The sequence below is a fragment of the Macaca mulatta genome, chromosome 1 (assembly GCF_049350105.2).
Source record: "Macaca mulatta isolate MMU2019108-1 chromosome 1, T2T-MMU8v2.0, whole genome shotgun sequence".
Lineage (NCBI taxonomy): Eukaryota > Metazoa > Chordata > Mammalia > Primates > Cercopithecidae > Macaca > Macaca mulatta.
The window spans coordinates 157,728,672-157,800,760 of NC_133406.1; the positions used below are offsets into that span (position 1 = coordinate 157,728,672).

Consider the following 72,089-nt stretch of genomic DNA (forward strand, 5'->3'; position numbering starts at 1 on the left):
CATTTTTGAATATAGTGGTCAATCATGTATGTTCAGCTTTTTCATAATTCTTAAAAGTTAACTTGCCATCCCCTTCATTCAAAGCCAGTAGAAATAAAACATTTGAATGAACTAAACAATTAGTATTTTGAGCAAATCTGTGAACAAAGGAGATCATGTAAAATAACCAGTGACAGAGGAGAGTTTGTGCTTTTTACTCCCACTCCCCTTATTAAGAATAACCTGGCTAAATAAATAAGTTGTGTGTGTGTGTGTGTGTGTGTGTGTGTGTGTGTGTGTGTGTGTGTAAATTGGGAGGGGGGTCTGTGGGGGATCCCAAAGAAAAATGAAGGAGAGTTGGGATGTTCATCACACTGGCAGTTGACATAGCACACTGATCTGCTCAAACTGCTGTTCAAAAAAATCCATTTAGTTTAAATATAAAATTTCAGATACAACCAGAGAAAAGAGTACCTCTTTGGAATGTTTAAATGTTTCTTTTTAAAGAAAGACAGATTAGAGCAATTTGACAAAGTGTAAGTGATATTTTTTGACACCTGAAGAAATGAAAACTAATTTCTGACTGAGGTTTAGAATCCTTTTCTTTGAAAGTCCTATAAAAATAGTGTTTTTCTTACTGTTTTATTGAATGAGTAGCATGTTTTATGTGGCTAAGCATGATTCTTTGCTTTACTTCCTGGCCACTGCTGAAGATGCAATATAATACTTTGCACCAAGTTAGAGGAAATAAAATTCAGCAGAGTCTATTTAGTTTGTGACTATCTGGAGCTTTCTCTTACTATTCTTTAAACCAAAATCTAAAACAGATAAAAATCTGCAAATTATCCTCCATTTTATTCACTTAAAAATACATCATCACTACTTTGCACAATACCATTAGTCGAAGTCAATAATTCTTCATTTGATATATAGTAAAATGAAGTTAATCATGACAATTGTCCTAGACTGTGTACATCAATACTATTACCACTTTCTTTTTGGAAGTTACAGAAAAATCTCACTCCAAAGTAGGCCACATTAACAGAATGTATGAGCTCACTTTCCCCTCCCTGGCTTACACTGACTCGCCAGGTTATTACTTTCCCAGCCGCTGATAATGATATAGCCAGACTATTCCACTTCACAAAAAAATATTTAAATAAAGTTTCTTCAAGCACAAATGAGATGCAGCATATTTACATTTTTATTTGATGAAGCCTGTTTCTGCTATCTTTGTTCTTAATTTGGTCTCAAAAGAATTAGCACTAAGAGGAAAAATAGTCTGTAAATATGTATGAAATCAAATATAGAGGGTAAGCTAAAAGGTATTGACTGCCAACAGAGCTTAGCTGCAGGAGGCAAAATTTTCTCCATAGTTTTCTTCTTGGCTGGAAACACATTGCCTTCTATCTAGATTATTTAATCCTCAAAATGCACATCAAAGCTTCTCATCAGGTGGCACATGTCTTTATAGGCAGTTGAATGTCAAAGATCTAGCTTAAAGATTTTTGAAAAATGTAAAAACATAATAGACCCCAGATAATAACACAGCAGTGGAGCTCCTGTCCTATTCCTTCCAGCAAAGTACCAGCATCACAGGCTGTGGCTAATCTCTGTGGCAAAGGGAAGAGCACATTCTGCTGCCGCAGAATGTGTGACATCTGTCCAACCGCTAGAAATGAAATGCTTAAACTGGGTTCCAGACCAGTTTCAGCTTGCTAACAATCCCAATCTCACTCTACACCTGTGGCTGAGGAGTGCTCTGAGCCATAAATTCTATCCTGCTCTCATGCCCAATTAGGCAGTGGAACAACTTATGCAAAAATATGTAAGAGGCATTTTCTGTCCTTCTATGCGAAGCAAGATGCAGGCTTCAGCATTAGCTCTCCCCTTTTAGGACTCATTTTTCAATCTTTGGCAAGGACAAATTACTTGTAATGATTACATCAACTCCCTTAAATGATTATATCATTGTGAGTTTAGTTTAAAAGCCCTTTAACACATTTATTTTTGCACTTCAAAAGTGGCTTTTGTGTTAGAGAGACAGCCCAGCATATGGAAAGAGACAAAAGCCTCTATATTAGTTGGAATATGCCATACACGAGGGACATGGGGGTGTGGAAGGTCACACGCTAGGTGTATTAGAAACTGCCTGAAATAGTTTCACATGGGGCTCAGCGTTTTATTCATTTATATGAAGATGTTTAGGCGAATAAGCTAAGCCTTTGTCTTATTGAAAGATGTTACAAGAGGTTAATTCACAGTCAGCATTCTCATCCATAGCATATCATCAGCAGCATCATCATCATCATCCAGTATCTCTCCACCTCTTACAGGAAAGTGTCTGGATGTTCATCATATTTGAAAAAAAAAAATTCTCTGGTTTGTAGTTTGCCCACAGAATAGTCTCTTACAGATTTTTCAAATAGAGAAAAGAAAATAGAATCACTGAAGAATGCCAGCTACCAAGCACCTCCCCGCTTAATTATGCTACCCCAATCCCCTTACCATAATCTGCCCAGCAACAAGGCACTTCCAGCTCCCTCTGGGGAGAAATCATTATAATGTATTAATTCAAGATTCCTAGTGATCTGGGACACCATAACACCACACAACGGTTGTATTAAATGCATTATTTAAGTCTGTCAAGTATTTGGGGATGCATTTTGGCATAAAGACACTACATAAAATAAAGTTTTATTTTATTAACAATCATATGGGAGAAATAGGCCATGATGTTCCAGGTGCAATTTTAAGCACGGCTACACATCTTGGCCAACCACCCCTTTTTTCTCCCCCTTTTTTTCTCACTTGGCTGTCTAATTGCATTCTAACCCTGACCAGGAAAGGAAAACAAGTTGAAGGTTTGGGGGGCCCTTGGTATTTTGGATGCTGTGGTGATTTATAGCAAAAGTGTTTGCACAATGTTGAGTTCATTCTCTCTCCAAACACTGTTATACAAAAGATGGAGAGAAGAAGAATGGTTAGCAAGCCCTGTGTCTGACAGACACAAAATTCTCACACTGGTGGCTATTTGCATCTCCTCCCAGCTTGAAATTGTTGTCCGTTGTGCCAACACAGCTTCCTTACTTGTAAAAAACCCTTCTCTCTGTTGGAGGGCTCAGAAAGATATTCTTCCTACAAAATCCCCTTACAGAACCTCCAACCCCCTTCGGGCATATTCGCCGGTTTCTGGTAGCGATGAACTGTCATCGGTCCCTCCTTGGTCTGTGAGATTGGGACCCGTAGAAATGGCTGTGACTGTTACTTTTCTCTTTGGGGATTTGCCCTTTTTTCATTTGGGTGGAGATTGAGACTGAGCTTTGTTACAGGGAATTATCCTGTGGCAGTGGGTTGGGGAGATAAGTCTTCGTTGAGACATAAAACACATACAGACAAAAGTGTGAAAAATTGAAATGACAAGGTTGCGGGGGTGTTGTTTCTTAAGTTTGGTCAAATGTTCAGACATAGGAAGTAAGGTACTCTTCGGCTCCTTGCTAGGTACTAAAGCAAATTTCAGAGTGGAGGTACTATATGATTGTATTGTGGATATGTATACCAGACATTATAGCATCCTAGTCTTTACATAACCTTAATGTATATAAATATTGATTTTACTTTGGTGTAATACAGAAATGAGATGGATGTCACTTTATAAGAAGCTGGGCAGAGGAATCAAATGAAAGCCAACTTTCTTGCTATCTATTGTTATAATAATTACATGATCTCTTCTATATGGTTAACACATGTCAGCATCCATAGGGTCACTATATGAAGAACAGAGATGATATTTGTGGTCTTGTCATTAATTTAGTGTCTAATCTGACATTCTTTGTCTGTCTCTGGCACAGATGATATTCTCATTTAATTCAAATAAGACGTCTACATCATTAGGCCTCAGGTTTAAAATTTCTGAAGTCCATATAAAATGAATTTAGTTGCTGTGCAAAAGGTGTTAAATACTAAAAAGTAACAACAAAAACAAACTATGAGAAAAGCATTCAACATCTCCACCTTAGAAAGAGAGAAGTACTTATTATCTGCTTAACTACTGGTATATCTTAGAGGTTTTTAGAAAGACGACCTGGGAAGTAATGTAATTTACCTTCTAGACATGATTCAGAAAGTTGTGGTTTTATTATCCCATCACTATCTGTGAATTACCTTGTTTTTCTTCATAAACATGATTTAAATTCTGTTTATTGTGATTTTAAAATTCTTATAATTCTAAGTGCCACTATTAATAAGAAGTGCCATGGATGTGCCATTTTTTATTTGGTTTATTTTATGAAACAGAGTTTTAAAAAAAACAAGGTTAATGTGTGCCAACTATTCTCTTAAAAATCTGAAATTTTTTTAATACAAAAATTCGAATAAAAACGTGGAGATATGTTTAAATAAAAATTAAGTTAAAAACAATAAACTTATACAATACACTGAAACTTTGTTTTTCAGTAATACAGATAATGAAATTATATCTAAATATTGACAAAATTAAGTACACACATAAATTTTCTGGTACAAATGTAAGACAAGCAAATAAAAATAGCTATTGGAATAAAGATCCTTGTAAACATTTGCTGAGTAATTTTAATGTTTTCTATTATGTAACATTTCTACCCCTAAAACTATTTCAACTTGAATAATTTTTAAGTGATGGAAATTACATTTAAAACTATTTTTTTTCTTTTCCTGAAGTTGATAGTCAGAAATCTGAGAAGATCTTGGTTCTAATCCTGGCTTCGTTCCTAATTTGCTGAGTACTAAGGCAAAGCCTTCACCTCTCTGGATATAAGTTTTCTTTAGCATTCAAAGATTAAAATTAGCATCTCTAAATTCTTTTTAAATTTTCACATTCTGTGACTCTATTTGCTCCTTTTTTTTTTTTTTTTCAAGTTCCAGGCAATCTTTTACAAAGGTTGTCATCACCTTAGATCCCAGTGTAAGGTATTCAATATATTAGCAGTACTTTTAGCCTCTTATTTGTTCACCAAATAAAATGACATTACAGTGTTGCCAAATTTATCTCAAATTGGTCCAAAATGTAGAGCTCTATACCAGTTACATTCAGTGTCAAAAGATGAGACATTTATCTCTTTTGTTGTGTGTTTTAAAAGTTTCCATTAATTTAACTTTATGATAGCGTGATAGTCATTTCACAGTATGCTAAATCATTAACAAAGTAACTTTTTATGACAGTTAATTTCAATATTCTAATTAAAAGTTATGGCAAATCCTCATTCAAGACTCTTAAACTTCTCTAGTAAGACTTTTTGTTATATTAGTTAAAAATATTATTTATTACCTAGCTATATATTATATATCTTTTTATTTATCTATAGCTAGTAGAACATTTTAAAATGTGAAGTAAGTAAGTCAAAAAAACCCAGATCTTTAAACATCATTTGCTTTTGATTGAACAATACTTATCATGGAAAAATTACTCTGTTAGAAACTAGTAATACAAATATTAATAATTCATATTGTTTACTATATCCTAGGGCTTTTACATGCATTATTTTATTTAATTCACAAAGAAACCTCATAAGATACTACTAATATTCCATTACACGGATGAACTAACTGAAATGCAAAGAGGTAGAATTACCTACCCAAGGTAACACACTAGAAAGTGTACCAGGGTACCATCAGTAACCTGTGCTCTGAACCACTTGCTCTGTCACAACCTCACACAGTTTGTAAAGGGTCTGCCTTTACTAAGGTAGAGACACATTCCAAACTACCTAAAATAAAATGAGTAAAGTTCGTTAATCAGGGCCTGGATACATTTTAGAACGTTATAGGAAGGAGACATGTGTGTGTGTGTGTGTGTGTGTGTGTGTGTGTGTGTGTGTCTATGTTTTAGCAGGAGATGTGGGAGGTATTATTTTAACTCAAAATAAAATACCCACTTCCCTGAGAAAATCACAGTGTTATATTCCCAGAATATAATTTGCTCCATTTTCAAATGTGCAGACAGGACAAGGTGATATGGATGGCACAGGCTTGTGTGGACTCAGCTCAGTTTGCCGGCTGCCCAATTATGCCAGCAACAGCAGTTCTAGCTAGTTCTCTCTTAGGAGTTGGCAGCATTTACTAGCTCCTGGCTAGGAGGTTAACCTTAAGTTTTGCCCAAAATTTATGTCTTAAAGAATTACCTGAGGATGTCCTACAGAGAGGTAAATGGAGAAGATTGAAATCTTCCTCCTTTCCCTATTTCTCTCAGTTGCATTTTTACGCACCTAGTAGAGGACCACAAGGTTTTGTTCCATCAACCAAAGGCTACATTTAAAGAGTGTGTGTGTGTTTCATGTTTTTGGTTGGCACAATTCCCATGGAACTTCCTTAGTCTTTTTGAACAATTGCCCAATATCATATCTGAAACCATAATTGTTTATGGGAGCCTTCTTTTCTGTTATTCTGAGGACTCTCATGGTTCTGCTATTTTGTTCTTTTTTTGTGTGGTATTTAAATTAAGTCAGGAAAATACAAATTGACTTGTATATAGTTTTATTTGGTTACATTCTACTTTGAGTACTGTAGACAAATGGATTTTCAGGCTATTAAGTTTCCCCTTCTTAGCCACTGAAAGTTAATTTTCAATTTTTACCTCGTTCAGATATGTTTTCAAGTCATACAAACGCTCAGCCACTAGTCATCACTCTCATTGCAGAGGACAAGCTCTTGTCTTGTGTTATGTCAGGATGGAATTGGGTGGGACTGTGAGGAGGGAATGAGACTGTGGAGAGAAAACACCCTCACTTCAGTCTTTTCACCTGACACTTACATTCAGCTGTAGCTGAGAAACCTGCACTTTTCTTGAATGTGGGGCAGTGGAATACAATCCTATGGTGCTCAGATTTAATTATGAGGTGGACAGCATAACTTTCTTTTTTTCTCACACCTCGAGTATGTTAAAAACAATATAAACATTAGGATTTATGCAACACACTCATATTTAAAATATGGCCAAATGTGTTTTATGGTAGTATATGTTTCTTGCCTCAAATAATCTCTTCCTTCAAATACAGAATTATCTGATGTAACTTCTTTACATCTAAAAATGAAAACACATTGTCTCTCATACATTATTTTATATCATACTCTCTGATATATTTATTTTAAATAAAAATAAATTGATTTACATATGCAAGTTCTTTCTGGCTCTCTGTCTCCATATTCAACTTTACTAGAAATACAAATATACCAACACTGAGGCTATCAGAGGTAGATTTGTGGGAAAGACAAACTTGTCATTGTGAAGAGAAGAGCTGACAAGAGACAATCTAGCTTAAACCACTTGCATCAAATGAAATAGTTAAAAAAAAGTTGCTAACTAATCAGCTTAGATTCTTAAAAAAAAATAAAACAGAGGAAATTGTAACTAGAAAGAGTATAGAATCTCTGTGAAACTTCAAAAGGTACAGCTGGCTGGAGAATGTACAGTCCCCTGAGACTGCAGGATAAAAACCTGTAAGTGCACTATCTAAAGTCTTTTCTCCTGACCTCATGCCAAGGTTAAGATAGAAGATTTTTTATTATGACTTTGAAACAGAGTTAAGGTGAAACAACTTGAGGAAAACAGATGAGAAGCTGGGACCCTTTCCATTACTCAAGGGAAGAACTCAAGTAGAGGCCAACTGCTGGTTCTCCCATCTGCATCCTGAGTTATGCTGTGATTACTGTACTTGCACCTTTAACTCCTGCAGTTATATATGCAAATCAGTGAATTCAGACCACGATGCAAAGGGTAAAATGCCAGGGCAATCGTTTTGAAAAATTTCACATTTAGTTTACAGTCATCTCTTCTTCAGAGCAGCCCTGTCCTCTGTCCTTGTCCAAAGTAAGTGCCAGCAAAAAAGTAGCAGATTTGTAGAAAACAAGAAAATACTACCGCTAAATTCCAACACAGGTTCAAGAATATTCAGTAATGTTCTTGGCTTGAGGCTCTGTGCACTGCGTACCATGGGTTTGAGTCTGTGCACTGTGTGCCACATGCACGGATACACTTCATTTCATTCAGGACGCTGTGTTCAACTATAAAATGCTTGCAGAAGAATGACACATTTTTAGTCACATTCTGAACTGTATTTGCCACCTTTTCCTTCTCAGCGGTTGTAGTTCTGTTCTGAAGCAGTGAAAATACAACAATTTTTAAAAAGCATCAATTAGAAGGAAGCCTTAATGATGCAAATTTTGAGAGGATTGATGTATTCTTTTAGATCTTAAATGTCTCCCTTTTCAAAAAGCAAAACCACCATTGTCCCAGACATCAGCTTTTTACAATGTACCTGTCTGCCTGTGTAAACTGTTATGGTCTTCAGTCTCATATGGACTTGAATATGCCAGAAGGCCACCAATCACGTGCTCCAGAAGGAGCCTGTCTGCCTACGTTTGCTTTTTTTTTTATTTTTTTTTTATTTTTGTATGTGTGTTAGGGGTGGGGGGAGCTATATTATACATTCTTAGAGTTAATGATTAAATCAATCTTTATATTAATAACATGTGGCCCATATTATTAGTCCCAAAACAAATGACATGTATTTTAAAACATACGTTTAAAAATACACACTGAACTATTATGATGTGGAGCCATTGTAGAAAGCAAGCAGATGTCTAGCATGGAGATAAGAAAGGTCAACCCCTATTAAAAGGGAGAAAGCAAGGTAAGGCTTCATTCTGTTCTGTTTGTAATGAGGTGGCTGCGTCTTCCACTTGATTAAGCAAGGAGGCAAGCCAATGAGAAAATGCACTAAATAGACCCATGGTATCGGTGAGTAGGTACGTGTTGACTGTCTGGCTGGGACTCAGCAGAGTGATACCTTACAGACACTCAGGAGTTCTCCTTAAGCCTGTCAATGATACATTTTGTTTTCAGCCCACACACTGGCTGAGGATTTGATTTTTGTTATGTGACTCACACCAAAGAGGAAGCAACCTTAACATTTCCTAAGGGTGGGGACCAAGAGTAACAAGAAAGAAAGGACCACTAGGAAAGCTAGATGACAAAGCAGGCGGAGCAAGGAAAGGCCGACCTAAAAAAAAAAAAAAAAAAAAAGGATAAGAAAATAAAAAGCAAAAAGAAAAATCTGGGTTTAAACTCAACTCCTTTCAGATGAGTTTGGTGATTGTAGCACTTGAGTGAGCACCAAGCCCCATGAGAGAAACATACTGCCTGGCTTTAATTGTTAACCCTACATTACAAGATTCTTTATCATAAAACTAAAAGCTGTTTGACTCAAAGAGCAATCTTTGCACATGAGATTGCACAGGTTGTGATGAGCCTGGAGACTTAATTACTTTCTTGCATCAATTGAAGGGGATCCTCCAGGTCAGACTTATGGCATATTGATGGGAAGTAAAAGAAATCTTACACAAAATTAGCCTCCAGTGTGCTTGTTTCCCAGATACCCAGGAATGGCTGATCTCTGTTCCTTGCTTTCATAATTTCTTAGTATTCAAGAGCAATATATTTACCATGGGTACTGATACGGAGTGAAATCGGAGGGAAGAAGGAAATGAGCAGTGCAAAAGACTGGCTTACAATTACTTTGCTGAAATAATTTTCTATCAAAAAACATCTGATCTAAATCAGTGCCATACTTTCTAAAGTTAGAATGTTACTTAATTTTGTTTTACTGTGGAGTGCTGTATTTGCAATTGCTTGTCTGCAGTTTCATATAGGCATCTTGCCTCTTCTGTTCTGTTTGTGTGTTCCTTGGGGTGAGTGTGTGCAATTGCTTAGTCATAAAAGTGATTTGTTTAACAAAGGCTCATTTTACACTGTTTGTGTGGTTTTATTTCACTAAATACAGAATAAATTTGAAGCCCAAGAAGTGTTTTTACGCAAAAATAATTACAAGGTTTTAACTGCAAAACCTTAAGACAAAGGACAGTGCTGGGAAATAATTCTGGTGGGAGAATGAATGGATTTTTGATTTCACTAAGGGTAAACAGCCCAGAGTCAGTGTCTTTTGACACTGCTCTGTCTCCATCCCTCTCCCTCTCTCTGTGGCCGTATTCAGTCCGATCAGCTTTTGCAGCAGTTCTATATCTTCTGTAGGCAAAGGCAGCATGTCAAGGCCTTGTCATTTCTGGTCAGTAGAGTAGTTTGTCAGGAGAGTTTTCCACTATAAAAGCATCAGTAACTCATCAGAATATTTGTTGTTTCTTTTTGACAAAAGAGGCAAGTGTCTGTCAAGAAAAATCTGGGGTTTTCCTTGCCTTCCCCGAGGAACTTGGAGTCTGACTTGAATAGCCCTAGACTCCAGAAACCTTGTGTGCAAAATAGATGTATTGATTCCTGTAGAATCTTGTTATTTGTGACATGCAACAGTATAAGTCAACATGACTTCGCCTATTTGTTACCATGTGTGAAACAGAATGTGCGGCTTTCATTAGTGAGGAGCACATTATGTGCAGAGGCTTTAAAAGAGGTCTCATTGGAAACCCACAGAAGTGCAATCCACACATTATAATTCAGGAAGGGACATTGTACGTATGCTTGATGGGTAGCTCTCTAAATGGTTAAATATCAATGTATTGGTTGAATCTTTAAAAAAAATTTTCCAGAGCTAAAAAAAATGCACACTCATGCTTATAAACAAACAAATCAGTTGCTTAAGGGTTATAAGAAATTTAAATGCAAATAGCACTTTGTAGTGATACCCCAGAGACTGACATTGTAGTCAATTTCTTGAGAATGCATCACTGTAAACTTAGTTTTTGCTACTGGTTTCCTTAGTAACTGAAAGAACATATTGTTCAGGACATAAAATAATACTCTGTTTCAGTCACTGAGATTCTTGAACTAAAATGTAATTGATTTTGCATGAGGTACAGGATTATCATGTCCTCCCATTTTGGTGAGGCATTACAGCACAAAATGATTGTAGTTGGAAATATTTTTCAAACCAGCCATTTTGTTTCTAATCATCTCATTGTGAGAATACTAAAATTGCTAACGGTGTGGAATGTAGTATCTTTAAGAGGAACAGATTATTAGATAGAATTATATAATTGATATATAATTCCTAAGCATGCCAGGATAATGTTTATTTCTATTCTCTCCCATGCAGAAAGCAGCATAGGTGGAAGTGTATCTATTACTGTTAAATAATAGTGATGCTTATTTTCTAAGACCCATATGTAATTCAATGCATGCCCGTGTTGATATTATAAAGTACGCATATAGAGAAAAGCCTGATATCAAGTATAATTTTGCAGTTTGAAATCAGGACAAAGAGTCAGAACATTCTATTTTAATTTAGTTTCTGCAGCTGGTCTATTATACTGCCTTAGGCAAATTATTAGATCTCTAGTGTCTCAATATCCTTATCTATAAAATGGGAATAATAACACTGTCATCACAGGGGTGTTATGTGGATAATTACTTGATGTGTGCAAAGAGCCTTGAAGATATAATATGCTAAATCTTATGATTGTTTTAAACCACATATATAGCAGCATGTTTTAGGCATAAAATTAGAGTGTGGTTTAATGAGCTTAGTAAATTGGAGGCCTCTGGTTTAGAAGAGGAGTGTCTTGAGACTTAGCAAAGCTTTGACTATTTTACTGTTTCTGCAAATAGCATTTCCTGAAATGATATGGCAAGAACAGAACTGTTGAGTGATTGATTTCTGATGATACCCTTACTAGAAATACTGTGTTCCCAAGGAGGTGACAATATTATGCTCTGGGCACCCCTGCTCTAGTGAATTTTGAAAGTAGATTTTATTTCCCCCAATCCATTGGGAAATCAACCTCCTTCCTAACTGCTCTGTAGGAGATTTGGGTTCCAAGTGGGGTTTTTCGAATGAAACTGCTGCTATCATAATGACTTGTTAACTTCTTTGCCAGCAGAGGGTCAGTCTCCCATCACATCAGCCGTGGACTGTTTTTCTATGAAGTAGCAGCTAACCAGAGGAAGCATCCTGGATATTAGGAGTATTGTATTAATTCATTCACTCATTCAACAAATAATGAAGGTCTACTACGAACGGCTAATATGTTTGGCAGGTAGGGATTATATACAAATATTAAAACATGGTGCCCCCTGCTCAGCTTTTTCCCAATATAGAAGAGGCAGTTGCCACGTGCACACACACTACAGAATCATATGGATTAAGAGAAAATCTCATAAACATCATACAAAGAGCTCTAATTGGTTTGAGAGTGGCTAGGATGATCAAAGACAGATTCTAGGAGCAATGACATTTGAGAGCTGGGCCTCATAGAATAGGAAAGATTTCAAAAGATAGTGAAAAGCAGGAGGAAGAGGGAAGTTCAGATAAGACACAATACGTAACTACTACATTTTGAAAAGGAAAAGGAAACAAAAGTTTGATCTATCATCAAACAATCCAACTTGGTTAGAACATCAGAAATGTGGAGGACAGTAGCAGCGGATAAAGGTGGAACTATGACTTTCTGTAGTATCACTTCTCATGGTTTATAATAACACATTAACTGATTAATATTAGTTCATTCCTCCTCCTGAGGTACCCATTCCAAGGTGGTACCGTGTCTGATTATGAATATTCTATATTATTCCTAGTCCATTAAATATCTGTTGAATGAAAGCAGGAAAAGGCCAGATTGTAAAGAGACTTGACACCAGACTAAAGGGCATGGATTTGTCCAGCAGGCAATAAAGAGTAGCTAACAGCCTTTTCTCCCAAAAGTAAAAAACCGAACAGGATGCAGGGAAAAGTATAGCCTACAACCAGGAAAACCTGTCAGGATGCTATTGCATTTGCCAAGGGGTAGGTTTGCTAAGGGGTCGATTATAGAGCTCTAAACCAGGGTGGTGGTAACATGATGAAAGAGAGGTATTACCGTTCAGCCATGATGCCAGGGGACAAGCCACAGCACTGTGCTCCACGACAACAGTGTGCTTAGAAGAGATTGGGTAGCTATGGGCAGGAACTGATTTGGCGGGATAAGTGAAGAAGTTGAGTGATAGACATGTTGAGTCTGAGATATGCTTAGGGCATTCAGGTGGAGGCGTCTGGCAAATGTCTGAAAATAGGAGACTGAATGAGGAGAGAGTTTAGAAATGGAGATTTACTTTTCAATGCCATCTTTATAGAACTAAGACTTGAAAACCATGGGGTCACTGAGAGAAGGAGCCTGAAGAGAGAAAAGGATAAAGGACCCACAAAAGACTAACATTTAAGAGATGGGATGTGAAACAGAACCAGGTAAGAGAAATTTGAAGTGCTGTCTTTCAGAGAGATGGGAATAGAACTAGGCATAGAATTCAAAAGGCAGAGACTTTCAAAAAGGACAGGCTGATACCAAAAGTACAAGTAGGAGAAGACTTCGGAAAAGTCATTGAATTTGATTATTTAAAGTTTACTGTTGATATTTAAGAGTTTTATTGAGCCATTAGTACTAAAGCCTGACATTAAGGGATTAAGGACTGAATGAATGAGTATTGAAGAAATGAATGCAATAATTGTAAACCACTCCTTTCAAGGGTTAGCAGCGACAAGTGTAGAAAAATAGGAAAATAATCTGAGAAAGCTGTTGGCAGAGAATACTGCGAGTTTATCACTGTTAGAGTTGCTGCCTGGAATGTTCCACGACTGTATATTTCCAATATGGAAATATATGGCTGCTCAGTTTGTCTGCATAGAATCCTGTAATAAGAGCTTCAAGTTCATGATTTCTATTTTTGATAGATAAAAGTTCTTTCATAAACCCCTGGTGTCCTTGTTCAGAATGGAATAGTTTTCAAAGAAGCCATAGTTCTCTTTATATTCTAAGCCAATAAGAATAATATTCTAAGCCAATAAGAAATAAGTCAATGTTTACATTCTAACAAAATGATAAAATTTAAAGAAAAAATATAATCTAGACAGCAAGGCATCTAGCAAATTAAATATACCATTAAAGTCTCTTAAAAAATAAGATAACTTTGTTATATCCTAGACTGCTGTTTTATAATTGAAAACCACATTCTGATCACATTTCAATATACTGTACACTTTTATACTGTTGGGCAACAATTCTTTACGGGTCTCCCATGTTTCTGCACATCAAAGTAAAGTTGATTTGCTTTCAACCTTAAGGATAGAGATACTGCCTATCACTAGAGTGAAAGGCAAGCATGCTTACTGACCATTCCCCTATCATATCACCCATGGGCTGTACAGGTATTACTTGGCCCTCATCTTATTGCCCTGAGGGAATTGGGGCTCAGTGCAAAAATCGTGAACCCCTGATTGTGGTTATTGCTGTGAGTAATTAACTACTTTGTCTTTCATCCAGGAGTCTCGTGTCTTCCACTCAGATTCATGAAACTGTGGCAAACTAACTTGTCCGCTTCCAAGTATTGTCATTGTCAGATCCTTAGCAGTTGTTGCATATACCTTATTAACAATAATAACATTAACAATTTTTTAAAGTTAAAAAATTGTAACATGTATTGAGCATCTAACATACCAGGTATGATGTTAGAACTGTAAGTATTCTCATTTATTCAACAAATAAGTGTTTAGCATCTATGATAAACCAACGATTATGGTAGGCTGAACATTGGGAAGTGGTGAACAAAAAGACTTAAGTCATTTCTTCAGAGTTGATGGTCTATTTAATCCTCCCAACAGCCTTGCATAGTGGGAATATCATTATTCTAGAACTGAGAAAATTAGAGGTCAGTAAGTTTACATAACTTACCCAAGGTCACACTAGTCTTTGGTTGGGACGGACTTTGAAACCAGGTCTGGACTGATTAGGTCAGTATTCTTTTCACCACACCACATAGTATATTATTTAAAATTTTAATATTTAGCTTTGAATAAATATTATTAATTTAAACTAATATTTTATAGATTCTCCTTACACATCCAACACCTGGATAATATCTAATAAAATTGTTTTGAAAATGAAAGAGTGAAATAACCTTAATAACTTTTTTAGTCACTCTTGTAGTCAAAATGTGGATTCATGTTGAACACTCCTTTCAAAATATTCCCTATACCATCCATTTCCAAAGCAAAAAGGATACAGCCATGTTGCAATAAATTAGAAGTTCAAACTACACTTTTAAAAAATCCTTTTTATCTTTGTTTCTCCCATAAGCATTGGAAACTTTGGATTTTACTTTTTTTAAAAAAATTGGTATGAAGTTATATTCATAATTAGAAATAATATTGTTCAGCAGCTTATGAGCAAATCCAAAGTTACATCAGCACTTCATTTTGTTCATTTGTACTAAACGCTCTTTCTGCTGTTAATTTTTTTGGCATGGTGCAAGGATGCAAAAGAGAGGCAGTGTTGCTTAGCAGAGATCATTAGGCTCTGAAGTCAGGTGCCATGCATTGTGCATCTCTGGCCCCACCAGTTTTACTCAGCTTGTGATTTGGGCAAAATACTTTTCTATTCCTCCATTTTCTCTTCTGGAAAACTGAATAACAGTGGTACTTACAGCTAAGATTATTATGTGGCTTAATTGATTTTATGAACTCAATGCACTGAGGACAGTACCTGTCACATGGTTTACGATAAATGTTAGCAGGATTTGTGACATCACACCAGGGACTCATTGAATAAATATCTCAGTTAACTCCCTATTTCTTTAAGTTATAATTGTTCAAAGTAACTTTGCTCTGAACTCTGAGCTCCAAAGCAATGGCCCTTGACTTTTCTGACTATTTCTAAGCATAGTGTAGGCATGTCAGTTTAATAATGATGGTTCCTGACTTATAAAAGTAAATGTCATCAGCTTCCACCGTGAGCAAGGTGAGTGGTCTGAAAGGGAATAAAGCATCAGACATTTTGTCTCCTATTCCCAGCTCATTACTGACTTGTTAGGGCAGAATAAATAAATCACAAATAAATAAATAAACAAATCACTTAACCTTTCTGCATTTCAGTTTCAGCAAAATGAGAAGGATAAGCCTTTGCTTTGTAAGGGCCTCGAAATCATTGGCTGAAAGGTGCTACAAGAGTGGCAAGTGTTATTAGCTTTCCAGTATTTCCGTCTTTCTTATGCATACTCTGAGTGTTTGCTTTCCATCTTGGGAATTAAATACATCTTTAACATTGATATGTGGTAACTGCAGGAATTAGTGAAATTTGCCAGCTCCTCAGATAAAATCAGAGGACAAGTAAGTCAGACAGTTAATTATGTGAAATAATAGATTAGGGGAAGGAAGGGCAGCTTCAACAGAAATCACCTGATTCTTGTCCCAAGTTCAGGGTTACAACTTTGGAAGGTAAAAGGGAGGGTGGAGGTTATAGAGATAAAACGAGAGCAGTTTCTCTGTGTTGCTCATTCGTGCTTTCCCTGTACTCTGCCTAGACTTCTTCGAGACTCTTGCATCCTTTTGCTCGCACAGTGTGTAACCACTTCAATCAGATTCAAGCTGCTCTGTTTTGTATTTTTTAAGTAATCGCTGTTGCTTGATATGTCTTAAAAACCTATTTTATTTCAAAAGCCACATTCTTTGCCTATTAATTTCCTCCTTTATTTATTATTTGTAAACTCATCTTTGACAGTGCAAATACCCATGCCTTTATATGTACTTAGATGTATATAAATATACATAGATGTTTTTGTTGTTTGTAAGGGTGTTAGAGAGTTAAACAAATACTTATTATTTCCTTATTAATCACCCATTTCTTATTCTCTTAATTATTTTTAAATGACAAACATTTGTAAATTTTGGATAAATTATTGAAATACATGAAGCATTACCATTTTTGCTCCTGTTCATAAAGCAGACACAAAAGAGTTACGGTTTATTGGCCGAAAGAGATTTGCTACCTTTCTCATAAATCTCTTATTTAATGTGTTTTTGTAGGAAATCAATATTACATTGGTGTAAAATACAGATAAAATATAGTACACAATACATTTTCTAAAATAGGCTTCACTAGAAATACATTTATGATACATTTTAATATGTCACATTTTATTTGAATGTGGGATTATATTTTCATGTGTGTGTGAATGTGTCTTTTCCTTGGAATTTGCAAACTCCATCAAATTTGTTTGTTTTATATATATATGTGTGTTTGTGTTATATGTATGTATAGAGATGGATATAGATATAAACAAAAATATATATACACTTTTTTTTCAATATTTTGTTTTGTCAATATTTGGCACCTGAATTTTTGTTATGCAACAATTTTTAAAGGAAGTACTATAAACACATCAATAAGCTACAGAGATGACAATACACATTTTTGTATATGTGTTACTATTCTTTAAAAGAAATCTTATAGTACTCATGAATTTAAATACTTTTTATATAAGCCATGTAAATATAATGATTAACAATCTCCTGTATTCACTATTCAGTACATGAGATGTAGTATTTTTCTAATTACATACACCAGTGTGGGAGGATATGACTGCAAAAGAAGATTAAGCCATTTGTATTTATTCAGTGTTGCTTTATAGCATTAACTAGGAAACTCAGTCCTGCTGTATTGAATGCTGAGGAATTTGATTACAAGAGCAGCAGACGCTGCCAATCTTGGCTTGAGACAGCAGACTCAACTAATTGTTTATCAGCAGTGATTTAGCTGTATCATCCTTCTACAGTTTTGCTATGGACGGGAGCATTTAAAATCTGATGAAAATTACTGTTTAATAATCAGGACTTGGAAAACCCACCTGGCAAATGCATTCTTTCTTTCTTCCCCACTCCCCACGCCCATTCATTTTTCAGGCAGAGGGAAAAATGTCAAGTTTCCAAAATTTAAAATGTAGACTTTCTTAAAATAATTTTTTTTTTTTTTTAATAAATCAGGTTACACATATGTTATCAAGAGCAGGGTTAAATGTTGTTTCTATTGTTATTGGGGTTTTTTGGCTTTATTTTACAGTTTCTACAAATGCTATTGAACCTCTGTTTTGTTTCTCACTTTTATGGTTGAAGATCATGGGTCAGTGGTTAGGGTTGCTTTTACAACTGTAGAAGCTATCTTTTGATTGCTGCTCCACTTGTCACCGTGTCTAGGTTCTGTTGTGTAAAGCTTATTGGAGGTAGAGCTTTAAAATATAAAATAAATGTAAATCTATTATATTACATAAGTCTAAGTAAGATAATTCAGATATCTTTTTAAAAAGATGATTTGTGCAGCTGAAATTCTACTACTCATGACAAAAAAAAGCTGTGTCTAAAATAGTGTATTTTATTATATATCTAAGAAGGAGAAAAATATTTCACATATACAGGAGAGGAACAAGGTCTTCTAAAATAATATATAATAAATAAGGGTGTGTGGGTGAGCTGAGTGCAAAATCAATCGTCCCCTGGTTGCCAGGTTTGATGAAGTAGATATTTAATAAGTTGGGGCATTTACATTCACTCACCACTCAACTGAGCTTTGCAGAGAGTTTCCCTAAGATTAGTATGGCATTTCTGTAAGTTGACAGTTCAATGCACAGAAGGAGTCACTTAAATGGTTCTCCATTTTCCCCGAAGCAAAACTTGCAGTGAGCATATGTAACAGTCTGTACTCCTGCGTGAATACCAATTGGTGTCATTAGGTGCCTGTAGTCTCGGGTTGCATTTTCAAGGCGTGATTTTCAACTGGAGTCGACTCAGACATACCAGTGTCATATCTTCACTGTGGGTTTCATAGTTTGACATTGTCTAAGTGATTGGTTTGGTTCTGGGAACATCCCTAGTAATATCTCATCTACTTGGAGAAAAGGATGAAACTAAAAATTTGGTGGGTTCTCCTCATTCCGTACCCACTGGACTCCTGAGAATCCCTGGTAGATGGGAATAAAGAATCAGTAGAAACAGCAGCACAGAAAGGTGGCTGTAACAAAGAATAATAGAGTGATTCTAATATTTTAGTCAGATATTCAAGAAACTAACCAGAATTAATTCTTTCCAGCAATTGAGAACCGTAAACTAAGATACTCCTGAACTCATCAAGGTTTTTGTTCCCATACCATTTGTCATTGGACAACATGTGTTTATATTCTACACCCTCAAAATGATCACAGTGGCATAGTTTTAGAGTGGGATGGCCTGGATTTGAGATCCTGACTTACTATGTTGTAGATATGAAACTTTAGACAATCATTTTCCCTATTCTAACTCCTATTTTTAAAATTTCTATGTTATAGTATATCCTGTATTTCTGTGAGATAATACATCCCAAAATACTATCTATCTAAAAGGCAAAATGGTACATAAATATAAAACATCAGAATTAATATGTTATTTGGTCTCTGAGAAACCTCATTACAGTTTTGGGGGGGTGTTTCAAAAAATATTTCAATTGCTTCTATAATTTTCTCTATACTTTTATAAGGAATATTGACTACAAGACACAATAAGTTTATCTTTTGATAAAGCAACTTCTTAGTATATAAAAAGTATAATGGAGGTATTTTAGAACTGGGGGAATTAAATATATTATTTGGCTTGTAAAAATATATTAACCTAATTACATATCTTAAAACAGGTAAGAGAAGAAACCAACCTTAGTCTTTCACAGAGAATAGCCATTTTAGCGTGTCTGTGACTCCAGTGGATATTGTAAAAAACATGTTTAGAATACAAAAGACATTCTTCCTTCGAGTTACAATTTTTGTTCATAAAGGTCCGCTTGCAGTTTTCAGTTATCCTTAGATCAAATAAAGTTATCCATATGTAATGGAAAACTCTTTCAAGTTTTCATCTCATGGGCAATTATTAAGTTTACTGCCAATCATCCATCCAAATCACAGCAGAAGGAGCCTTATCCTTTTCAATATCTTGCTTAAATTTTTATTTTGTATCTCAGAAGATTAATGAAATTGATGAGAGAATTTTGTGAGTGTTATAAGCTTGTTCAAGGTTTTAGATATATAATTTCCTTCTTCCAAAGGTTGTAGAATCTGATTCAAATTCTGAATTTCTCAAATTTTGTGTCAAACTAGTTCCATACCATTGTTGTGGTAAATATGTACCTTAAAAGTGCTACAAAGTCCTTTTTCTATTTGGTTTGCATGACCTTGTTATGAATTATTTATTGACCAAACATCTATCTTTGAAATTCTTCAAAACTGAAGAGGATAAAGAGATTATGGTGCAAGATTTACAATTTTTTCAGAGAAAATACGGGACAGTAATAGAAAAAATTATTTGATTTTTTAAGTTTAAGGCAATTTAGTCCACTTTGCGGAAATTCAGTTTCCACTATTATTTTCCTCATCATTAATACCAAAAATACGAACAAAGAGCTAATGTGCATGACCATTTAAATTTGAAAGAGAGAGTCGGTCTTACTATGGCTATGAACAATGAAAATAGCAGAACATTTCAACAGTGTTAAGATTGCTATATCTTAAAATATGTGCATGAGAAAAAGTTTTGAAAAATAAAACATTAATTATGAGACATGGTTATAATAGATACAAGTTAATTATTATGACATGAATTGAATATCAGCAGGAGCTGGCATAATTGATGTCAGATGAATGTGGAAACTCCCTAGGATGAACTCAATCCCAGATGAAGTGACGATTGGAAAAATATAAAAGCTGTTGTGATGCATGTCCTCATCCCCTGATGAAAGCCGATTAATTCCAAAAGTTGATATTAAGTCAGTGGGGGGAAAATCTATAAAGATCCTTTCATAAAAGTTTGAATGAAATGCTGGCTATTTTCTATCCTTAAGGTATGAAGAATGTCATTTGTTTGGGTGGATATTTTGCTACTATTCATTAAAGGGTCCATTGAGTCCTACATCCTCCACCTTCCTCCTCCTGTAATTGTTTCATATCCCTTGATACGAAGTGTAATTTGTTCTTTTTTTTTTTTTAACGTCTTCTCTTCGTATAAAAGTAGACGGATATGCGTTTTAGATTCTTTTGTTTCATTACACGCCAAATTAGCAGCACTTCCACTAGCCTGGTTTTGATATTTCATTAATTCTAGGAATAGCAGTGGGTGGCAGAATAGGGCACCAACAGGCAGGGGCAGAGCCAAATCTGTCTCTTGCTTTTGTTTGTAACATTTGAGCTATTAGTTGTGGAAGGAAAAAAATCTCCATTGAATTGAAACCAGAGATTTTTAATTTTTTATTTATTCAGTCCTATTTGCAAAATCTTCATTGGTTCATTTTCACAGATTTTGTTCCTATACTTATAATTCCAACAGACAAATGAGCAGAATCTATCTATATGTATATGCAGATACAGATACAGATATCTACATATCACAGACTCTCCAATGATTATTTTGGCACTCAGAATTAAGGGATCCAGTTGCATCAAAGAATTGACATTCTGCCTCTCTGATCTATTGATTTAACATGGATACTACACTAACTTTTGTGTTGTTTCATGTAAGCATGTTAGCCAATCTTAGGTTGATAACACATCATGAGGAATGCCAAAGGTAGCTCAAGTAGTAATTAGAATTGAAGAAAATTTATATCCATTAGATCATCTTTCTTATAAAAATGAAAAATCAATAACCAAAAAAGATGTTCATCAGGATCCCAGCTTATTCAGAATCTCTCCTGTGATTATCCTCAATACCTTTATTTGTCTGTTTCTAATGATCTGAGTTTGTCTTTGATTTCCACGCTATTCCACCTTTGTAGAGAACTTAGTGTCACTTCTTAGAACACTGTCTGAGTATGCTGTTGTCTGGGAATTCAGCTTACTGTATATTATTGACTGTTCACTCTTTTTTATAGGTTTTTTTTTTTTTTTCTCAGCTCTCAGATCCTATTACTACTTCCAGAGACTGTCTAGTATTATTTTGGGTTACATTTTTTTTTTAATGGTACCGTTTGGTTTCAACAGATAATAATAAAAGATATTTTACTGCTAATGCTTGGTGAGATATTGTTCTACACAGACATTACAGTAGTGATTTGTTATCAAAAGAGTTGGTCTGGAGTTTGTGCAAATGATTTCACCATGACCCCAGTCTTTTCTAAACAATAAAACATACATGCTTATTCACACATCTATACATAATTTAATCATCTCATATTTTCATTCATGTCCCTGCACTGCCAGAAACATTCCATGATATTCTTTTATCCTTAACTCATGACCATGTACTTTATGACCTTCCTTGCTTCACATCTTCACCTCTTTCTCAGGAAAAAAAAGAAATCCTTTGTTGAGATCTGCTGCTCTTCTAAGAGGTAGCTCCCTCCACCTGGGAACTCCCCATTAAAAAAAGCCTTTACATTGCCTACAGGCTGCCAATTAGTCTTCTACCATAACTGTGGCTGCTTTTTTAGAGAAACTTTTTTTTTTGTTATCTATTGTGTTAACTCACACGTTAACGTTATAGGAATTTGACCTATAAATTTCTAAAACTTCACTGCAGAAAAAGAAATATAACATAATATTATGAAATAAAGCTACTTCAATGGAAGATGGCTTATTACAACATATAATAGCAGTTCATTTATCCAATGTATTTGGTGGAATGAAGTTTCTTCCCTAAGTAAACTTCCCAGATAACACAGGCACTGTTTATATTCCCATTTTCACTACATATATATTTTGATTAAAATGCTCTTAAATATAAAGCATGTTTTGGTATCATAGCAAAAACCTATGGCCAACATGATTTAATATTTTCTTAATGACTTGAGGCTCTTCATTACAAAAATCAATTGTTCGGTTCTATATTATCCTTGGGGTTTCTGACCTGTGTGCTCCTATGTTAAACGCCCACAGACAGTTGAGATTTTACTGTTTGTTTGTCTTGTTTTCATTGTTCTGTGTCAGCTATCAGTTCTTGCTTTACTAACAGCATCACGGTTTTAAAAAGACCAAAGATGTCTTGAACAAATTAGCACCAAAAGCCATGCTGGGAATCACAGTTTGGGAAAACTTTGAGTTCACTCCTTATTATCCTTATTTCATCAGCTTTTTCCTTTATTTTGTTCAGGTTCTTCTGCCTTTGTTCCATTCAGGCGGATACAATATGGGAGAAGCAACAGAGAAAGTTGTGATTGCACATTAACCAGGCAAAACAGTGGACAAAAACAGTTCCCCTGTCTGGGGCAAAGAATGGATAGCTAACAGATGTGGTTCCTGACTTGCTTGGCAGTAGTAGAAAGGATCTGAGTGTGAATGTATTTTCCTAGAAACTTAGGAAATTACCCCCACTACAATGGTCTCTCCCACAGAATATAAGGCAGTTGAGGACAGAAGCTCTGTCTTTTCACAAGCTATTAGACAGCATTTGTGGGCTGGCGGGCGGACGGGCTGGCTAGCTGACAAGATAGCAGAAGTGAAGGAATAAAGAAAGCATTAATAAGGAGAAAAGCAGATTGGCAAACATCCCTTTGGTGAAAATGAGACCTGCGCTCCCCTTTTCCTACATCAGCTACTAAAAGTGTCCTGAAGATAGTTTACAACAAACATGCTTTCTCCATTTGAAGTGGGGTGGAGTGGGGCGGGGGCGGAATAAACCAGCCTATAGAAAATATGAATAAAGCGTCAATCAAAGCTGTTTTTTTCTGTGTGTGCTCTGGTAATATGAGCCATATTCCTCTATTGCTTTTTTTATTTTTAAACACAACTAGATCTGGTAGTTTGACAGCATTTTTTTTTTCTTCTTATTCTTGTTCTTTCTCTTCCTCTTCCTCTTCTGGCCCCTCCCCGCCTTTAACAAAGACAGAACCTTCAAACTCTTTTCATAGCAAGGCTGGAAATCCTGCCAGGTAAAAAAAAAAAAAAAAAAAAAAAAAAAAAAAAAAAATGTTATTGAAAACCTTTCTCCCCTTATAGGCCCGTTTTGACAGGAAATCTTTGAGAGGCAGCAGCAATGAAGTGCCCAGAGATTTCATCTGTCTTCTTTTGCTTCAGGAAATGCTGAGCGCAAGGCTCCCTATTAGGCAAATAGAAGGAGTACCAAATCCCCTTAACAATCATCTTGGGCCGGCTCCTGAGTTGACAGCTCTCTGTGTCCTAGACTGTCAGACAGGCCCTCGAACTGAGGATCACAATACTGGAAACAGTGTAAAAGTTTCTGACAGGACTTTACAAAACAATATTATATTGACTCTGTTTGTGGATTATCTGGCACCATCAACTTTGCATAGGCTAATCAGAATAAAATCTATTATACTAGGACGGCATTAATTTGCAGCTTTTTTGCTTTTTCCTCCATGGTTTTGACATAAAATTCTTGTCTGGGTATTTTTCCCCTGTCATTCTGTATGATTGGTTAAATTTCAGCAATCATTACCTGCTATATTATAACATCCAATAGGATGACAGTGTTGTTTTTTTTTTTTTTTCTGACAGATGCCAAATCTAAATTTCAAATAATCCTTTCAAATATCAAAATGCCAGCTTGTAGAAATACTGCAGAATTCTTAGCAGATGCACTTTAAAAAATAATCAGGATTAGGCAAAATGGGTAAAGTTCAGAGCAAAAGTTAAAAAAAAACTTTCATAATTTTAGGTAGACATACTTATGTTAGTTTAGATTTGCTTTTGAATTTTCTGTTATTAAAAGCTATATTTAACTACCACATTATAGATACTTTGCAAACAAAAACCCTGAATTTAGAAGTGTAAATCAATTTGCAAAGAACTTTGACAAAAAATTGATAAACAGTAGAATAAACAAGTATCATATACTGTGTGTGAACTAATCATATTGTAGATTTAAACATTAATTAAATAACAGCCTATGTCCCATGAAATAGAAGCAAAGGGGACGGGAGAGGATATAATTCCTAAAACATTCCTCAAAGTAAATTAGATGGCAGTGATGTGATTTTTAGCATATCTGTGATGAGAAAACAAGCTATGAAAAGGATGCCTGTAGTTGTTTAACAATAGACTTGAGAGAATTCACCTCATCTAAGCTTATATTTTGGCAATTAACATTCAAAAACAATAATCAGAATAACAGATGCAAAGGGATTAAAAATTTCAGAATTCTGATGGGAAGCCATACAAAGAGCATCCTAAATGGCTTCTCCGACTCTAGCCCTGCTCTCTGTAAGTCCAGCCACCAAACAGCTGTCCCCAGGAGATATTATTTAAAGGTGGTATTAAGTGACTCTTCTACATAAAACCCTTTAACAATTTCTGATGCATAAAACTAATGTCCAAATTCCTTATGATGGCTTGTAAGACTCTCCTTTATCTGGACCCTGCCTCTCTCACCAGGCTCATCATCTTAGCATAAATATCTCCATTATAATGGTTTATTTACTGGAGTCTATCAAACACCTTCTATGGCACAGCAACTTGAATATATTGTCATGAACTGACTGGTTGATAGAAATAGATTGCAAGTATAATGGATACTTTGGTTGCCTTTTTAGTATTCATGTTTCCATTCCTCCTTCCTTAAAGACTTTCACATTTGTTCAGGTACCCTCTCTTTCCCTGTGCAGCCCTTATGAGGCAGTGGAAGTCCGTCAGTCCCTGATTGCAGACACAGGCTTTCTGATTGTCAGAGAAATAAATTAAATATTAGAATAAGAAGATAAAAAAGTAAAACATACAGAGATGTGGATATTCTATCCACTAAGCCCATTATCCAAGTATTAAGAATTCTAGAATTTGAAAACAAAAATCAATAGATGGCATTCAATTATCATATAAATATTCAATGAAATTATCCCAGAATGGAAAGGTCCCAGAGAATGCTGATCCCAGGAAAAATATAATAACAAACAAATAGTGAACTACAAATGTTAAAAAACAAATAAATCATTGTAAAATTTTAAGACACTAAAAATAAAGAGAAACCTCAAACATTTCCAGAAAGAGAGAAAGAAAGAAGGGAAGGAGATGAACAAAAAAGGAAAGAAGAAGGGAAGAAAGGAAGAAATACAGGAAGGAAGGAAGAAGGAAGGAGACAAAATCTTTCTTTTTCTTACAAAAAGAGCAAAATCAGACTGACATCAGACATTATCAGCAATATTAAATGCTAGAAAATAACAGAGAAATGCCTTTAAAATTATGAGGACAAATAATTTTAGACTAGATATCCTATATTGAACTAAATCATCAAATCACATATAAGAACAAAAGAAAGACTTTCTAGACACTGCTGTGTTTCCTGCATATTATCTTAGAAAGTTTATTGAAAATATGCCACAGCATGAAAAGGGATTAAGTAAAGAATGAAGTCATGGGGTCCGGTTAGAGGCAGATCTAATCAGCACATTTATGAAGGGTTGCTCCAGGATGATAGATGTCTAACGGTTCCAGCTTGGAACCAAAATGTGGAGGCTTCAGAAGGAGGGTCTCCACGGAGAAATAGTAGGGCTGAGAGAAGAGGGGAAGTTAGTAAACTAATACTTTGCACAATTAAGAACATGGTAAGCAGAGAATTTAAAAAAGAAAGAAAAAGAAAAAAAAAAAAAAGCTTATGTTGGTGTGAGTGGGTTTAAAAGGATTAGCATTTCCAGGAAAATAAAAATATTGCATAAGATATATAATGCATATCATCTCTCTGTGTAATGGACAGAATTTACCACTGTGCCTCAACTCCTAGAACAGTGTTAACTAGGAGAAAAATGCTGTTTAAGAGCTTGTGGAATGTAGAAAGGAAGGAAGGGAGAGAGAGTGATGATAATGAAAATTCTCTATATTAATTTTCAACATTTAAATTCAATGGGCAAAATGCAATAACTGTAAAGTTGCTGAATTAAATATAAAATGTATCAAACTTAAAAATGTAAAAGTACATAAACAGATGCCACATACTAAGAGCTGAAAGAAAATTTACGGAAAATAAAATCCTCATTTTTGTATTGTGGGAAATCAGATATCTTCTCTTCAGTTTATGAGATAAGAAAAAAGGATGTAAGTGTGTAGCTTTAAAATGAAGTGAAAATTTAAAATGCTGATGCAAAGAATCTAAGTCTTTACATGTCATAATAGGAATGTGATAATAATATTTACAATTAAAAAAACAGGAAGAGTAAAATTAGTAACTTACGTAAAAATAAGAATACAATGAAAAGTATAAAAAACAAAATGATTAAAAGATGTTACTTCCAGGGACTAGCACGGAGGTGGAGATAGAACAAAGAGTTGTTGCTGCTCATAAAGTCTACCTTTATTATTATTATTATTATTATTATTATTATTATTATTATTGTGTGTGTGTGTGCGCACGTTTGCATGTGTTTTAGACATATGTGGGTTAGTTTTATTTTTAAACGTAAAGTTAGGTGAAGTCTCTGTTTTGCTTTTCTACATGCGTTTTAGTAATAGGAAATTATAGCTAAATTCCTCCCTATTTTTCTATGTTGCCTTTCTTTAAAAAATTTCTTTTTTTAGTAGAAACAGAGTCTCCCTATGTTGCCTAGGCTGATCTTGAACTCCTGGCCTCAAGAGATCCTCCTGCCTATGCCTCCTAAGGTGCTAGGATTCCAGGTGTGAGCCACTATGTCCTGTCTTATGATGCCTTTTTAAATTGACAATTGCTTTGAATGTTTTGCTACACTCCAAAGTAAATATATCTAAGCGTCAGGAAAATCACTGTGTCAGTTAGGACTGGTTATAAGCAACAGAAATTGAGTCTAGATGAAAAGATATAGAAGGAATTTATTGGAAGGACACTGCACTGAACAACTCCTACATTCGACGAAAATGTGATATACCTGGTCAGAGAAAGGTCTAGAGTTACCATACCTCTGGGGAGAGGAAAGTCTGGATGGAATAGATTGGATCAAGTGCTCACCCACTGGTGAGGGTGAAACAGGGTGGAGGAGGTAGAATTAATGTGATTGATGGTTGCACAAGGGCTGTCTGTTATGGGGAAGTGAAAGTAAAGTCATGGAAACAAAAGTGAAGTAAAATTGATTTCTGTTACTAAAAGATGATGACAGGATTCTGTGTAGCCAAAACAAATGTTTATTACGTTAACCTTAACATTTAATTGTCCTGTGTAGGAGTTTCATCCTTGGTGAAACACACTGTGTTTTCTGAGTTACCAAACCAACCAACAAAACAACATTATATACATAACCTAGAATAAAAAGGAGTGTCCTGCCAGTTCTGCCTCCAAAACATACTTCCATCTCTTTACGTCTTGTATCTCTAGAGTTTATCATCATTTTTTAATTGAGTCTTATAAAATAACCCCCTAGTTTTTCTTCCCTGCTTGTACTTTTGCCCTAACCCCCATGCTTCCTTGTCTACCAAGTTGCCCGAAGTATAGTTTTAAAACATAGATCATATCACATTACTTCTCTGCTTGATTACTTTATCATTGCACAAACTCCTTAGCCTGACACCTTTCTTTACATCTGCCTCTGCACCCTCCTCACTTCTGGGCTCTTGGATTTACAGCTCCATCTGCCCAGAATGCTGTTCCTCCAATGCCTTCTATGAGTAGCTCATTCTCACTCTTCTACATAAAGTACTCCCCCATTCTCAGGTATTCTGTCACATGACCATATTTAGTTGATTCATAGTACCTGTCTGGATTGAATGTTTTCTTTTTCACTAACTTGCTTACTGTCTCTCTAGGCCCAATAAGAGCTTCAAACTGGAAAAGGGCCAAAACCTTCTCTGACATGTTTACCATTGAATCCCTAGCACCTATAATTGTGCCTGCCACTTACTAGGTGCACAAAATTCATACTTACTGAACAAATAAATGAATGTGCAAATTTGGTTAAAAAGTGAAAGGGTTTACCTTCAAACTGCAACTCGTTTTATTTTATTATTTATTTTTGAGACTGAGTCTTGCTCTGTCACCCAGACTGCAGTGCAGTGATGCGATCTCGGCTCACTGTAAGCTCCACCTCCTGGGTTCACGCCATTCTTCTGCCTCAGCCTCCCAAGTAGCTGGAACTACAGGAGCCCGCTACCATGCCCGGCTAATCTTTTATTTTATTTTATTTATTTATTTTTATTTTTAGTAGAGATGGGATTTTACCGTGTTAGCCAGGATGGTCTCCATCTCCTGACCTTGTGATCTGCCTACCTCGGTCTCCCAAAGTGCTGGGATTACAGGCGTAAGCCACCGCGTCTCGCCAACCCTGTTTATTAATGAATAACAAAAAGCAGTTAACTTTCTGTTAACCAAATTGATCTGTAATGCTTTGTGCACCAGATTGTCTATTGGCAGCATCCACTTCTAGACACACCAGAGGGTTGAGGTCTGGGAACTTTCGGGAATTTCCCAAAAGCTCCTACCAGCAGTATTGCAGGTTTGTTCCTCAAATGAGAATAACAAGAGATTTGGAAGGAAGCACAGAATCAAAAACCATATGACTTCTTCTCTGGCAACAGCTGACAGATGTGTGTCTTTAACATGTGAAATTTTGCAACAGCCTGTGTGTGTTTAGTTTTGAATCACCTGCCTGATTTCTGGATTGTCACTGGCAAGTTTATGAAACTTCTGCAGCTTTCCAACTCTCAGAATGCCAGTTGCAATTTGAAAATTATCAGCATTTTCACCTGACTCTTTAGTCATCGTCATTCTAGTGCTTTTTGTTTTAAATTGTTATTTTGAAATGGTTCCAAACTTCCAGAAATAATAGAGCAAAGCCCCACATAGTTTTCACCTGGAGATACCACTTAAGCTTTACCCATATCCCCACTAATGTCTTTTATGGTATACGAATCATGCATTGCATCTAATTGTCTTCCTAGTCTCTTTCTACCTAAAGCAGGGCTTCAGTCTTTCATTTCCATGACCCTGATGTGTTTGAAGATTACAAGTCAACAATTTTGTAGAATGTTTCTCAATTGGATTTGTCTGATATTTTGTCATGATTAGAACTGGGCTATACATTTTGGGCAGGAATAGCACAGAAGTAATGCAGTTCTTCTCATTATGTTCTATCTGGTAGCACACAATGTTGATTTGTCTCAGTAGTAGTGGTTTAAATTTCGATGACAAGATTAAGACTGTGAATAACAGGTTTCTCCACAGTTAAGTTTTGTTTTCTTTGGTTTTGTTTACTTTGTAGATACAAAGTGTTTTCTGTGGAGATTTTGACATTGTATTAATATTTCTTCTCTCATTCCACTTTCACCCAACAGTTTTAGTACTCGTTGATATTTCTTGTCTGAATTAGTACTGTGATAATTGCAAAATGGTGAATTTTTTTTAAAATTCAGTCATTTCTTTCACATTTACTGGTTGGCATTGATGGAAGGGCAGGTTTTTCTTTTTCATACTTATTTATCCATATGGATTCAGGGATTTCTATGTCATTCTGTGGATTAGTATCTGTGACTATTTATATTCATTTTGATGCTTAAGTTTCTTGGGTTTGGCCAGTGGGAGTCACTTCAAGCAGGTTTTCTTTGTCCCTTTTCATTTGACCTACAAAATGCTTTTATTCTTTCTTTGAATGTTGCATTACTTATTTACATACTTTATTACTTCCAGGAACATATTTTTTGTTGTTGTTTTGTTTTGTTTTTTCCAAATTCAGTCCTGGACTCTGCCATTTGCCCAGAAGCTCCACTTTATTGTAATGAAGACTTGTACTGTACTTAGAAACCAAGCTTTGCATGCCAGGAGAGTTCATTGCTACTGGGGTGTTGCTACATCTAGAACTTTCTATTAACAGAGTGAGAAAATATATGTATGAATGAATATGGATATACAACTACACACATATTCACACACATACATACATCTTTATAACTATATTTTTACATATCTGTCATCTATCATCTATCTATCATCTATCTATCTATCTATCTGAAAACCTTGAGTTTATGCCAGTACCGCCAATTTCAGTCTAACACCACAGGTTTATTCCAACTTCCCTTATGTCCATATTTGTACCTTCCTTCTCCTTCAGTGAGAAATCTGTTTCCATACTTCATTTATTTATTTGCCCAATTTCCTCAATGTCACTAATCACCATCCCTGCCAGACTGCATGTACTTACTGCCTTGCTCCAACGTATCAAATTCTCACAGGCTTGCATTGATGGCTTCCTGTTCCAACAGGCTGTCCTTATGTAAAGCCTGTGCAAGTTGTCATTACAGGTTGTCACCTGACTACATTGACTCCCTGCTTCAAGATAACATCCTTCCACAGGTGACCATCACTGCCATTGCTAATATCTTTTAAAGCAGGAAAAAGGGCAGACAGTTTCCAGTTCATATTTACAACCCCAACCCTCTATATTAAATTCCTTTCTGCCTGACATACCTAGAGCAAATTTTGTTTCCTTAAACGAAAGCTAATCATTATACTTCGGTACATAATGTCAATGCAAAAAATTCTAATGCACTGTAATTTTATATGTCAAATAAATAAAATTGTACCTGAAAGTCAAAATAATAAAAATATTTGCTTAATAATTGCTTAAATATTGTATTTGCTTAAATATTGTATTTACTTGTACTGTATTTCTTGTATTGTACAAGAAAAAATCATGACAAATTTTTTTATCTGAAATAAAATATTTGCAAATTTTAAAAGTGTTGCTACTAATAACCTAGCAGATGCTTGAAACACTTTATTATAGATTAATAGATATGTATTTTTCACTTGCAGTATGTAATTGAAGCTTAGAATTTTTGTCCTGCCAAACTGATTTGAAGTCACATTTATGCAGAAAATGCCAGACTATTATAACTGTTAAAGATGTGTTTAAAAAACTCAAGTGCTGATAAATATTAGATAATAAATTTTAGAATATTATTTTATGGAATAAATTTGTCCTTTGAAAGAAGGCTGAGTTTTATTTTTATTTTCATGGAATGGTGTGTGGAATAAAAGTTTCTGCAAATAAAGGAAAGTCACTGCATTACAGAAACATATTCATTATCTGCTTGTCAGGACAGAATTTAACTAGCTGGGGGCACAAGCGATGCTATTTGTGAAAGAAAGCCTTTTCCAAATCTTGCTCTTGTAACCTTCTATCTGTTCATCTTGTGCCACATGACAGGTGAAAAATGTAACCTGAGAAAAACTGATGCTTTGAAATATTTCTACTAAGTGAAGTTTATTCATCTGAAATATTTGCTTGCAAGGAAAATACCCCTGGCAGTGTTTTCATATCTTTCTCTCATAGTTTTAAAATCCTTGGGATTTTTAAAATGATGAAATTAAAAGAAAATATGCATCAAGTTCATTTGGACTTTTGGAAAAGAAAATTTTCATCCTTTGTAAAATAAAATATACAAATAAACAAAAGCCTCAGAAAAAGTACTGTTAGAATTCTCAGTTCTAGTATGTGTATGAAGCAATATAAGAATTTTAAAAATGATCGACATAAGTGTCCTGGCTATCTCATTTGTATACTTGAAATTCACTATTAATTCACCTGTTGCTAAATTCCACCATGAACACAAAGTAATCTTTTTTAAAAAAAAGTCAGAGTCAATTTTCAGCTGATCTAATTCCAAGGGTTTAAGAGGCATAGAATGAAAATTAATAAGCTGAGGAAATCTAAGCTCTTTAATTTGATTCAGTAAATATTTATTGGTTTATTCCTGTATTCTAGGTACACTGCTAGGTATTAAGACAGTTATGAATGAATCTGAATGTAGCATAGTCTTGTGCCACAAAATGTTTTCAGTCAATTACCGGAGAAGTGGAAAGGGGAATTTATACATATCAGTGTAACATAAAGAAGCAGTTTTTAATAAATGCCTTAAGATTTCGTCTAAGTGGCAGTGAAAGTTATATTTTCTCCTTCACTGCTTTCCTATCTTGTAATTTGGATTGGCACTTTAATATGTAGAATATGTATGGTCACTGTGAAATAATATCAGGAAACAGAAAAGAATTGAAAACATTGGAGGTTTAGTAATAATATTTAGTACAGTGTGAATGTCACCCAAAATATAAAACTTAATCCTCACCGTGGTAATATTGAGAGGTGGGGATTTTGAGGAAGTGACCAAGTCATGAGGGTTCTACCCTCACAAAAGAATTAATGCCCTTATAAAAGAGATTTCAGAGAGTTAACTTCTCTTGTTCTTCTGCTCTTCTGCCATGTAAGAACATCATGTTCATTTCCTCCAGATGATGCAGCTACAAAACACCATCTTGGAAGCAGGGACTGGGCTCTCACCAGACACCAAACCTTCATCTTGGATTTCCCAGCCTCCAGAACTGTGAGGAATACATTTCTGTTATTTATAAACTACCCAGTCTGTGGCATTGTGTTATAGCAGCACAAACAGACTAAGGCAATATTCTAAAATGGCAAGGGACAGTATGCTAGAGCAGCCTTTCCCAAACGGTGCTCAAATGTGCATGTAGTTGATGCTGGAAAAGAAAGAAAACAAAAGGTATTCCAAGGTCAGTGAGTTTGAGAAATGTTGGATTAATTAAAGATGAACCAGCTTCTTTCTTGTAGAGTTCTCTTGTATAAAATCATTCCAAGAGGGAATTATAATATGCTGGGACACGATTTGGGGAAGTCTATGCTACGAAAACAGGCAGAAATAGCAGGCAAAACAACCACCTAAAATCACAATTTATTTAACTGCTTTGATTTCCCGTACTCTTTTAAAACATTTAACTCAAATGTTGCTTGTAGCTTAGCCAGTATCAATCCCTGTTTTCTGTTGCCACATTTAAAGACTGGAAACAAATGCATCAAAATGCTTGCTATCTTTTTATCCCTTGCAGATGTCCTTGCTCCCTGGTAAAGAAAGCATTGGAATGTTGCCATTTTAATTAGGCTTAGCTACAAAAAAAGCCTTAATCTGCTATTGAGATGTATATTTGCCTGTTTTATTAAAGCTTAGAGGAGGGGGAAAGGTGGTTTTCCATTTATGGAAATTACGTAATAATACAGATACACTTATTCCAAGATAGTTTTTACAACTTGGAGTGAATATGAAATATAATTGATGATTTTGAAGCCCTTCCCAAAATAAAGAACACTTTTATGTTATTTTTAATAACCAGAATTTTTTTCTATCATTATTAAGTCATTACTTTTTGAAACAGTGTCAGGTAGTATAATTTTTCATATTAAAAAGAATCTCCCATTCCTATATCAGATACTTTTATTATTGTAAATATCACCTTCCCTTAATTAAGGAGAAATCAAACAGAGAAAACAGCTTTTATGAGTGTTATTGGCCTGCTGTAATACTGTATCTCCAATGTTTAAGTTTATGTTCATTTAAGTCTTATGTTTATTGTCAATTATTGTAAGAACTTTTAAGATTTTTATACATTTTTCATGATTTCTTTTCTTTCTTTCTTTCTTTCTTTTTTTTTTTTTTTTTTTTGAGATGGAGTCTAGCTCTGCTGCCCAGGCTGGGGTGCAGTGGCACGATCTCTGCTCATTATAACCTCCGCCTCCCGGGTTCAAGAGATTCTCCTGCCTCAGCCTCCCAAGTAGCTGGAATTACAGGCACCTGCCAGCATGCCCAGCTAATTTTTGTCTTTTTAGTAGAGACAGGGTTTCTTTGTGTTGGCCAGGCTGGTCTGGAACTCCTGACCTCATGATCCGCCCTCCTCCGCCTCCCAAAGAGCTGGGATTACAAGCATGAGCCACCGTGCCTGGCCTGCAACATTTCTTAAGAATGAATTTTTAATATGTTCAGGCAGGATTATTCTATGTTACGGAATCTGGGGGTTCTATACTTGGTTTTAATGTAATAAATATTTATTTAAAGGTAAAAGAACACGAAGGGGGAAAGGTGTCATAAATATGAATACATCAAACATTTAAAATAAGTAAGTCTTAAGGACACAAAGACATACAGAGTAATCCAATGGATTTGGGGGATCTGAGGGTGGGGGAGAGTTTGGGAGGGGGATGAGTGATAAAAGACTACGTATTGGGTACAGTGTACACTGCTCGGGTGATGAACGCACTAAAATCTTAGAAATCACCACAAGAGAACTCATCCATGTAACCAAATCCACCTGTACCCCAAAAACTATTGAAATAAAAATAACAAGAGAAAAAAATAAAATAAATAAGCCTAATAATTATCTTGGAACATGAACAACCATATTAACATTTAGCTATCGTTTTTGAAAATATTATGTTTATGAATTAATCATTGTGTTAATGTTTTAGTTACATGAGAGCATGTAGCAGTGATAAGGACCAAAGACCACAGAAATTAAACTCTGGCTCCACCACTGTAGGATGTGTGTCCTTGGAAAAATCTCTGAACTTCTCTGTGACTCAGTTTCATCATTTGAAAAATCAGAATGATATTAGCAGCTACTTGAAAGTACTGTTTTGAGGAATAAATAAGTTAATATTCATGAAGTACCTAGAATAACGCCTAGAACATGGTTAGCATTAAATACACTTGATTTGCCTCTTCAAACCTAACATTTATTTCAACAGTAGTTAGACTCAGTTCACCTTAAAAATTCAATCCAATCCCTTTCCTTTAAGTGCTATAGTTGCCTTTGGCTATTACTACTAAAAAGCTCCTCTAAGAATTAGTCAGACATTGGAGAAAGCAAAAGTAAGATTTTAATTTGTAACTTCACATGAGTGCTAATCTAGAAGTACCAAAAATCTCCATCAAAGTTTAATGAAAGAAACAGAGTGCTCTACTTCTAAACAAACTAATGAGGTCACCGCTAACTTTTCTTTTAAAAATTGTTAAACACAACTATCATTAAATCAATGTTGTGTTGAACAAACAAAACTCTTCCAACCAATACTGCCATGAACAAATACTTACATCTAGAAAAATACAAAGTCTTTACATTACCTCTCTCTCATATGCACTTTTAAAAACATACTTCAGGAGGTCCCACCAGCCAGCAAGCCAGAGCATGGCGGCCATCCCCTCCAGCGGCTCGCTCCTGGCCACCTACGACTACTACTGGCGCCGCCTGGATTCCACTTTCAGCAACAGCTCCTGCGGCAGTATCGAGTGCCCCGGGGAAGCCATTCCCCACCCCCCAGGTCTCCCCAAGGCTGACCCGGGTCACTGGTGGGCCAGCTTGTTTTTCGGGAAGTCCACCCTCCAGTTCATGGCCACTGTGTTGGAGTCCGCAAAGCACCCGGAACCCCCGCCCCCCGGCCCCCCAGGCCTCCAGCAGCATGACCACCGGTGTTCTGGCTCGGGACGCCCCGAGTCCAGCACAGCCAGCGCTGGGCCCCGGTCCTGACCTGAGCGGTTACCACCAGCCCAGGCCTGTGGAGGCGCTAGTCCACCAGAGCCCCTCCCCGCCCCCCGCCCCCTCCCCAACGCCCACTCCCCACCCTCTAGACCAGGCGGCTGCAGCAAGCAGACCTTCGCATCAACACAGCAGACACCAAAAAGGAGTGAGGGCCCAGCTCTTTACCGCCGGGCCCCGGCACTGGCTAGCTTTCCTGGCACCTGGAACTGTGCACCTGGCACCAAGCGGAAAATAAACTCCATGCAGCCAGTTAAAAAAAAAAAAAAAAAAAAAAAAATCAGAACTTTGCGTAGTGTCTTTTTCATATTCATTTACTACACATTTGAGGTTTTTGGGGGTTTTTTTTGCTGAAAATTATAAAATGCATCATCGAAATTCAGATTTCAGTTTGGCATTAAAATAAAACACTGCAAAAGAGGAGTTTAAAATATCACCATTGCTAATCATTGAAATAGTTGATCTCTCCAAGATTTCTGGGGTAAGGCCAAGTTTTCCTTGATTTTCTCTTTACTCCATACTTGCTCTACCCTCTTCCTGAGGTGCTCAATAAGCTTCAACCTACCCAAGCCTGATCTCATCCTATGCCCTAGAATTTATCTTGTATCTTTCTTACTTATAAACTTACCTCCCTTGGGTCATTGTAATGGGTACATATTGAGCTATCTTTCTAGCCTACACATTAATATCTTGTCTTTTCCATAGATGCTACTCCACATTCAAGAGTAAGCCACCATTAGGATAGGCATCTAATAGATGATACTGCCCCATTGATAATAGCTTATTGGCACAAAGGTGTTCATCTGTTCCAAGTTGGGCATGATGGTTTTTATTCTTAGAGAATTGGAACTGAAATGAAGTTCTGATAGCATGCATCCGTATGTTTAAAGTCAGAACTTTGGGGTGCCAATGTTTTATCTGTGGAGCAAAGAGCCAAGAAGAGTCTATAATGAAAAGACTGAAGCCAACACTCTGGGAAGAGGAAAGATGAAAACTGCAGTGAATAGGCATCTAATTCCCAGTTTCAGCACTTTTCTAAGGTTTGTGTCTATTCATGACTTTGGGAAGTGAGACATATCCCTCCCCTTTCCAACAAAATTACCATTTTGCTAGTGATAGAAGAGTCAAGGAGATATTTTGAGAAAGCCAGACGTCTTGTAATCTTAAAACATTTTACTATGACTATAGCTATGTCTGGCCTGGTACTATCAAAATGCAAATTTGAATTTTACCACTAAGGCCAACAGACATCGATACGGCATCAAAATAACAATTCTTAACACCAAAGTATTTAAGATTAACAGAAGGAACACCCACAGGTGGCTAGTTGTCAAGATAAGCCTCCTCAGCTAGAAACAATTTGTTTAAAACTTCAAGCAACAGTTTATTCAAATTACAGATGAAAACTCTGCAAAAACCTTGCACTATGAAAGTACTCTTCACCTTTCAGGTCATGCAAGCATTTTTATTTCATCCTTAAGCACAATGGGAATTGCCAGATTTTGCAAATCAAACTAAAAGACACCAGTAAAATTTGAATTTCAGATTACAAACACTGACTTTTAGTATAATATTTTAGACATGCTTATGCTAAAAAGTTACTTGTTCTTTGTCTGAAATTCAAGTTTAACTGGGCATCCTCTATTTAATCTGCCAACCCAAAGCATAGTGAATAATATGCAATCACAGGTGTGGGAGGGATTTTTCCCCCAGACTGTATTTTAAGTGGTAAGAGTTGTCATTAGGCAGTTAAATCAGTCAAGATGCAAAATGCCAATTTCTACCAAAATGTTCTTTCAATGAATTGTATAGCTGTGTTCAATGTATATGTGTGACTGTTGGTTTTTGAGGCTCCTTCTTAATTCCTTCTTGTAGGGAGAGCTGGGGAAATGAAAGGACACTATATATGTTAAATTTTAGTAAAACTTTCTTTTTTATTTCTGGAATTAACAGCAATACAGAATCCATTATTCTAGAAGTAGATTAATTTTCTTGAGAACAGAATCGGATGGTAAAAAAGGGAGATGACAATAAAAAACAAAGGCAAGGTAAGATAATTTAGAAAAAATAAGAAGAATATTTAGATATTTTTAAAGTTTTCTGCTTGCTTTGGCTATTTTTAAAACCAAATTGCATTAACTTCAAAGCAAATCTAATCATTTGGGCAAAATTGATAATAGGAGCAGAAAAAAATATAATTTAACGAGTAAAATTGGTCACAAAATTGATACTGCTTCGGATTCAAAAAATCTTAGTTGTACTGAGATTTATATCACAGTACAAAAAGATGGAGCTTGTCTTTTATCCTCTGAAAATTCTATTCTCTCCTTCTTTCTTCTTTCTCCTTTTCCCTCTCCTTCTTCTGCCTTCCACAAATGAAAATAGCATACAAGCATAAAGTGTGAAAAATACTACATTCGGGGAGGTTTGGCTCAAAAACAGCAGCCATGGGACAGGTTGTAGGGAGTGGTAGTAAGGAGTGGGGAATGTCATTTCTAAAAGCTCCCCTTAGTAAGAGCCAGTGCTGCAGCAGGTCATTAGTATGCCGAGTTATGTTTTGGGGAATGTAATGCGTCTGCCTGAATCCATGTAATAATGAACTGTGATACTAAGAAGTATTAATTAAATCAAGATAAATAAGATCATTGTACTTTGAACTTAAAAATGATGTATATTCAACAATATCTTACAAATTTGAACATAGCATAATATACACCTCAAATACCTTTCTAGTAAAAATGAGCCATTACATTCTCAGAAATAATTGGGACCCTTTTCCAAACTGAGGCTGAGGCTCCATAAAGGAAACTTCCAGCAATATGACTTGCTTTCACTCAGTGCCTATCAAAATTCTTCTTGTGGTAGCTCTTGGAAAGATTATCTTTTTTTATGATTAGAACAGGGAATATAGGTGTCTTGCTGACTAAATTGCTCTTTCTGATGTCTGATGTACCCACCCACTATGTCAGACTCTCCAGTACTAATATGTAGGTCCCTTTAAACCAGTAGGTTACACATCAAACTTCAGGTTTGAAGCTCTGGAAGATTCTCTAGGATCACAGGTTAAAATCTCACCAGGTCCAATGCAACCTTTCATTCTTCCAGAAGGGATAAATCAACCGGCACGTACTTCACTGTGTTAGGGTGTTTCAGATGAGAACTTATAAACTTAGACTCCTTTGCTTTGTAATGACATTAAAGATCTCATGGGGTGTTTGTTCTAAGGTTTAGAGACCGTCCTAAAACCTTGAGTAATTTTTGCTTATACTTGAAGTCTGCACTATGAAATGCTTGAACATTCTTATATGTTATTAAGGCTTTATGTAACTTATTAAACTATGAAAATTAAATTCACCTTTAGAAAGTACTTGCAGAACTCACATTATTTGGAACTCAAGATTACAAAGTACATGGTATGATTTGAACACCTGTAGTCCCATTTTCATCTTTTGTGTATCACATACACTTTTATGTACCTTCAGCTTAATAGTATGACAACTGGGCCAGTGTCTGTGTTTTTAATCAACCACAATCTACTGGTGCTAGACCCAACTCTAGAGTCATAACATGTAACACATTTAGACCTCCAGTGACTTTTATGTCCAAGGCCCTAAAGACTTTTCGAAGACTTTACTAAAGTAACTCTCATTGCCCTGTGTCTGATTGAGTCTGCCTGGATTACCCCCCGCCTGGCACTATATTATACACATTCACCTTATGATTTCAATTCCTTTTTTCATGCTTTTTGTTTTGTTTTGTTTTGTTTTTTACTTTATTGCTTTTAAACTGACATTTCCCCCATTGTTTATGATTAGTCAATCTATCTTTCTGGCAAACAAATAAACAAGGAGAAAAGTGACAAGGCAGCTTGTAAGTGTGTCAATATGGATCATGGGGACAGATTCTCCTCCTCAGCATTCAGATGCTACCCCTTGATAATTTGAGCTTAGAGTTCATTTTAGAAATCCAAGAGCTATCTATAATACTTTGTGTCATACATTTTTGCTTCACTTTTTCTCATTTGATTGAAAGCCACTTAGAGGCTTCATTTCCATTTCATTGTGAAGCAGGATCCCATAGGATCATTCTATCAGAAAAATTTCCACACCATGTTCACAGTTTCCCATAGGGAGGGTGTCCTGTTGGAAGTGTCCAAAAAAATTGGGGAAGGTATAGAATACATAACACATTTACTTTTATAATTCATGTGAGATTACTTGAGGAAACTTATATGTAAAAACCAACCTTACTCAATTCCTAAAATATCTGAATATTTCCTCCTGGAAAGTCTTTTACAAACCCCAAATGGAGATATTCCTTCCATTCTATTCATGTTCTTTAATACACTTAGAGCCCGATGGAAACACCTCCTCTTTTCTTTTCACATATCATCATAATTAATTCCATAAGCTTCTTCCAGCTTGCAAATTTAATTTTTATTTTCGTAGAAGTTAATAGCTTTATAATAGAACAAATGCAGGGAGTAGTTCCTCTGAATGGAGATGCCACAGTTTTATGTACCCAAATGAATCTCCCCTTTCTGTGTTTAATATGACCTATGTTCTCTGCCAGAAACTTTAATATCATCTCATTCATCACTCAGCTTGCTCAGTCTCCTTTGTCTATCTTATTCATTTTTTCCCCAAATCACTTGCTGATAGACCAAAATTATAACTGTAGTATTTCCCTGTTTTAGGTTTTACATTTTTCCTTGAAAACAGCATAATTAAGATGGATAAATCCTTGTCATCCCATTTGAATGTTCTAAGTAAAAATGGTACAATGTAACATTTTAGAATTCCATAGCCTGAATCAACATTAAACAGATGTATGCGTACACACACATGCAGGCACACAAACACATTCTCTGTGAGACAAAGGTATTTTGTGTCTTATTCACTGCTTTATTTCTGGGCCTATCTTGGTGCCAAGCACATACATAGCACAAGTCAACAAATATTTGTTGAACAAATGAAATTAGATATTAATCAACTCATATGTACTTCGCATGCATACTAAAATATTTGAGATGTTTAAACAAATAAAAACATAAATGTTTATAATTAGTTTGATGAGTTAAAACTAAATGTGATAAAATCCTAGTAAGCTATCTCTCAGTGACTAGAATATTTCGTGCCCTTCAGTTCCGTCTCTCAGTTCACAGGGGTTTCAAGAGAAACTCTCCAATTATAAACACCATTTATATGATCATTTTACAAGTAGATGTTGACAGTCTCATGATATAAAGCTTTATAATGCACAAAGAATGTATGTATATGTTTTCATATTAATCCTACATAAGATAATGGTCTATTTTTCAAGGAAAAAACCCTAGTCTCAAAAAAGTTAAATATTTAAACTAAAATAGAATAATCAGTAAGAAGTAATAATTTTAAGAGATAAGCCTAGTTCCTCCACTTCTGACCCCTTTGTTCTGCCCGCTGCATCACAATTGCTTGTGGAGTGCTATTGGGATTGCCAAGCATAATCCATTCCTGGTTTTGACTTCAGGAGGACAGAGCTCCCTGGGAGCGACACTTAATCAATGACTAATAGGCATGGAGGGAGTGGATGAATATTTCTGCTTGCTCCAGCTTCAGGTGGCAAAACTGCAAGACACAGGGCCCATACTGTCTCTTGGTCCTGCATGGTGGGATTTAGCTCACCACTGCGATAACACACCTTTAATTGGCTGTAGGTACTTATCCACACCTCTATAGTGTTTCTTGGTATTGCCCTCAGAAATAAACTACTTGAACCTGAGTCCTAGTCTAAGGGTCTGATTCTGAAAGACAAAATCAAGACTGCTGATACTGAAAGTAGTCCTAGGAAGCATATTCTTAGAATGTGATTCTGGAATTGAATCTTTTGCTGGCCATATGGAACAAGGATGTTTTTGCATTCATGAGTGGGGTGGCGATGATGCCTGGCATGTGATTACTAAGAATTATTAAGACTCTTACCTGTGGTAGATGAGATACAGATAGAAGGAAATGTCTTGTTTTAATCATTTCAGAAATTGCATTTTTAAAGCTGTGAAGCGGGTGTTTTTGCCATCAAAACTCTGAAGGAAGTAAACAACAGGTTTGGGTAAGCTAGCTATCAGCCTACAGCATACTATGAAAGCCAAAAACATATGGCTACATTTAAAGAGACCCACATTCCTATAGTTAGTGGGGAGATAGTTCTGAAAATCACTACCAGGATTTGTTTCTGTGAGTAGTAAAATTACAAAAACAAAACAAAACAAAAACAAAAACAAAAAAACCATGAACTCATAACTCCAGCAAGCTTCCTGAGAACTCCAACGAGGACATCTGAGTGAATGCACTGGAGCCTCTAGATTTTTACAAGTCCTTTTTTTTGTGTCCCAAACAATATGTGCCCCACTTGCTAGAGGAGAGCAGCTTCCCCTTACCTGGAGGCCATGCTTAGGCTGCAGCTGAGGTGGTTACCTGAATAGATGATGCTCAACTTCCTCCCGATCTGTGACCCAGAGATTGGCCTTCGGACCAGTGACTAAAGATAAGTCTCAGCACAGCCCCATTGGGGAAGTACCATCCTCGTTATGGGAAGAAAGGACTTAATGTATGAAAAGGGTTAAAGGATCAGGCAATGGAGCTGGTTAATATGCCTCACGATGGATCTTGAGAGTTCTGGACTGGGTGTGGGGTTCGAATACAAGGCTGCATGAGGGAGATGTATTGACATGGGGACATTTTCCTGTGGCTCAGACTGGCAAGAACACCTGGAGCTGGTTCTAATATGGTGCTTGGATGGCACCTTGAAGCTTGGAAAAAAATGATGGCCTCTAATAAAAGAAGCAGATATGCTTGGTTGCCTTGACAGAGTATTGAGGAAGGAGTTAGAAGACTCTGAAAGATGCAATATGCAAGAATGGATTTACTGTATTAGACCTGAGAACTCACCAGCTAATTATGTTTCCGCAGAAGGTTTACAGAACACTCCTTTAATTAAAGCAATAGGAATTATGCAAGGGAAGGGACATTGACATGGCTAAGGAGCTCAGTGCTGGCTGTCTTATAGAAGCCAGAGGAAACTAAGAAATACTGCTCTGGGCTCCCTACAGCCAATGGAGTTAATAGGATTGTGGAGCAGAAGAGACCAGGTAATAGCACTTAGCCATCAAAGGCATGGTGGGTGTAAGTTAGAGGAAAGCAAGGCTGCATTCTATGGGCTTTGAAACATGAGGTAGGACTGGCTACATAATTGGCAGTGCTCAGTGCAAGATGAAAATGCAGGCGCATTACAAATTACTAAAAATTTAAGACAACAACATCAGAGGCAGAAACCAAGCATGGGACACTTCTGAGCATAGGGCCCTGTTTAATTGCACGAAGTGCACACCATGAAGCCCATCCTGATGTCGGCATCTGTGGCAATGATAAGAGACTGGTGTTTTCAGGGCTGAGATAGCTGGACTATCAACAAAGATATCATTTGACTTTTGTAACCAAAAATATGACAAAAAGTGAGAAGAAATCTTATGTTAACTGCTGTAGTGGAAAAGTTTAATCCTTTGCCCAGCTTTCACCCTCAAATCATTTCTCGGACCAAGAGCGTTTTACTAGAGGAGAGGCAAGGGCACCTTTGACTAAAAGCCCTACGAAGCCACAGACTAAGCAGAGAAAAGACTAATGATACATGTTGAGACCTCATGCTTTGAGATTCAGTGCTTTGGCAGGGGCTGGACTGTTACAGTACTAGGACAAAGTTTGTATGGAAGGGGAAGACAATACAATAGTGATGGTCCAAGGAGTCTGCTGTCTGTGTTTGTAATTGGTGGCCTCTGACACATCTCAAGATTAACATGTCCCATTTTGAACTGACCGAGGAAGCCACTTTTGAAACATCATATGATTTTGTTAACTCTGAAAATGATGGCTCATGTGGCTTAAATATTAAGTGAAGAATGGGTTGTACATTCTTCTGGATTTCTTATAGTGTTTCACACATTGATGGAAAGAGATGAGGTTACTCTCCTCTTTCTTCACTACCCAAATAAGCCCAGGCTAAAGGCAAACCGTTGTCAATTGCTTCCTGGTCTGTCTTCTTGCTCCTTTTCCAATCTGCTTTATATCTCTCTATTCACCCTTCCACTCACATTCAGTGTTCCAGCAACACTGGAAATATCTCCTGACCTGTGTTATTCTTTCTCTTTCCTGATCTTCAGACATGCTGTCTCTTCCTTTAGGAATAGCGCCCCTGCCCCCACCATTTATCCTGCTCTCCCCTTCTGCCTCCGGGTTAGCTATTATTCATTTTTAGTTCTCAGATTTAAAGGCCATGTCCACATGGCAGCTTAGTGTAATTTAGGTCTTATCCACCCTGCTATGCCAGGCTCAAGTGTTTGGCTGATGTTTAATTTTGAATAAAAGATAATAAACTTATTTTCTTTCTGGATTATTTATTTTATTTTATTTTATTGATTTACTTACGTTTTTGTGAAACAGGGTCTTGCTCTGTCACCAGGGCTGGAGTGCAGTGGCATGATCATAGCTCACTGCAGCCTCAACCTCCCAGGTTCAAGCAGTCCTCCCCTCTCAACCTCCTGAGTAGCAGCATTACAGTCATGTGCTACCATACCTAGCTAATTTTTGTATTTTTTGTAGAGATGGGATTTTGCCGTGCTGTCCAGGCTGGTCTCAAACTCCTGGGCTCAAGCGATCCATGTGCCTTGGCCTCCCAAAGTGCTGAGATTACAGGCATGAGTCACTGCACTCAGCCAATAAACTTATTTTCATGAAAACAGTGTCTCTCTTTTCCCCTACTTGAATAGGTTGAATTCCAAATTTTATCTGAAACCTTTTTTATTTAATCCTTTACAGGAGAGTTGGACAGCTAAAGATGGTACCATCTTTGGTTTACTGAAGATGTATATATTCAAATGACTGAAATTGCCTGTCTATCCTTTATGCCTAAGTTAAAAATAGGTCTTAAATGCAGAAAAGACAATGCATCATAGGAAAGCTTAATATCCTATTCCTTTAAAAGATTTCATTTTTTTTTTTTTTTTTTTTTTTGAGACGGAGTCTTGCTCTGTCACCCAGGCTGGAGTGCAGTGGCCGGATCTCAGCTCACTGCAAGCTCCGCCTCCCGGGTTTACGCCATTCTCCTGCCTCAGCCTCCCGAGTAGCTGGGACTTACAGGCGCCCGCCACCTCGCCCGGCTATTTTTTTGTATTTTTTAGTAGAAACGGGGTTTCACCGTGTTAGCCGGGATCATCTCTCGATCTCCTGACCTCGTGATCCGCCCATCTCGGCCTCCCAAAGTGCTGGGATTACAGGCTTGAGCCACCGCGCCTGGCCTCATTTTTAAATAATACTTAATAATTCTTACAGAACTCTTCCTTATTAGCCACTTCTAACTCCATGAATTCATGTTATTTTTTTTTCCAAAGGAAGAAAGAGGGACTGGAAAAAATCTGGAAGATCAGTTTTCTTCACAGTGTGTTTATTGGAAGTATTAGGAACCCTGATGTTGGGTCTAAAATCTCCAGTCTGGTGTTTCAACTTAATGTCAGAATCTTCCCTTTATCCTTTTAACTCACTGTAACTAGAATCAAGACAACAGTTACCTAGTATGAAGGAAATTGTGTGTGTGTGATTTTCAAGTGTGTGTGTGATTTTCAAGTGTGTGTGCACAAGTGTCTCTGTGTATTTTTCTTGTTGATAGTGGTTTGGGATAAGTATGCATTTTTGGAAGGGCAGAGAGGTAAAATCCCATTGAGGTGTTTTTGCATATTTTTTTCTGCAATATTCATCGCTTCCAGCAGTAATTTCTAAAATGTGCTTTGCCCTGAATGTCATCACTGAAAAAGCACCTGTTCTGGAGATCATTTCCAAGCCTCTGTAAGATCTTTACTCTTCTGGAAAATAGGAAAAAATTGGATAACAAATGTGAACAACAATATCACTCAAAGTGAAAATTTAAAGTGGCCACCCATTCCCTGGGTCCACCACAGACAAGGAATCATAAGTGAAGAATGTGTCCCTTTCTGCTTTGGTTACTGGCTTCAGTGAATTTGGGCAATTCACTTAACCTCTCCATGCTCCCATTTTCTTCTTCAGGCACTTTGATGACACTGGTAGTGAATTTCTTTGCAGTAATGTGACAATTACCCAATTAATGACTATTAGAATTTCTAAAGATAGAATACAAGTAAATGCTTAATAAGATGGTAAATAGAGAGGAAATGGACAGTAAAAGGCGTGTATCTACAACTGGAAAAATTATTAAAGCTTATTTTGAGAGGCACAGTGACAGACAGCTCCTAACACCATCTAATTGTGGACTGCCTGATCTTATAACTCAGAGCTTGGCCTAAGCTTTTATGACAACAGAGTCTTCCACACCTACATCATGGTGAGGCTGCCATCACAGCCAAGTTCCCAATCACAGCGGCGTCTGAACTTTCCCCCTGAGAGTTGCTTTCATTTCATAGAAACCTCTGTTAAAAAAAATAGACTTTTTTTTTTTTTTTTTTTTTTTTGCAAAGATAGGACACTAAGTCATTCTCCTCCCCTTCCGAGCAAACTTCCCCTCCCTTCTCTCCCAGAATGGCTTTATCTCTGTAGTTCCCTGCAGTTCAAAGGCAGAAATGGGACATAATGGGATTTGGCTGAAGGGTTATAATCCTAAGAATTCCAAAACTTTTCGTCGAAGGGCCATTTCTAAAGAGAGCTTTTATCCATTGGCAATTTCAGCTAAGAGCTATTCAGTGACTCAGGAGGCGCCACATAAAGGCTTTCAATGCCCTGGTCTGCCACTGTCCCTTTGCAAGAGCAGAGACAGAGCCTCGTGTGGTGTTTCTCAGCCCATTTGTGATAGCATTCTTGTGAAAGAGGAATAGCCTAAAGCTAAATTGGGAGGAATGGGAAGGCTGTTTTCTTGGCAAAATTTACTATCAGAGCATCAAATCCCCCTTCTCTACCCACTGAAAGAGGCCTTAACATTTATTATTAATCAGGCTTAGCTAGGAAGGTATACAATGTAGAATCAGGGGTTTATTTTCATCCAGGATGGCAACACGACAGTGGGAAGAGGAGATGGTGCTTTGTGACCCAGGTATAAGAAGAGAAGTGATCACACAAACACCCACAAACACACTCACAAAGGCACACACAAACACACACACATACACACACATTCGTGTTTCACCACCTCATTATCTTCCCTCACAAAGGAATGATGAGAAGAATCCCTTTTGTGTAGGAGAAACCGAATGTGTCCACAAAGTCAACATGTGCTCTTGGCTCTACAACCTTTGCCCTCCTGGCTGTAACCTGGATTCTGCACCAACCATTGTTTAGAATGAATAGGAAGATTTTGAGTGGTTTCTCCCTTTACAGTAAGAAAATGTTAATATGGAACAGTAACTTTTAGAAATATTCCCATAGTATCTCCTGAGTTGTAGACATCTCCATTGCCTTAGGAGGGGGTAAGGGTAATTTATTTCCATGTAGCTCCAAGCCCACGGGGCTGAGCAATGAGGACTCCCTAAGTACTTAGAGAAAAGGGAAATGAGGTTGCCCTGTGAGAATTAAATGACTTGAAAACAACACTTAGCCAAATGTTTTCTAGTTCCATGGGAACATACTAGAATAACACTTAATTAGTGAAATTGACATATCTACAGTCAGCATACATTATCCAAAGGGAGCAGCCTGATAGCAAACTGGCTTCAGAGAATGCCACTCCATGCACAATCTAGTAGACAAGAGGAGACACCAGGAGGTTGTAAGCATCCTGGCCACGAGGCCTCGTAAGGTCTGATGAACCATCCTCGAGACTTTCAACCACTCTGTTCTCATCCTTCAATTACTGAGCAGGCCTCTGATTTAATAGTTCATCTTACTAAATACTTACATACAGAGAAAAACTGGCCCTCAACAGGAGATATAAGCACCTTCATCACTAGAGTATTCCCTTTTTATACATTAATAACTTGGCTTTCTTGTCCACCTATCAGTATAAAGTGAATCTAGTTTTTATAACAAGTTTGTCTCTAAATGTTAATTATTTCTATGTTTTCTCATAAAATTCTATTTTTGTGCCCGTAAGACCAAGCACCACGGAAAATTCATTAAGGTAATACCACTCAGTGAGGAATCTTGGGGTCAGCCACCAGCATTTGGCAACTGTTTTTAGAATTTCCACCCAAATTAATGTTTTCTTCTGTTTTAATCTAAATAATTCTGAAGTATTTCTATAGATATGGTAAATAATCTCTAGAATTAAAATAATCTTCATGCTTCCCTAATATATAAAGCCAATATTTGTTGTTGTTTATGAAAGTTGAGTCTTTTCCTACGGGATGTGTATATTTTAGGAATCCGGCTTCCAATATGCCAGAAATGACACTACCTGGTCATTCCCATAGTTAAGAGAGTGTGAGAAACAACCAACTCCACTTTAACCAAGTACGTATGATTAGAACCTAATGTAGAAACTTATTCATTTTAATTGTTTCCTATCAAAACACCCCCTCTTTGGTGATGTCCTTAATAATTTTTCCCAGGCCATACGTGCCAGCCATTTGCTAGTCTTTGGGGATACATTGGTGAACAAGGCAATCCCTTACAGAATTTGTGATTTTGTAGAAAAAGCTAAGACAATAAATACCAAAGATAACCCATTAATGAGAACTGCAGACATGTTATGAACTGTGAAGAGCACAATCAAGATGTTTTACTGAATATAGTGAAGCTGGCCAGGAAAAGATTCTTTGATAAATTAGCATTTTAGCTTAACCCTAAAGGATACTTAAGGACCAGGAAGAAACTGAGGAAAGGCTTCCATGCATAGAGAAAAGCATGGACAGAAATCCTGAGGCCAAAAGGAGAATTTTGTGTTCCAAGAACTTAAAAGAAACCAGAAGTAACTAATAATGAAACTATGAGGAGAGAATGGAGGTTTAAGCAGCAACCTATGCATGTATGACATAACTGATCTCACTATGGATTGTGTTTATGCTTTTAACAAATACCCATTGAGGGCTGGTATGGTTTGAAGGTTTGTCCCCTCCCAAATGCATGTTGAGATTTAATTGTCATTGTAACAGTATAAAGAGGTGGGACCTTTAAGAGGTGATTAGACCATGAAGGTTCCACTGTCATGGGTGGGATTGGTGTGGTTGTAAGAGGGCGAGTTTGGCCTCCTCTTGCTGTCTCTTGGTCCTTCCACTTTCTGCCATGTGAGGAGGCTGCAGCAATGAAGCACCATCTTGGAAGCAGAGAAAATCAGGTTCTACTCTGCTAGCACCTTGATCTTACATTTCCCAGCCTCCACAACTGTGAGGGCAAATTTCTGTTTGTAATAAATTACCCAGTCTGTGGTTGATATGGTTTTGCTGTGACCCCACCCAAATCTCATCTTGAATTTTAGCTCCCATAATTCCCATCTGTTGTGGGAGGGACCCGGTGGGAGATAATAGAATCATGGGGATGTTTTTCTCCATACTGTTCTCATGGTAGTGAATAAGTCTCATGAGATCTGATGGTTTTATAGGAGGTTTCCCTTTTTGCTTGGCTCTCATTCTCTCTTGTCTGCCACCATGTAAGATGTGCCTTTTCACCTTCCGCCATGATTGTGAGGCCTCCCCAGCCACATGGAACTGTGAGTCCATTAAACTTCTCTTACTTTATAAATTACCCAGTCTCAGGTATGTCTTTATCAGCAGCCTGAAAACGGACTAGTACAGTGATATTCTGTAATAGCAGTGTAAATGGACTAAAAAAGGGCCTACTATGAACCAGGAGCTGTTCTAGGTATTCACTTAGCATCAGGAAACAATGCATTTCAGAAAGAAAAAAGCAATAAAAAAGCACATTTCTAGAATGTCAGATGTGGTTAATAATATGGAAAATAATAATGGTAAAACAGAATAGAATAATAAAATAGACAAGGGAAACAGAGAACATAAGGGTTGGAATTTGATTACTGTTTACATAATGTGCTAAGGGTTGGCTTTACTGATAAGGTGGTGTTTGAGCAGCAACCCAAAGTAAATTTGGTAGAGCACATCAGGAGTATATCTTTGGGAAGAGCAGGCAGAGAGAAAACAAGTGCAAAGGCCCTGAGGTGAGAGCATAACTAAAGTGTTCAAAGACAACAAGGCAGCTGGTATGAATCAAGTAGTTTGGATGAGAATAACAGGAGATGAGATCAGAGAAAGTGGATATGTGGGCTCCAGTCATGTAGAACCTCTCGTGCCATTGCTAGACTCTTATTCTGAGTGAAATAAGAGGCTCCTAACGGGTTTTGTGCTGAGAAGTGCTAGATTTAATGCCCATTTAAACAGCTCATCCTGGCTTTTGTGTTGTACAAGATGGGAAGTGGGAGGGTTGGTATGGCAAAAGAGATCTCTTAGGAGACTATTATCTTTAACCTGAAAGTGATGGGAAATAAAGAGTTTTCAGGCAGGAAGTTACATTTCATTAAAATACCGTAGACTATATTTTAATTGTAAGTCTCAGTTCAGCAATTAATTCACAATACAAACACCTTAGCCAAATTAAGTACTTTCCTATCTTAAACTACTGTATTAACTAATTACTACTAAAATTCACTTTGATTTTTCTTTTCTTCTTTGTTTCCTATAACTTGCAGTCATTTGGCCTCAACGCATCTCCCAATTCTTCTGATGCTGGAATAAAATGGGCTATTTTTAGCACTAATTACCCTTCTAAGAAAACATTTGGACTGTTTTTTCCAGTTTCAAGAAGTGCCTTGGATCCCTGAGGCTTGCTTGTGTAACAGGTATCTACAATGCAGAGTACACGAAAAATTGGCTCTAAGCACCCACTTATCAGTATTGGCAAGAATTCTAATATCACTCATTCTGGGATTTTCTGCTTTCTGACTGTATTGTACAGAATTCCCAGAATTATGAGGTTGCCAGAGAATGAAGACATTTCCATTCCACCCTGGCTGTGTGTTGTATGGTTTCCTCCCTGAGCTCACACTGGCAGTTTGAATAGAGATGACCCCATTGGTAGTACCCACTTGCACAGTGCCAAACTCAATCATGAGGACCCTTCAGCATGGCAATTAAAGGCTTGGTTCTTAGTGTTCTATGATGCTACTCCTTTATCTGTGATCCCGCTAGCTCACAGGTGCTTTCCTCAAGAGAATTTCCAATGTTGGCTATTCTCAGAAACCAGCAAACTCCTGTCTTCATTTACAGAGAACCAACCATCTTCCTTCCATGTGAGCTAAAAATCTGGAAAGTCACATCAGTACCTCTGAATTTACATGCCTGTGAACTAGCCAGACCACAACATCTGGTGTAATTTCAAAGACTGGATTTGTGTAAAATATTTCTCATTTTTGTTTTCTACTACACCAGTGAAAAGCTGTAGAAAGGATATAGACTACACTTGAGAGGACACTCCCTAACCCCTCTATGAGAATCTATTAATAAATTGTTCAGAGTGGCTTGCCTGAAATCTGATGCTCAGTGTAGTTCACACTAGGTGAGGATTTAGCCAGATTCAAGGACTTAGGACTTGGGCTCCCTGCCCTTCTTACTACTAGGCTGATAGAGAAGTCATGTCAGGACCCAACCATCTACCCATTGCCATAGCCGGGAAATTCTCACGCCTATATGTTTCCATTTTCTCTTTCTTGTAAAACAGTCAAGCTTACAGAATAGTCCTGACCTACAACTCACACTACTTGCCATCCCTACACAATGCCCCCTCTTCTTCCATCTGCTAACATTCTTAGAGGAAGAATATTCTTAATCAGGAAAAGAATATGCACACAAATCAATATCTCTATAATTCATCATTTACACCATTAAGAGTAAAAAGATCCCTCCTCTGTGACATGTCTTCCTTTCCTTCTCCCCTTCCAGCTAAGCTGAAAGAATAAAAATGTCTTATCTCCTTTATATTCCTAAAGATTTTAGGTTTTTTGGTGTAGGTAAGGAAAGGAGTGATACCTTTCCTCATCCATCATAAGGGTCATCGCCAATACCTCATAACAAAAAGACAAGTTAACAAGAGAAAAACATAACACATTTCATTATAGTTTTACATGACATGGGAGACTTCAGAAGTAAGATCCAAAGATACAGGGGAAGCTATTTGATTTTATACTTAGGACTCAGAGTCGATGAAGCAGGGACAGTCATGTAGAAATGTGATTGGACAAAAAGGGTAATAATGTAATGCCAATAGACTGGCCAGTAGGGGAACTCCCGGTGAGACCTGTCTGTTCAGATTCTTAGTCTCTCTGTTGTATAATTTCTTTCTCCTGAATATGGAATATGATCCCTCTGGGATGAGGGTCTTAGTCTTAGTTTCTTTATAGCCAGCTGTTATGCAGAAAAGTGGGGCAGTGGGAGAGGAAGAGAAGTTAGAGTAATCTCTATTTTTAGACCTTATGGCTGACTTCGGGCAAAGGGGTTTCTGATTTCTATGATTCACCCTAAGGAAGAGGAACTCTAATTTCTATGACTTGCCTCAGGGAAAAATGGGGGATGAATGACAGGAGGGCAGGAGAAGGCCTGAGAGAAACTTTGCTTCCGAGGCCTTATATTTGGGTATTGTTTTCTGAGCTCCATGATTGGCATCATAGGTCTCAAATATCCTCTGAGTTTCCATTTGCAGTTGACGTAAGATTTCCTTGGCAATTATTTATATTCATTCCAACATCAACCCTTCTGATTAACGCTAACGCTTCATCCCATAAATTTATTTTTATACTTAGTTTTGTTGATTGCCAACAATTTTAGATCTGGGTCACCATAAAAGACTTATGAAAGTTTATGCCTTTTAATTTTCAAGAAATAAATTCTTAAGCATTTCAACTGACATGTTTTTACAAATAAATGTGCAAAGACCTTTTCTCAGAACCGACAGTCTTTGAAATACACTCAGGAAAAGGAACTATAGGCGACTCCAAGTAGAGGTTGATAAAGAAGATATCATTTGAGAGGAAGTGAAGAGAGTTTCATTTATGCAATGATTATATTTCACATCTCTACAACTAACACTAGCTATAACTGTAATTCCACCTCTTATCCAGCCTGCATTTTATTTGGCCTCTCAGTTTTCACAAGCAAATGTCAAGCTTACCTCGGATTGACTGATTCTGAAAGCTATGGCTCTGCCATAAATTAGTTAAACAATATCTCCATTTTAAGTACTTGTTCTATTTGATGTTTAGTTGTAGGAAGCATTGGTGTTGAATTAGTGTTTTTGAAAAAATATGAAGCCTTCCTTTATTATGCCTAATTTCATCCTTGGATCATGTTGGATTGTTATCAAGCTGCTGTTATCAAACTATGCCTTAGTATCTTGGAAGTTAGGCACTGAAGAATGTTTATGGGTAGGTAAGTATCCTACCCTGCACTTAATTATAATGAGATTGTTGAGGGCAATGTTTCCCACATCACACTCTCCGTAGGTAAATATTCCACCTTGTACTTAATTATAATGAGATTTTTTTGTTGTTGAGTGCAGTGTTTCCCATATTACACACTCTGCTTTTTTGAAGATCTAAAAAGACATTTTTATCAGGTTTCAATAAGAAAAAATGGATACCCCTCCCTTCTTCACTGTTTTAAAAGATTCCTTTTCTTGAGATGGAGTCTTACTCTGTCGCTCAGGCTGAAGTGCAATGGTGCGATCTCAGCTTACTGCAACCTCCACCTCCTGGGTTCAAGCGATTCTCCTGCCTCTGCCTTCCAAGTAACTGGGACTACAGGCACTCACCACCACACCCAACTAATTTTTGTGTTTTTAGCAGAGGCAGGGTTTCACCATGTTGGCCAGGCTGGCCTCAAACTCCTGACCTTAGGTGATCTGCCCGCCTCGGCCTCCCAAAGTGCTGGGATTATAGGCATGAGCCCCCATGCCTGGCTTGTTTTAACAAATTCTAATTACATCATACTATATGCAGAAAGCACTGAGCATACTATGATGCACACAAAGAGACATGGTCACTAACTTCACGGAACTTAGAGTTTAAGAAGTGCGAGGCAGGAAATGTACATCTTATTTAAAGTTGTTGAAATGAAACTGCAGTATGTGCCATAAAGAAGAGTTTCATTTTGCCATTAGAGCATAGAATAAAGGACTTGACCTATTTTTGAGATAAGGAAAGAAGTGGAGATGCGTACTCATGAAAGGTTTTAAGCAGGTTGGAAAGTATGACATGGTTAGACATGTGTTCTGAAAAGAGCACACAACTACCACGTGAAAGGCAAATTGTGTTTCCCTGAAAAGCAGAGATCAAATTTTCAGCCTTCTTTTCTCCAAGTCTTGATAGTGTTGATTTCAGTTACTAATTTTATCCCTTACTCTACAATATTCCTTATACATTTACTTTCTCTTTGCTCTATTTTTTTTTCTTTATTTCTTTTCCTTTTTTTTCTAGAGATAGGGTCTCACTCTGTTGCCCAGGCTAAAGTGCAGTGGTATGATTATATAGTTCACTACAGCCTAGAAGCCTCAAACTCCTGGGCTCAAGCAATTCTGCCACCTCAATTCTCCCAAGTAGCTGGGATTATAGGCACCAACTACCAAGCCTATATCTTTATAATCGATATAATTTGGAGATGGAGGAGAAGTGAAGAAATGTACTAATAAATAAATAATAGAGAATATACCCTATTTCTGAAAATGTTTATAGTGTATTTGAAGAACCAGAGAAAGTGTAGGAAAAAAAATGGCTCTGAAAAATAGAAAAGACATAGATGAGAATAGGTCTTTACAGATTAATTCACAAATAAAAGAATTTTATTTTTAAACAAAGTAGGATTGAACTAGTCAGCAGTACTGAGATGTCTAACAAAGCCTGTTGAATGTCTTTTTCAATATAAATAGACTTTATCTCTCATATCTTTGTCTTTTCTTTCTTTTAATCCTGGCACTCTTATTCTTTTATTTTGTTAGTTGCTTGCTATTAGGCAGTGAACTCATTGAGCAAAGGGATCTTGCCTTTCATTTATTTATTTTCTTTAACTCTGTCTCCCCCCATAACATCGAGTATAACATCTAAGGGTTTCTTTGCTAACTAATCTGTAGCTATGCAGTCAAAAAGTATTCATTCTTTCTCAAAGTTATGCTTTTGGTAGAGCTGGTCTCTGGATTTCCAAGCATTGGCATATAAAATTGACAACTGCAACAAGTATTTCTTTTGTGCTTTCCCTCTATTTCCCTCTATTTCTCTTCCTGATAGTAGTTAAGAAAAGAGCATCTTTTGACAATGAAAGAGCTAATGTTTCTATGTAAAATGCAGATGAACTTTGCCACTCATTTACACACAAATGCCAGGAAAATAAGTAGATAATAGAGTACCCCTATTCAATTTTTTTCTCTATTTTCTACTCATGGTTTTAATTTTATCTCAATGTTTTTAAAGTTCAAAACACATAGGCAAGTTTTTCCCTTTATAGGTTAAGCTATTACAACTACCAGGCCTAGTAAGACCATCTTTAAAAAACAAAGGAAAGGAGCCCTGAGGAGGCGGAGGATGAGGTAAAGCCATGTGTCCCAGGAGCTGATGTCCCAGGAGCTGGAGGCAGGTAACCTTCAGGCCCATGAAAAGTACTGAGCACCAAGGGAAAGTGGATGGAGAGAATTTAGGGTCTTTATGGACGATTTCCTTTTTCCCCTGTGAAAGCAACTTACCTTGTTTAAAAAAAAAAAAAATTGACGTTTGTCTTGTTAACTGGCTTTGAAGAGGAAAGACCCTGAGAGAGAAACAATAGCAGCAGCAAAGTAGAAAGGGAAATAAACTCCTATAAGCTGTTTCCAGTCTGCAGACTCTATTTTGGGGCAATATCAGGGCATAGTCACTAGGCCAAAAACAACAAGAGCAATAAAGCATGTCCTGTCTCCCTTCTCTTCTCAAGATTAAGCTCTGTGCTTATTCCTTATGAAGGAGCCTTCTGTTGCCCTCCTCAGCTGGAAGGCCTTTCTGCTTTTCTTCACTCTTGGAATATTTCCTAACTTTTCTTGCTTCCATCTTTACTTCCATCGATTCCTATTTTCCTGTAAAAGCAGCTGTAGGAGACGTCACAGGGCACATCCTCAGAATTCAGCAGCTTGGAAAGCCATAGGTGAGCTGCTTTGAGGGCTGCAGGCCAGAGATTGCACCTTCACTGCTGGGCTCTGAAGGTTCACCTAGAAGAGCTTCGACCGATCACACCTGGAACAGCAACAATGCTTGGTACATTCTCATCCACAGTGAGAAATCCTTGGTTGAGGGTCGGGTTTAAAAAACTTTTAATTATACGAACACATATTCTGGACAAGAATTCATCAACATCATGGTCATTTGATTGAATCTGGAAGATACATATATAGTATTTGGACTTTTTAGATTTCATTTTTAATTTTATATGGATTGTTTTACATATATACATACAAAATATGTATAAAACAGTCACCTAAATCAAGAAACATATCAGAATCAGCACCACGGAAGAATTCGTCTGTCCTCCTTCCTTTTACTCCTCCTCCTCCAAGTGTAACCTTGTTGTGACTTTTAACACGATGACTTTGTCTTGCCTGTTTTTCACCTTTATATCAAGGTCTAGCTCCCTGTGCTCAATGTCAGGTTTATGAGATTCATACATGTTGTTGCAGTAGCTATAGATTATTCTAATTACTGGGTCCAGTGATTACCAAAAGGTGTTCCCACACCATCAGTTATCAGCATTGTAGAAACTTACTAGAAACACAAATATCAAAGCAGTTCTTATGCTGCCAACTTGACAATGCTGAATCAGAAATTCAGTGTGGGGCAAAACAATCTGTAGTTTAAAAGAAACTCTCCAAATGATACTAATATAAATTTTTTTGAGAATACTGCTGTATATTATTCCATTTTCTGAATACATTGTGATATATTTATCATTCTATTGTTGATGGATATTTTGGCTGATTCTAGTGTGAGGCTATTATGAAGAGCTATAAAGATTCTAGCATGTGGCTTTTGGTGATCATGAATATGCATTTTCTTGGGTACATACCTAGAAGTGACACAGGATTTTTCTCACTTTGCAACCCGAGGACCTCCAGCTGGTGATGCCCCTGCCCAGGCCTTGCTCGGCCATGCTACCTGCCGCAGGAGACACCCTGCCCTCTTGGCCTGCCTGGACCTCACCTGGCTTGTGCACTGGCTAAGCCTGCCTTTGGCCTGGGTGTGCCCCAGCCCACCAGTGTTATAGCTCGTACCTGTGTTTGGTGGTTCCCAAGTTCTTGTCCCACATTCAAGAATTAGGAAACTCTGACAATTGAAGGGTGAGGAGAATGGAGAAGAATTTATTGAGTAACAAAACGGCTCTCAGCAGAGAGGGGATGCGAGGATGGTCAACCACCCAGAGTCTGGTGGTTTCTCTCTCAGTGTGGCTGAGTCCAGGGTTTTATGGGCTCAGAACAGAGGAGTGCATGCTGATTGTTTTGTGAGTACGCAGAAAAGGTTAAAGCAAAGGCACCACTCAAAGATGGGCACAGCAGTATAAAAAAACCAATTAGAGAAGGGCAGGTATATGTAAAATAGGTGAAGGGTAGGGATCAATCAAAGGACAGTGCACCAAATGGGAAGACAGATTCTCAATCTGGACCATGGTTTTGACTTGTAGCTTGACTTTCAGGCTTTAAACTGTCTTTGGCTTGGAGGTGGGGTTTCACTGGGGACCTGCCCCATCTGCCTAGGCATTTGTCTGCTTCCTGCTGCTATCAGGAGTATAAAGTCTGGGTCATAGGATATGTTTTTGGTCAGCAATATGGTAGATGGTCCTAAACAGTTTCCAAGTGGTTACACTAATTTCTATTCCCCAGTAGCATATGAGTTTGTTTCTTAATATCCTTACCAAAAATGTACTTGATATTCATTTTATTTTTAGCCATTCTTATGAGTGGTAGTGGTATCTCATTGATGTTTTAGTATACATTTCTCTAATGACTAGTGAGATTGAGTACTTTGTTCTATACCCATTTGCCATTTGTATATCTTCTTTAATGAAGTCTGCATTCAAATCTTTTCCCATTTTTCTATTAAGTAGTTTCCTTTTATCTCATTGATTTTTAGATACAAGTCATTGTCAGATAAATGTACAGCAAATATATTTTTCCACTTTGTGGGTTACAAAGCAATCATATTTTGATAGCAAATATTCCCAAAGTGTAAGTACGAACTAAAAGCCTGTCTTCCAACTTATAAATTTTTTTTAATATACCTCCTACTTCCTGATAATCTACTCACTTTCTTTCTTAATCAAACATTATTGCATGGGGTAGTGGAGTTTTGTTGCATTATCTATAGCAGCTGTGGTGATAACACCATTCAAAAAGCTATATGGAATATTTGGAGCAGAGTTTACGACAAACTAAATAACTCTTAGGCATGTGCAGCCCCATTTTTTCTATATCTTATAATTGCTGTCCCATATTCTCTTAAATATGGTTCTAGGGGACTGGCAAGTAGCCCAGTAATAGGCTATGGATGATAAAGGAGGCATAACCAATCTGTGGGAAGAGGAAAAGATTATTTCAGTAAAGAGCTGGGGCAATTGGTTAGTTATTTGGATAAAAATCAATTCAGATTCTGATCTGAAGCCATTTATGAAAATAAGTTCCAAGTGGAACAAAAGTTAAATATAAAAATTCCAACCATGAAGAAATAGAAGATATTTGTGAATATTTTTCTGATTTCTTTATGTGAAATGAAATAACAATGAGAATTATATAACTATATTACACTTTGAAACTTTTGAACTTCAGAAACCAAACTGAATTCAACAGTAAAAAGTAAACAAAAAAATATTTCCAATAAATATGACACAGGGTATCTATTCTTAACATATTTAGATCACAAATAGGAAAAATATTAGGAACCCAATAGAAAATATCCAAAAAATAAGATAATAAATACACAGATTATATTTACAATGAGGTTCAACTGGCTTTTAAATTCATAGTGGTGGAAAAAATAAAAATTTGCTTTTATTAAGGAGGAAAAAAGCCCAGTCATATAGTGAAAGAAATAAAAATTAATATTCTTAAAATTGCATTTCCAATAATATAGAGTATCTAGACTAGATTTAGAACCAAATGTCATTTGAAATAAGAAGGAAGACGCTCTCATAGATAAGCGAAAATCTAGTTTCTATTATAGCGAGATGCAAACCAAGGAGAGAAAAGAGAGGCAAGTCCCCTCCCATGTACTAGGGAGCAGGGCAAAAAAAAAAAAAAAAAAAAAAATAGTAGTAGAAGTCTAGACTGCCCTGAGAAAGTAGCCTTTTTTGTCTGTGTTAAAATAAAAAAAAACAAAAGAGGAAATAAAACTGCAAACAGTTTGGGGAAGATGGTGATGGGGTCATTGATTAGAATCAGAAGTGAGAATAAAAAGCAGCCCAGATTTTACAATGAAAAAAAAAGTCAGTTGTTTATTATATTCCAAATGATCGAGGCCCTATAGTTAGTACTAAGTTGACAAAGATAAATACAGCCTATCCCTGCCTTCAAGGAGCTTAGATGAATTAGCTGATAATTTAAATAAAATATTGCTGAAGTGGTTATAATGTCAGCATCTTGAACAGGATTTTTATTAAATTTGCCTGGAGCAGTTCTACCTAGTCCCTTGAAAACACTAGCTGTTTCTGTTGTGAGTGTATGTGTGTGTGTTTGTGTGTTTCAATTTATCTTAATAGCTGATACTTATAATGATCTTGATTCATTCGAAACAGTGAAACTAAACTGATGTGTTCTGATAAAGAGCACAATAAAGTACAAGGTATATTTTATAAGGATTTGTGGCAGAACTGATTTTTAAAATGATTCTGGCTCTAACAGAGTTAATATGCAACTATCTCTCTCTGAGTCAACTGAGATCTCTGCAAAGCTGAAATTCTACTACATACAATTCTTCAGCATGTAGGATTGATTGAAATATTGAAATGAGATGCCTATTCTGCTGTCTTTGAGCGTATCAACCAAAATAAAGAGGGGTGTCTGGGAGAAATAGGCACCCACTGAATCTTTACAGCACACAAATACCTTACATGGCAGTCACTTTAGGAAGCCGAAAGAAGTGAGGATAAACACCTGATATTTCAGACACCAAAAAATTTGTTGTTTCTGTGAACAATTACCATAATTTAAATTGTGTTTTGCTTGACTCATCTAGGTAATTACCTCAAATCCATGCTTCATTTTTAAATCTCATGCTATATATAGTTTATATTTTTACTACCTGAAGAAATAAGTAAAGCATTGACAAGTTTCTTTGCTTTTTGCAAGATAAAATCTTTGTTCTTGCAAAATAACATATTTGGTGGTATCACCCAAAACATTACTTTTTTCTAGAATTAGAAACAGCATTAATAGAAGAGATCTGAAAGTGCACTGTTTCAAAGATAAGTTTTCTGCTTCATGTAACTGGGTCTCTGGGAAATTTCATGACAAATGGCCATCCATTGTTTTCGTAGTAATCATTGCATTGTGAAATTAAAATGGACTCAATACTAAGCACTTTTAAAACAATTACCCAGCAGTGAAATTACTACATATTTTCTTCTAAAAACAGATTGTTATCATACATACATTTATGTGAAAAGTGGCTGACCTTTTGATTCAGTTCAGCAGCAACATTCATTAAACTTGCTTTTTAATTTCTTCAATTGGTGCATGTAAAGTGCAAGACTGTGCTGAAGGTTTAGGGTGTGAATATGTGGGCGTGATTCCTTTTGATCAAGAACAAAACTGAACTTTATTCTCACCCAGCTTTCCCCTTTTGTGCTGTGTGTTCCGAACAGCCTTTCAGAACAGGGTCCCAAATTGCAGCGATGTCCCAAATCACAGGATTAATGTGTCTACGAACAGACCTCTTATGCCTCCAAAATGAAGTACTCCTTGCTAATTTCTCTTCAAGACACCAGCTTAATTGCATTTTAAACAAATGGGCTGCTTTGCTGGCCAACTTTTAAATGAGATAACAGCAATGTTCACTCTCCAGCAGTGATGAGTGCCTTGCAGTAGATTCAAAACTCTGTTCAATAACAGGTTTAATCTCACACCAGCAGATTTACTGCAGAATAAACTGCCACTGAGCTCATAATTAGTAAAACAACAACAACAAAAAAAATCCAACCTACTAAATATTATTTTCCAAAGCAGCAGGCAATCTTTTAGTGGAAAAATTCAGTCCTGGTCTTTGTGTGCTTTATTGATTTTATGTATGATATTGGGAATTCATGCTATGATTTAAGATAATGTTCTTTATCGATCACGTAAGCAGTTGTTTAGCTATCCAGTAACAAAATGATGTTCCCGTTCACAGAATATGGGACATACATAGCCAGGAGACTACAGTGCTACTCTCTTTAATGTTTATTTCTTTTTTTTTCCTACAAGCATATTCACTGCTGGAAAACAATGGCAAAAAAGCATTTGTGCTTTAGAAACAATCTTCTCATAATTTTCTTTGTTGCAGCTATTAGTGGCCAATTGTGATTCAGTGAAAAGCCGGTTCAACAAACAGATGTTACAAAGTATATTTTCTGCTTGCTGCATCTAAACAAATATTAATGAAGTAATTGGAACTATTAAGGAAAAAGGAGTGTTTTGCAAGTATTTATGATTTCATGTATGAGGCTATACCCTTCTAAAACTTACCATTTATATTGCGCAATAGTAAGATGTAGTTATAAAGCTATATCAAGGGACACGTTTTTCATAATTGTCTCAAATATCTGTGCAAAAAATTCATGATATAATACACAAGCCTTGTCTGCAAATAAGAGTAAACAAAAGCATTTGTGCAAAAGTGGAGAAAAGAAATTATGGGTGTTTTTTTTTTTAAAAAAAAAACAGTCCATTATATATAGCATACACAAATTTTTAAAAACCTGTCTTGTTTTGTCTAAATATAAATGAAAATTGTGATAGCAAAAAAACAAAAACAAAAAGAAAAACAAAAAACAAACAAACAAACAAACAAACAAACCAAAAAAAAAACACGATTAACAAATAGCTTTTAAAAATTTGGGCAGTGTGCTTTTCCCAACATTTTTCAGACATAAGTTGTCTTTAGTACAAGCACTAGCTCACCTCCCATCACTCAAACATATAGTAATGGCATATGAGGCTAGTTTTATTTCTGGCATTAACCTTTTGATAATGAGTGCTACATCAAATGGAATTTGAGGAATCTAATGGTATTGCTGTGCAGTTTATTTTTTTAAGACCCCCAAAGCAAATTAAACCTCAGTGAATCAGACATCATATTCACAGACAATAGCAGTTTTAAGAAATAACTAAAAAACACCAATTTTACAAATAAAGCTTTTAATGCTATAGGTTTTCCAAGAGAAGATTAAAAAAAAAAATTACTCCTTGTTATCTTCATTTAAATTGCCCCTAATTAGTACTGATCCTGAGGGTTAAAAGTTTAAAAAAGAAGAAAAGAAAAAACAGAAAAGAAAGTGTTTCTTGTTCTATCTCTAATTATCATGGTATTTCTAAGTCATAGAACCAAATAATTTTAGAAGTGAAAGGCCACAGGAATGACCCAATTCCCCTAACTCACAAAGGAGGAAACTAATGTTCAGAAGAGTGATGTGATCAGCCCAAGGGCACATTTTTCATTTGTCTCATCTATTATATGGGAACAGTGTTTATTCTTTCATCACATACCTAATAAGTTTCACAGTACATACTCTGGTCCATCAGATTTCAAAGTCGTTGCTCCTAAACACACACACTGGATGATCTCATCTAGTATATGGCCACCTTATAGATCCTGTGCAAGACTATATTCATCTTTTCCTGATCATTTCAATTTTGGCCTCAGTACTGCTAGAGCAAGCATTTGTTGTAACTTTTTTGAAACTTTATTGAAGTATGATATACATGTATTAAAATGCACCCATTTCTAGCTATACAGTGTGATGACTTTTGACAAACACCCATGTAACCACCATTCCAATCAAGATATAGAACACTGGCTTCACTCCAAAAACTTCTTTCCTGTCCTTTTGCAACAAATCCTCCCCCATCACTCACCATAGGAAATTGCTGATCTGATTTATATAATTATAGATAAATTTGGCCTGTTCTAAGACTTCATATAAAAGGAAGCACAATTTTATTTATTAATTTGATATAGCAAATACTTATATGGAACTTACTATGTGCTAGACACTGAGTGCTCTACAAATATCAGAATATTCAATCCTCTCACCCACCATGAGGTGGATCTTATTATTCTATTGTACAGATAGTTAAACAGAAGCCCAGAGAGATTAAGTAAATAGCCTGAGGTCACACAGTGTGTAGATAATAGACCTAGAATTTTAGCCCAATAGTCTAGTTCCAGAGCCTATGCCCTAACTCCTACAAAATGCAGCATGAGAATAGATGTAATGATAAGAGCTAAACCTTATTTTCTCCTGGCCACTCTTCCAAACATTTACAAATATTAGCTCATTTAATTCTCATAACAATCATATGATGTAAGTGATATTTTTTCTTGACTTCATAAGTGAAGAAATGGAAGCACAACAAGACACAGAGTGGTCATAAAGCCAAGACCTTCACATACATTACATCTGAATCTCCATAGCCTAGAAGAGTGCCTGGTATGTAATAGGTGCTCAATAAAACAAACATATTATGCATAATACATTGTATCCACTATGATATTATTTGGCTATGTGTCCTCACCCAAATCTCATCTCGAATTGTAATCCCCATGTGTCACGGGAGGAACCTAGTAGGAGGTAATTGGACCATGGGGGCGGTTTTCCCCATGATGTACTCTTGATAGTGAGAAAGTTCTCATGAGATTTAATGGTTTAAAAGTGTTTGGCAGTTCCCCCCAGCCCCACTGCCACGTAAGACAAGCCTTGCTTCCCCTTCGTCTTCCACCATGATTTAAGTGTCCTGAGGCCTCCCCAGTCATGTGGAACTGTGAGTTAATTAAACCTTTTTTTCCTATAAATTACCCAGTCTCAAGTAATTCTTTATAGTTGTGTGAAAATGGACTGATATACACTATTACATTGTATATGTAATATATTATCCATAGCATACTTTATATATACATCATATATGTCTTTTAATAAATGAATAGGTTTATTTTGATGTTTTAGCATCCCATGTATGGAAAAAATAAACTCAAAGTGTTTTTTCTATTCTGTCACTCAACAACAATCAATACAAAATGCTTCTGTGACCAAATGCGTGGGGGTTTTCTCTACACACCAAGCAAACCATCAGTTCTGCGGCAGGCGCCGGCGGGGTATCCTCCAATTCAATGCTGGGCTGTCTACCTAGAGGTAGCATCAGACTATCTACCTAGAGGTAGCATCAGACTATCTACCTAGAGGTAGCATCAGATCCCACAGGTTGAGGACTCAGTCCAAAGACTGCTTCCTCTTCAGACCTCAGATCAGGCCTGTGGAAATTCTGATTAAATGGCTCCAAGTTGGGGCTCTCATGATCCCCTCTTTGGGTTTGATTAATTTACAAGAGTGGCTCACAGAATTCAGGGAAGCACATTTACTGGTTTATCATAAAAGGTATTACAAAGGACACAGATGAAGAGATGTATAGAACGCAGTACGGGGGAAGGGGTGCAAAGTTTCCATGCTTTCCCTAGTCACGACAACCTCTATGTATTCAGCAATCTGGTAGCTCTCAAAACCCTGTACTTTTGGTTTTTTTATAGAGGCTTCATTACATATGCATGATTGATTACATCATTATCCATTCATAATTGACTTAACCTTTAGCCCCTCTCCCCTCCTTAGAAGTCAGGGTGTGGGGCTAAAAGACCAAACCCTCTAAAATTATGCCTTGGTCTTTCTGATGACCAGCCTCCATCCTGAAGCTACCCAGGGACTTCTAGTATTCAGTCAATTATTAGCATACAAAAATACATCACTTTGGATAGTCTGAAGACTGTAGGAGTTGTATACCAGGAAACTGAGCCAAAGACCAAACGTATATATTTCACAATATCACACATTCCCATTCTACAAATGAGAAAACAAAATGGAGAGGTTCAGAAAGTTAAAGTAAATAACATCCCAACTTATGAATAGATTGCATGGTTTTTAATACCAAGTACATAGGTTTCTAAAGAACACACATTTTCACTGTATATTTTTATGCATTTTTCAGCATTTGCAACATAACTTTTCTCATGTAACCATCATGCCGACCCTATGGAGAATGGCTTCTCACCACTTTACCTGTTAGATAACCAATATGCAGGGGGATTAGACAATTTCCCATGGACAACTAGCTGGGAAACATTAAAATCTATGTTCATATTCAGGCTGATGATGAAGGTGGGCAGGCTAGCCTTGAAATTGGGGCTTAGCTCAGGAGGGTTCTTGGTTTTTCCCAGGAAAGCATTCAAGGGTGAGCCAACAGTATTAAACAGCAATATTGTACTGAACTGGAGCTGCTCCTTGCAGAGCAGGGCAGACTCCTTGGCAATGCACCCAGAGTCAGCAGGGTATGGACTGCTGGCAGCTGTATTTATACCCACTTATACTTACTTTTAATTACACGCAAATTAGGGGGTGGGTTATTCAGAAATTTCTAGCAGTGAGAGTAACTAGAGGTTGCCTTAGGTGCCACCTACTGGTTCCTGCCAGTTTCTTCACTTCATCCTGTCAACCAGGAAATACGTCCTGCTGGTCCACTATCTCATTCCCACTCAAAGATTAGACACTCCTCCTTAATCTTAAGGGGACTGCAGAAGGGAGGAGGTCTTTCTGCTAATTTTGTGGGGATAGGCCCTGCCTAGCATTGGAGCTGTAAAAAAATCCCTGGATACTGCATCTAAGAGGCTCATTGGTCAAACGAGAGCATGTTTTCATTTTCTATGTCAGAAGATGGGATGGATCGGAAGCCTTCTACCACCATTCTTTTGCATGGAATTGTTGTAGTCTAGAAGACGCAAACTTTACAAGGAGGTTAAACAAGCAAGGGACAAAATTATTAGTAACAAGATAGCTGTCAAAGATCCTAGGAAGGGTAAAAACCAGGTGAGACTAGAGAGGGTACTTTTGACAGTGAACCAGATATAGTTGGGGTCAGCGTCCTGGTTATAGCTATGTAACCAAATGGAATTGATCCTTGGCATGGGGTCCTCATTTCCTAGTTTTTAATAGGACTAAGTCTCCTGGTTGAACCAGGGAGCTGTTATTTTCCTTTGAGGAGAATGCTTTATTTTCATATTTTTCAAGGGTCTTTTGAACCTGGCCTAAGTTCCAAAGGAAGCATAGTAAGATATGTCTGTCCTCCTGTTTCTCATCATGGCTCAAATTAGGTTTTGGGGCATCTTATAGCCAATTTAAGCCAGATGCAAATAGAGGTGGGCAGGCATTCATCAGTCCTTGAAACACTTTTTAAGCAACATAGAAGCCAAAAACCAAAATACAAAACTAAGGTTACATATTGACAAAATTAAGTTAAGCCAGGCATGGTGGCTCACGCCTATAATCCCAGCACTTTGGGAGGCCAACACAGGTTAATCACGAGGTCAGAAGTTCAAGACCAGCCTGGTAAAGATGGTGAAGCTCTATCTCTACTAAAAAAATACAAAAAGTAGTGGGTGTGGTGGCTGGCGTATGTTATCCCAGCTACTCAGGAGGCTGAGGCAGGAGAATTGCTTGAACCTGGGAGGCGAAGGTTGCAGTGAGCTGAGATCGAGCCACTGCACTCCAGCTTGAGTGACAGAGCAAGACTCCATCTCAAAATAAATAAATAAATAAATAAATAAATCCAAATTATAATGGAGGAAATTAGTGCTTTTATAGACCTCTAAGATAAAATATTTCAGCATTAGGCTATAACAACAATTAGAAACAGAGAAGGAAAAATTACAGGAACTGACAAAAGCTGAAGAAAGTTACCTCGGGCTTTCTCAAAGGGAGAACAAGTTGCAAGCAGTGAGACATAACAATGGTTGAACCTCTGAGATATGAATGAAAAAAGTTTTAAACAGTACATGTTATAAAATTCAGAAGCAAATCAATATCTTAAGAAAACCTTGTTTTAATATAAAGACCATTCTTTAGAAAGACTATTATAAGCAATTCCATGTTAATTATAGCTAGTTTAATCACACACAATTTTTTTTTCATAAATTCCTCTTCATGAACCTTATCATGACATAGACCATCTATGACATGTTTGGCCTTTCTGACTTGTCTTATACTACCTTTCCCTTAAATACCAGTCATTTTATTTTAGGATAAGATTCACCATACAAGATTTTCCCTCATTTAAGAATTACTTTCTATATCCTCTGTTACCAAAAATACATTTTTGTATCTATAACCTTTTCCACATCTGTCTTTTCTACTGACTGGTTCCTTTATTTTTTATAAGTAAAATGCCATGTAAAGCCAATCACTATGTAAAGCCACTTTTCTGTTAGCAATTCTAAAGCCTGCAGACTTTAGCAGCTCACCTAGGTAAGAATGTTAAAGTTAAATTTTAAAAGATACAATGTTACCAACAAACTAATAAGTTTAGACTAGTTCCATTTACCCAAAGATTACCAAGTTATGTGAACTTGAGAAGTATTTGGTCTTATCTGTTTAGTTTATGGGAGCCATTTTTTTTAATAATTCAACTTGACAGCATGTTAGTCACAACACACATCACAACACCTGTATATACACATAAGCAGAAATATATTAAGCAAAACAACCCGGATCCAAGTTATTTACAAAACTTTGTTTGCTTCAATAGGTATGTAATACAGGAAGAGGCAGGGAAAGGGATGCCATCTAAGGGAGGAGGTGAACCATGTTGCTCAAGGTGAGATTCTGAAATTCTTGAGCCACTAGAGAACTCACCCAGCAGTGGAGACACGGATGAAAAGTGTTTCGGTAGCCGCTAGTTGATACTGCAGACTGTCTGTCAGGTCAAGGGTCCAGGAATCCCAGTAATTTTACTCAACCAAGGCAGTTCATTGGGGTGAATGGAAGATGGTTAGCTCTAGTATTGACAGGGAGCTTTTTTCTTCTCTCACCAGGGATTGTTAGGATAGCCTCATTGCCAATGGCCCTCTTGATTATAGTAGGCACACTGATTCTGGCCCAGGGACCAGCAAGCTGGAGACTATTGTCTGGGCATCCCAGACATTGATCTCATGACACTTCTTCAGGATAGATAATCCCGAGGTGGCAAGGGGCTTAAAGCAGATGTTAATAGTTGTACTTTTGGGATTTTGTTTCCTCTTTTTTTTTTTTTTTTCCATCTCTATTGTTTTAAGTCCAAAGGCCATGTTTCAGAGTTTGCTTATAGAGGTTTAGAGTCCCACTGATGCTCTTTTCAGGTTCCTCCCAATGTCAGGGGTAGATTGAGTAATAAAATGCACAACCAGGAGAGTTTGCCCTTCCAGGAAGTCTGGGTCTGCATTAGCGTATTTCTTGAGTACCTCAACCAAATGGCTCTGAAACAGAGCAGGACTTTTGTCTTTCTCCAAGTTACTTCTTTAATTTTGTCATGTTTAACTGGCTTAACGAAGCATGTTTTTAAATATATTAAACACGTTACCATGTGATTTCTGCATTCAATATCTTGAGAACCATCCTGGTCGTCTCACTAAGGGTCTAGATCTGGAACTTCATCTCTTCTGATACAATAACTGGCATGGCCTTCATTACATGTGGCTGCTCCGTCTGCACACTCACAGTCAGCGCCCAGCATCTTCTACTTCTCCTTCACTCTCAGCAAGTGGATGACCATACATGCTAGTCATGCCAAGTTAAATTGAAGAATATGGTCAACTTAACAAACTCTTCTATTAACTTCCCTGGCTTACCTGAAAACAGGCCAAATTTCTCCCTGCATAAAGCCAAATCAGACACACACAATGGCATAATGTACTCTAAGTGTTCCTTCCTCTCTGCCAGCTACCTCCTGCAAAGGACACAGGTTTCATTTTAGGGGCTGATAAGGGGCTCCACTCCTAGTAGTACTGGTTGCGCTTACTTCAATGGGCAGTAGGGGTTATAGGCTGGGGCTAGTTGGATAAGGGGAAGGGGTGTCATGCCTGATGACCTTGGGGTAGAATCCTGTATTAGAGAACTGGCAGGACCCCCTCAGAATTGGAGGAACTAAGGAGAGAGTGGGGAGGGCCTATGCCTTCTAGTGGGAACAGCTAGGGTGGGATGCCTTAAACACGGCTTCTTGGTGCCCTTTATTTCATGAGCCATTAAACAGCCATAAGCCTTTACATAAGGGACCTCTCCCCATTTTCCTTCTTTTTTACAGAATAAGTCTGACTGTAAAATAGTATTACGACGTAAGCAGCCATTTTAAGCCAAATTAATTACATGCAAATTAGCGGTGGGTTATTCAGAAATTTCTGGAAAACAGGGGCAGTAACTTTGGGTCATTGTCACGGAAAGGGGCAGCAACTTAGGGGCTGTTGCCAAGGTATTTGTAAACTGTCATGGCACTGGTGGGAGTGTCTTATGCTAATGAGCAGCGAGGGAAACCAGAGGTTGCCTTTGGCGCCACCTTCTGGTTCCTGCCAGTGTCTTACTTCATCCTATTGGGATTAGGAAGTTAAGTCCCGCTGGTCTCCTACCTCATTAGGAGTTGAGTCTGATGTTGATAAATTTGAAATTCCTCACTGTGTAGGTGACACGTTGAAAGTGTATGAGATCAGTAAAATAGATGATGAAAACGGACAACATAAAGCTAATCAAAGGAAGTTATAGCTCCCGAGTACTTCAGTGTGCCAGGAATTTTATATACTGCATTTTATTGAATCAGAGCCAACATCAATTGTAAGACATATCCTGATTTGTTAAAATGAGAAAGCAATCAACTACTTGGAATCAAAGAGATATAATATGTTATCCTATAATATAATGACCCTACCTGATCATTATTTCTGCTTTTCAAGGGAGAAAAACAAGGCTCAAAGTAAAAAAAAAGTGACACATTCATGGACCCAGAACCTAGATTTGGGTGGTTCTGGAGTCTGCCCCTTCATGTGACTTACATCATCTGTCACTGTTTTCTGCACTGATTCTTTTGCCTGTTCGGGAGCTGCTCCTGCAAAAAGAAGCTTTTTCGAGAGAATTCACTCTAAGGGACAGTCACAACGTTGCAAATCCAAATTATTGTCGGTTTGAACTACTGAACTTTTAAGCTATTTTTAAAATTACTATTATACACATAACCTACAATTAATTTGTTTATAGTTGCACAATAGCTCACTTTATAGTTCATAAGATCTCACCTTTTCTACTTTTGAGGTTGACTCAGACATGCCCTTTCTTTACAAATGGTTAAATCCAGCTCTTTTCCAGAAGATCACCCTGTCTTTCATGAACTAACTGCTAACCCATTATGACAATAAGAGAAGTATTGTATTTTGACAACCTGTTCCCTTCAGTATATTTTATTTGCACAGTAAAGTGTTGTTAGCATTTTAGTAAAGACATTTAGTTAAACAATTGTATAAAATGAACAGGTTCACATGTTCTAATGCCTTTTATAATTTTTTTTATTTTAAATCACCATAAATTTATATTTCCCTAAAGATAATCCATCAGAGGAATTAAGTCTGCCACACCCAGTTACAATTCGCATTTTGATATCTCATCTCTGCATTCAAGTATCATTATTTTTACGTGTAACAGGAAATGTTTGTCTGGTTCTTCCTTATGTGGGTGGGATTTTTTTCTGAAATCATGGCAATGACTTCTGTTCCATTTGTGAAAATCCTCTATAATTTAAATGACTAGATTTTCGAATGGGAGTTTTTTTTCATCAAATTTCAAGTTTCTTGTGAAGAGACATGATTTTGTGGAAATAAACTCCTCATGAATAACTGGCCGTTTTTCTAGGAGATATGATTTGTTTAGCATCCAGAGGAAAAATGCATCATTGACTTCTACGTTGTACAAATAAAGATTAAAAGTTGTTTACTCTCTTATCAGAAAAGTCTCAATAGCAACTTCTAGTTTTCTAGGGGCTTTGAAAGTCTGGAATTTTTTCTAATTTTACTCTCTTTTTTTGTTTCTCTGTCTCCTTCTCTCTCTCACTCTCCCTTTAGCCAGATGGCGTTTATAAACCCTAATGAAAGAAGAAATATTCTAGAAACACAGCAAATTTATTCTGGATATTTCCAGTGATTTCTTTTCAATCCTTTAGGGATGTAAAACTCCTTTACGCGTATGCAATCCTTGAATGTTGTCAAAGCATTTGAACTTCCCTTGCTTCACTAATACTCTCACTTACCTCAAAACACAGCCAGAATAAGCAATATTAGTTATCAGGATTGGCTTCACGGGCCTGCAATTTGTGCAGTTGAACAGGGCCCCATGTTTGGAAGGACCTGCACACTAACGCTCTGCTGTCATTATCTTTCCATACGTAATAACATTTAAACAACAGCTCCCAGATTTTCACTTTGCACTGGACCCCACAAATTATGTCATTGGTCCTATTAATTATCCCCATATAATATAAATGCTCCTCAACTTATCATGAGTTTATCTGGACATGGACTCATTGTAGGTCAAGGAGAGTGCTGAATACTTGTCACTTTCCTACCATTTTAAAGTTGAAAAATTGTAAATCAAACCTTCATAAGCCAGGAACCATCTACAGATAAGAAGCTTTCTTTCTTTGTTCCACACCAGAGGGATAGCTAGCAAAAAGAAACCAAGTAAAGGAAAGTTAGAAAAGTTAAGCAGTTGCTATGTTTTGATTTCATTCTTTTGCTAAAAATATAAATTCACAAAACATTAGATATGTTCATACTTATTATCTGTCTCCAAATATAAGCCATTTTTTTCTCACTGAAAAGTTCATATCCTAAAAAAGAATTGTCATATATTTGAGTTCTTACAGAGTCTGTCATTATATAGAGTGGCCTCAATTATTTGATTTTAAACATGAGCCTGGGATAACCTCAATCAATTCTAGTTGGAGATATTTATAGATATCATATGACAGAAATTTGTTTTAAAAAATGGAGGCAAAAACATTTGGTTATTCTGGGAAAAATGATCTCACAATTTTAAGTGTTGGATCTTACTGTAGAAAATCCTTCTAAAGATTACTT

At 36.8% G+C, this 72,089-nt stretch overlaps 1 protein-coding gene and 1 long non-coding RNA gene across 3 annotated transcripts; one reads left to right on the forward strand and one right to left on the reverse strand.

Moving 5' to 3' along the window:
* Positions 1–23,348: 23,348 nt before the first annotated feature.
* Positions 23,349–36,189, reverse strand: LOC114671778 (uncharacterized). 2 transcript variants are annotated; one of them, XR_013412644.1, is made up of 3 exons: positions 36,110–36,189; positions 28,839–28,941; positions 23,349–23,633 (listed from the first exon to the last, which is right to left on the reverse strand). It is a non-coding gene; the product is annotated as an uncharacterized LOC114671778 (long non-coding RNA). The 2 variants fall into 2 exon arrangements; XR_003721893.2 differs by lacking the exon at positions 36,110–36,189 and adding an exon at positions 35,582–35,720.
* LOC713065 (pancreatic progenitor cell differentiation and proliferation factor-like) lies at positions 35,646–36,250 on the forward strand. The gene is made up of 2 exons (XM_077988055.1): positions 35,646–35,778; positions 35,816–36,250. The coding sequence occupies exons 1-2, from the start codon at positions 35,646–35,648 to the stop codon at positions 36,229–36,231; spliced, it is 549 nt and encodes a 182-aa protein (XP_077844181.1). The 3' UTR covers positions 36,232–36,250.
* The last annotated feature ends 35,839 nt before the right edge of the window (positions 36,251–72,089 follow it).

What these genes read in the sequence shown, in the direction of transcription:
- LOC713065 (XM_077988055.1), top strand. Translation starts at nt 35,646, where the DNA reads ATGGCGGCCATCCCCTCCAGCGGCTCGCTCCTGGCCACCTACGACTAC. An exon ending in AGCCATTCCCCACCCCCCAG is followed by an intron (nt 35,779 to 35,815) that starts GTCTCCCCAAGG and finishes CTGGTGGGCCAG; the next exon opens with CTTGTTTTTCGGGAAGTCCA.